The 72,089-nt window shown below is 43.9% G+C and overlaps 1 protein-coding gene and 1 long non-coding RNA gene across 2 annotated transcripts; both read right to left on the bottom strand.

Moving 5' to 3' along the window:
* Positions 1-25,063: 25,063 nt before the first annotated feature.
* LOC133912861 (subtilisin-like protease SBT1.7) lies at positions 25,064-28,015 on the bottom strand. The gene has a single exon (XM_062355798.1). The coding sequence runs from the start codon at positions 27,757-27,759 to the stop codon at positions 25,468-25,470; it is 2,292 nt and encodes a 763-aa protein (XP_062211782.1). The 5' UTR covers positions 27,760-28,015; the 3' UTR covers positions 25,064-25,467.
* A 10,799-nt stretch (positions 28,016-38,814) lies between these two features.
* Positions 38,815-40,000, bottom strand: LOC133911149 (uncharacterized). Its single transcript, XR_009908606.1, has 2 exons — positions 39,688-40,000; positions 38,815-39,605 (listed from the first exon to the last, which is right to left on the bottom strand). It is a non-coding gene; the product is annotated as an uncharacterized LOC133911149 (long non-coding RNA).
* Positions 40,001-72,089: the final 32,089 nt, after the last annotated feature.

Here is a 72,089-nt window from a genome sequence, read left to right as displayed (position 1 = left end):
ATTTGGGTTTGAATTTGGAAAAAAGGATTTTTCCTATTCTAATTATTTAATCTATAGTCTAATCTTGGATAATTTTAGAAATTTGAGAAATCTAAAAATCAGGGTGTGATAGATACTATGACTTGGCCAATGAAAGTGTTGCTGCCCTAGTTTCGGCTCTTGGAAAATAATCAATATTTGCATGAGGGCCCTCTGCATGGTTGATTTGTTATTTTGAGAAATTTGAGGCCTTTATGTAGAAGACAAAAACATGTATTTGTATTTGTGTAAATTATTTTCTGGGTTTTTCAAATGTTTCCTAAAATGCCACATATATTTTTTTTGAGCTAATTAATAGTACAATTAAATAGGCATAGGGTATTTAGAATAGCTGGGTACAAGGATTTGCCATGCTTAGCCTCCTACATTAAAGTCTCTCTATGGAGAAGCAAACATTTCTTTTGAAATACAACAAAATAGTGCCGAGGATTATATGGCTCGAGGATGCTATAACATGTCCTTATTAGGTTCGCATAATAGTGGAAGAAGAAGGATTTTCCAAATTGTGGTCAATGCACTTCATCTTCTATATTATGTGTGCCTAATAGGGCCATCTACTAGAGCCGTTGAGGCCATGTTTCTTTTTTACTCCTATTATTGCAGATGAGAAACTACGAGCAAAATGTGCTAAAGTGAAATTGTGACAGGTGTAGGTGCATGGCACTTGATTAGCTGGTGAAGCTGAAGAAGCTATTCAATTTGAGAATATTGTACTCTTTTCTTGGCCAAGGGGCTATACCATGAGTTGTAATTATGTAATCACGATCATGTGAGAGCTCTCAAACTTGTTAATTATGAGTTCTCTTTAAATTTTAGATTGGACACTTGAACTTGTAATGATAATGTACTTCTAGGACCAAGAACAACAACTAGAAGGGGGTGAGTAGGCACCAAAACAAATTTCTTACGAAATTGATGGTCTTCTCTTATTCTTTAACCCAACACACCTCAAAAACACATACGGAAGAAAGAAAGACAAGAACATATTGTAAGACTTCCAAAACTAACGCTCATATTCGATGTATGAGAACTCTAGGTTCCATTTAAGGCCATATCAAAATTCATAGCGCAAGAAAGCAATCAACTAGAAGAAAAGCTTCTAAACACAAGACAAGTAGCCACCAGAAAAAGAGATTCTTCAAGTTGATGGATCCAGAGAGTTGGGATGGTTCAAGGGTTTGACCCTCTAGCAATTCATATGAGAAGATTAACCTTCTAGTAACAGAAATAACACCACTTGCATGACCAAAAAGGAGCAGCTCTCAAAGAAAACGAAAATCAATAAGAAAACACAAAAAACTTACACCGAAACATAGGAGCCAAAAGCAGGAGACTAGAAGGAGATGAACTCAAGCATAAAAACACTCTCTACATTAAGCTCAGAGAAACACCCTCTTTTAGCATATTACAAAGTGTTTTTTTCTCACAAAAGCTCTCACCTAAACATAGGCTAGTACTCCTCTCTCCCTTTCCACACAGCACAAGTGGAAGGCTCTCAAAACTCCCCAAAAAAACTCTCTATTGCTCTCTCCCAACCACCAGCCATACCCCTCTATTTATAGGCCAAGGGGCTTGCTTAACTCTTGAGCTTCCTGTCCCTATACTGTCCTTTCTGAACAATGCACTCCCACCTACCACCGGGGATAGTTTTGTCCGTATTCTTTTCCGTCCATCGGATGGCCATGACGCCTTCATAACTTAGCTTCGCCTCGATGCTAGCTTCATGATGATGCCACGTGCAGTCCATCATTCCACGTTTTGAGGCCAAACTACGAAACCGCCTTACACGCTTCTCAAAGCGTGACTCACTGTCGCTTGCTCTGACCCCAAGAAAGCATACCGATGTCGACGTGTGTACTCCGTCTTGCGATCTTGATCACCGGCAAGACTTTTCCGCTCATGTTCCCTCCAGGCCGCCTTGTCACTTGCACCGACATCCATTTCGCTTGACTTTGTCAACACGCCGTCTTCATCCTTCCTTCCATGCCTTGCTTGATCTCTATGTGCATGACTAGGATCACCCTTGACTCTGTCCAGCCTCCTCGATCGTCTGGCACCAGGCACCCCGCTTGGCCCCGATCATCCCACCGTCGACTGCCAAGTTGCATGCATCACCTGCACAACACAAGACAAGCAAACACATATCTTCAAGCCATCTCCAGTTAGTTCCAAATTGAAATCCTCAACTTAAGACACATCCTAGAAAAATCATGAATAATAGATGATCTGGCGTCCACACCTCCTGAGTGTCGGACTATCTGGCATGTTCAACTACCAGACAGACCATCTGGAATCCTCTCTGCAAGAAATAGTCCGGTGTATACAACTTCTCATCGCCGGACCATCCGACGTGTTCATTTCCACCAGACAACCATTTTGCAATATCTGTGCAACAAATAGTCCAATGTATTCTCTGGCTTTCACATCTTCCATCACTAAACCATCCGGCGCATGTAAGTCCACCATAGCTGATTTGCAACCTCTCTGCAAGAAATGCTTTAGCATTCACAGTGCCCATCATCAGACTATCTGGTGTGTACTTCAACCTTTTCTTCTGACTTGAAATTATCTAGCGTGTACACCTTCTAAACGTCGGACCATCCGGTGCGTTCCTTTTCTTCAGCGCCAGATCATCCGGCGTGTACACTTTTTCTGGACTCAGTAACAAACATGCCAACTCTATTTTCTCTGCAACTTTGGTTAGTATTGATCATAATTGCAATACATATACATGCTCACGCAATCTAAAAATCATCAAACAAAATCAACACACTTGTCAATAACTCATCACATATAAACCAAGGCACATTTCAACTTGGTTTCTCAATACTTTTTTTAAATATGGTCATAATGTACTCATTTACAATATTGTATGTGTATGCATTCGATCTATCAACTCCCTCCTAGTTATCTCACTCTTTCAATAGCATCTATCCCTCCCTCTGTCATCATATGCATGACTCTCAAGAAGGGATGGCATCACCAACCTCTCATCATATGCAAAACACTGAGGAAGGTGGATCCTCTGATCTGGCCTAGGTGCCAGAAGGATTTGTGCTATCGTCAAACATTGAAGCAGGTAGCCCACGCAACTACCTCATCCTGGACCAAACATATGCCAATGGAGGCGATGAGGTAATTCATAAGTAGATGAATGCATCTATTGTACATATGATAGTATAGGTTCTCAATACTTTTTCGCTTATATGTAGATGCCTGATGCTATGGAGGGTCACAACAATGATCAATCCCAAGAGCGGCATCATATCCGAGGTCCCTTGAAGATGCATGGGAGACGATTTATCATCTCACAAGCTAGGGAGCCAACTGCACTAGAGAAAGTTCTGGGACCGTACAAGTCAGTTTATGGGATAGCTTTTAAGGATCACGTGCTCATTAGCTATAGATTGTGGAATGGCGAATGAAGTGATCCACACGTGGTTCCTGATTCAATCAAGAATGGCATCATGTGGCCCATCATATTAGGGAAGTTTGAGTTTCCTGAAGAGACAGATATGGAAGTAGTTAAGCATAAGAGGTTAATGATCATGGGTGTTTCATTTAATAATTGGAAGGGCCTACCTTACAGAACCTATGTTCTGAAAGGTAGAACATCAGATTTCAACAAATGGCCGCAACCAAAAGATCATTGGAAAGCCTTTGCAAAGTAAAAGTTATTGGAAGAAGCACAGAAGTTGAGTAAGGTGAACAAAGCAAACTCAAAGAAGAACCATTACCCCCACAAAGTCAGCAGTCGTAGGTACGTGAAAAAATAACAGTAGTGACAACAAGAGCTAGATGAACTGCAAGAGAGAGGTGTCATACCTGAGACAAAGGGCTAAAGCGAATGATCAACACACTTCCTTTGTGGGAGGGGTGCTTCTTACTTGGCTGATGGAAGCTTATGCTTTATAACCTCCAAAGACCAGGAAGTGACACAAACTCTTAAAAAAAGGCTTGTGGATGTCCACATGTAGTCTATACAAGGCTCTTTCAAGCTAGATAGGGATAGGGTTGTGCTCACCTTGGCCTTGGGAAATAAGGAGCACGATGGTTGCACACGAGATGGTGGTGTGATGGGTTGAAAATATGGCTTCCCAGACACCGTTGATAGTTACAGGAGTCAAAAGAGATCCCATGCAGAGCAAGATGCAGAACGAGTTATGATGATGAACACGCTTGAACTTGTGCTACAACATGAGAGGGACAACTCCCGAGAATCTCTACTCTCCACGACACCCTGGGCCATCGTTGCCTCATAGATCTCTCACTCCTCAGTTATCTCCTAGAAGAAGTCCACCTCTTCAGCCATCACCTTGAAGAAGTCCACCTCTCAAGAAGCTAGCCATCATCTCGAAAAATACGATCAGATTTCGCAGCATCCAAGAATATGACATGATCTAAGAAGTTAGTGCTATCTAAGAAGTTGGAGGAACCCAAGGATGTATATTCACTTAATCCTAAGCAAACCAAAAGGATTGTGGATACCAGTGTAACAGCTCTTTTCCATCCTCCAACACCTCCACCGAAGCCTGTTGTGCCTGGAGATAGTATATTTTTTTCATGAATATAGCCAAAGTTATACAGACAGGGGCAGCTCCGAGGAAGCCACACAACTGATTATGAACGCATAAGCAAGAAGCAGGCCAAGAGCAAATCAGGTCTAATCGTTGAGGATGCTCCATGCATTGGGGGCTTCCTAGCTACTTCTGGATTATCAGCAGAGCAACTAGCATAGTTTTTTGCAAGAGCAGAAATCCCAAAGTTGGATGTTAGATGACCGTTTGAGTTGGGAAAACCTTTGGTCAAGATATAGAAATAACATTATAGCTCAAATGCGTCGATTACATTTGTGATATTTGGATAAGTCTAGGCAAGGTATACAGGTGTTCCTCATAAGATAAAGAGATGAATATTTCCTCAACAGGGACTACTTCTGGTTGAAGTTCAAGCACTTGTATGAATTATACCAGGAAGATGCCCTCGACATGTTCATAGTTAGAGCGTGGACTCTGTAAGTGACTTATGTATATAATTCTGTTATATGATCTTGTACTTTGAAATTGCATGGCTAACTTATCTCTTTCGTAGATTGGAAATCCGCACATGCAGACTTTAATTAGATAATAAAGTAGGATTCATCGATCCTGAGGTTGTCAATGAGAAAATTGTATATACAAATCCAGACTTCACTAAGGACTGCTTATTGAAGTGTCTGCTTCACCAGCAACAGAAGAAAGTCGTACTCCTACCCTACAGCTTTGAGTACATGTTTGCGGGCTAGGGCGTTCTGCTTTTATGGGAAACTCAATTATAGTACTAATTTTCTATGGTGTGACATATTTCTATAGTTTTCATTGGATCCTCCTTGTCGTCCAACCAGACTTGTGCAAGATTATTGTCTTGTACTCACAAAAGAGAGATAAGACAACTTACCAAGACCTCATTGACATGCTAAACAACTAAACTTGATCATTTAGTGTTCACATCGATTGCATCTAAGTTTAATTGGTATTCATATTTATGTACAGGGTGTACACAAGATACTGCAAAAGAGTGTTGTATACTTTCCATCCAGGAAGTAGTCTGATGTAAAAACTGACTTTCTGGTACACAGTGAATATTCATGTCTTGCATTTCCAACTAAATAAAAAGGTTCAATTCATTTCACTGACGGATCCTTTCCTCTTGAAGTATATGAGACAGCTAGCCGACAACAATCTCTGCGGGTTCTATGTTCTTACTTTCATGCACGCATTCAGTGGAGATGAAGACGCTGTCAGGTTCAATGATGTTGAGGTATGAAATTACATACCGATGCCTTCTTTCAATTTCTATACGGGTTCAAGAACTAATTATTTGGATTCTTCAAACGCAGTGCTTCAAACAATGCATAAGTGTGATACTCCCTGTGGAAATACATGCCATTCAAGAACAGATCGTCGGGTTCTTCATCGAACATGTTATCAAACCAAACAGCGAGTTTTAGGAACTAATTGTTCTGTCAACGCGTGAGAGACCTTCAGATAACACCATACCTTCTAGTAGAGAGTATACGATAAGGAAGAAGTCTACCAAGGATTAGATAGCATATATATCGTTTAGCCAGACTAAGTAGCTTTATTTGCATATTAGTGAAGGACATGAATTACTATGTATTAATGAAGGGCATGAATTACTATGTATCTATAAAGGTGTCTTTATTATTGATTTACATTAAATATGTGTCTCATTGACTACCGATTGGAGCCAACAGAGGGAGAGAGAGTCAGAGAGAGGAGAGAGAGAGGATAGAGAGGGAGGAGAGGGAGAACACTAATGGCTCAAGGATTCCATGGCATCACTGCTGACCAAAACCACCAGTCGGTAGTGATACAAGGGCATCATTGTTGACTCAAGCCTTAAACCAGCAGTGTTAACCTATTTCACTACCGGTCCGCGGGCCGATAGTAATAGTCCCCAACTATCATTGCCCATTATCCACTGTTGGCTCCAAAACTAGCAGTGAAGGGGGGTTTTGGAGCCGGTAGTGATAGCACTTTTTGTAGTAGTGGCATCTAGATTACTGAGTGCAATGTGGGTATTTTCCATTCCTTGTCACTTCCGGTCCTATCTCATGTGCCTGACGTGCCCTCGCGCGCTTCATCTACCTCTCCGCCTCATGGGCCTCCGCCATCATGTGGTTAGGCTCCTTCCTCATCTTCTGCTGCTCCTCCTAAATGCACTTGCGTGTAGCCTCCCTCCTTTCATCAGCTTCCATCTCATGGAAGCATCTCCAAACGGTGTGATGCTAAGCATGAAGGAGGAATACATCCGCTTCCGACTGCTCAGTATATAGCCAATGTGAGAAGTCACATAGTGGTGTCGGCGACTGCAATGAAGAACAAAATATTAAGTGGTAAATCTTGGTTATTTTTGAAGTAGTTTGGCATGAAGTTATTACCTAGTGGCAAGAGCTAACATTGTGCTTCCCTACAATGGATCATACTCGTAGTTGTGGCGCATGAAGAACCTCCTTCCGTAGGTGTAGGAGAACTCAAAGGACTTCATGACCCTACAAAGGCCTCCACACTAGCGCATGGGTACTTTGACCCCATCAGGCATAGTATCTGGTAACTATTTCTTGGGGAAAGGATCAGATGCTATTTTCGTCAGAGTTGTGGAGGTTGAGGCTAGTAGTTTGGTTCTACATGTGGCCAAGAGATCATCTATTTATGGAGTGGATTCATGCTGGTGCATGGACTAAGTCCATGGAAATCAGCCCTCGGAAAGTAGTTGATTCTGTAGTAACGTGTGATCATATCAACTGAAAATGGTACTTTTGAAAAGCCTACTTCTGAAAAGCTTGCATCTTAAAAGGCTACTTATAAAAAGCCTACTTCTAAAAAGCATACATCTGAAAAGGCTACATATGAAAAGGCTAGGCCTGAAAATGATACTTCAGAAAAGGCTAGGTCTAAAAAAGGTTGGTCTGAAAAGGCTACTTATGAGAAGGCTAATTCTGAAAAGGCTATATCTAAAAAGGCTAAGTCCGAAAATAGGGTATATGTTTTATTACCATGGTTGGATGTGTGCGGGTAACAAAATTTGACGGTAATATTACGCCGTGGTAAAAGGACATATGCTACTACAATGCATCTATAAAAGGCTTAGGTATCTAGAAACTAAAGCCACAACGATCAATGGAGGCTAAGGGTAGGAGGGGGCGAGGAAGAAGGGTGTCGGTAGCCAATGGTGAGATGAGAGGGTTTGTTTGGTCCAACTAAGTATGAGGAGCCTCTCTAGAACTTCCTTGTGCAGGATAGGAGTGATTTTCATCCTCCAATTCATCTAAGGATTTACAAGCACCCGAATGAGCCATGGCCCAAGTGCTCCTATGGCTATGATTGTGTCGTTTAGATGTACGATGAGAGCATTCATAGGGGGCATCGATTCTTCCAATGTCCTGTTGGGAGCGTGAGAACTATATTACCAAGACCGTCCGTATCCTTTTTTGAAAACATTATATGTTATGACCTTCATATTTTTGCAGGCCTTCGATGACAAACCTAACAACTGATAGTACACAAGATGGGTCAATCCTCCTGTTCTACAACATATCCAAGATTATGTCCACCACCTGCGAGATCAAATCTTTGACATGCAGAGAGAGGTGGAGAATATGCACCTAGAGGACCCTTTTATATGCATCGATCCATAGTGCATCTGCCCATACCACAATAGGGATGCTCCTCCTCCATCTCGTGTTCCTCCTCCTCCATCAGCACAATACAGTGCTGGAGATTATTGGGACTCAAGAGCCTCCTCATAGTTCACTCTAAGTCAATATGATTAGAACCACTATCAGGACGGCGTTGTAATTTGTGTATCATCGCAGCGATCTTCGCCCTTTTGCATTCCCTAAGGCATGTTAGATGAAACTCTGGTACACCACTAGGGGTATCATATATGCCTACGTTAGGTCGATGTGTTTATCATGATTGTTATGGAATGCTCGTGTTGTGACTCTATGGTCTGAATAGAATCAAAAAACAAAAACACAGTACATGAAAGATAACACTAATAATAACATAGTAACATGAAGAAAGTGACATTACAGTAACCTTGACATAGTACCATATCACCAACATTAACATAACACTATGAAACTAACAATAACATAGTAGCCTATAGGTTACGTTCTCTCATGGAGATGACCCCTTGGTCGCATCTGCCCTCAGGACCCTACACCTCTGCACTCTCACCTGGTTAACTGAGTACATCAATGGGTCTAGTGGAATGATCTCCTGCGCAGGCTGTCCAACGTTCGGTGGAGCGGCGTAGTTGTCCTGGGAGGGTTGTGCCCCGTTAGGGGCACGCTAGGTAACTTTGACGCATCAAGCTCGTCACTCTATCTGAAGATGTAGGAGTACCCAAGGACCTGACTACCGTTCCTGGTGAGCAACTCCACATAGCTACCCTGCGCCTCTACATCCACGAGATCGTTAATCTCTGCACATAGAACAACGAAGAAAACATGTTAGCACCAATTAAAGCGTGACATACGTAACAATTGGTTATTTGAAGAAGTGAGTGTCGTACATGAGTCGGGGATGTGATAACTCGAAGGACCCGGGTCCGCGGAGGAAGGCTGCATGGACCCGCTACTGAAGTAGAAGTGGTATGGACGCTGTGACGCCGTAGCAGGGGCCACCGGTGCTGAAGAAAGAATGCCTAGCCCAGGCGCCACTGTAGTGCGGGTCACTAACCCCTGTGAAAGACTGCCTCGCGGAGGCACTGGTGTAGTAGGGTCAGAAGTCGGGGTGGAAGACGGCCTCAATGGCTCGATGACGAAGGTCGGGCGTACCGATGGGTGCGACGGCTCGGTGAACATGACCGATGGGTGTGGAGGGAGAGGAGCTGATGCTCGTGGTCCCGTAGCAACTTCCAATGATGACCTTCAGCTGAGCAAGCTGAAGAACTTGTTCATCTACCAGATAATCTGGTGTAATGCCACACTCACCTCAGCCCTTAGGACCTTTACGCCATTGTTGATTAGCAACTTGGTCGCCCATGCCTCAACGTCAAACTAGTTCAATATGTCCCTCTGCAAAGGAAAGTTTCATTTGGTTAGATAATTTTTTTGTACCAACAAGTGTAGTAAATGAGGAGTCACGTAGTACTCTATGTACCTCAAGCAAACGCGCTTAGTCCTAGTGTGTCGGGTACATATCACGAACGTTCGGCATGTGCCACCGAAGCTCGGTCGATGTGTACATGACCCGGATATGCATCCGAGCCATGAACCAGGATAGGTACTCCGTGTACGCCTCCTTAGAGTGCATCCAATCCTCATCCATGACATCATTGATAGCTTGGTCCTATTTGTCAACCCACGTGTGCACACGAGATGCAAAGGTGCTCATTCTATAAACCCCCTTGATCGTCAACCTTCAAAAACATAAGCACATGAAAAAAGGTGCAACAGTGTCTCCAATGAAAAGTTAATTCAATGTTACACACTTGTGTATGTTGCTAGGCACCATCCTAGTCGATGATCGGGAGCAGGAATGCCTACAACTTCCCGAACTATCACATCACGTGATGCGGAGAGTATATATGACACAAGCTCACAACATTTTCAAAGCATTCTTCATTCTTCATTCTTGAGTCAACCCCGTGCCTAACAATATATAAACCAACAAATTAGCTTTAGCACACTGGATTAAATTCAATTAATGAGTTCATTTGCTTCATTTTCTATATTATTAGCCATAAAGGTATAATACATAAATAAACTACAAGATGCAAGTATTTTCAATATATTGAAATGACCATCTTCTGTTGAGATTACAAACCTTAGCTCCTAAAATTTTTGGGATCATAAAATTTGCTAGTCTCCTTTATGATCTCCACAAGTATGAAATGGATGAGCCATTTTTTAATATATATTGGACTGTTCTTCATAAGATTACCTGTAGGAAATTTATATGCCTATAAAAGAAAATTAAGTAGTTTGGCATAAAGATGAAAAATGCATTTTAATATACTATAATGACACTAACCAGCGGATATACTGGTGGACTAAAGCCAACAAGTTGTAGCATATACTGGGCAACATAGAACCTACAGAGGTTGGTGCCCTGCGGCTACTCATGACACTGCAGAAATTTAAGTATAGTACATTTAGTTCTATAGAATGCATATTATAACGGTAAATTGATGTGCGACGGAGGAATTATAACCGAGAACTTATGTTGGTGGGTCGCCGAGGGTTTATCTCTCTGGACAATCCCACCTATCGAAACATAATTCGCGAACGCCCTTGTCAACAAATCTAGCAAATCTGAATACCTCTCTGGGTCATAGTACATCGAGTCAAAGTATATGCAGTGTTGATTGTGTGTATAGATACAAACTAGCATCCAATGGTCTCGGTAGTTGTACGGTAGAAGAATAAGGTCCTTCGATCCACAGAGAGTGATCATGGCCTCCGCGACATATTTCTCGACCTCCTCCAGAAAACAAGTGATCGTTAACCCACATACGACCTATGGGTCAAGGAATCCGATTTTCGGATTCTCTCTCCTGGACTCTTGAATCATAAGTCTACACATAAGAGTAATGTAGATGAATGAGTGTATCAATGAGTTAAGCAGTTCATTAAGCATAGACCATGATTAATAACACTTATAGTGTCCAGCATCTCAGTACACCGATGTCCAGCTTGTCAATATGGTAGAGGAGGAATAAATCCTCGAAGATCATGAGGAAGATTTTGGCTGGTTGCAGAAAATGTTGCCACTGGTACATGGTACTGAAACAAGGAGAAAGATGTTTCTCCTCATGGAATGTCTTCATGTATAGATCATGCAGAATCATACTTGTGTAGCCCAATTGCTATAACGCTTTCTTGCTCAATAACAGGTGGCCTGCCATGTAGGTGTTTGATAGATGTTCTTCTTCTACCCCCTTCTTGTCATTTTGTTTCCTGGCTCTGCACTTTCTAGGAGCTGCCATTTTGGTGAACTATTGGCCAGTTTTGTTGGACAATTTTTGTTGCTCATGTGGTGCAGAAGGAGATTTGACCTTCGGTGGAGCACGACAAAAAGAGAAGTCACTGTCGTCGAGTACTGGAGACAGAGGCCGCAGAGGCAGTAGAGGGGCAGCCAGTGTTATGAACTTCTTTGGCCATTGGTTGAAGGAGTGGACAGCCTCCCCAAGTGTCCTGATGTTGTCCGTTGGGGGAATAGGAAGTGGGAGGGACGTGCAATTCATATGTACCATGTCAATTGACATCCTAGCGTAACCAGCTGCAGCGGGACTCCGTGAATCGTCTGATCCCCGTCACATGGGAACGCCAAGCCCGTGCCAACCTAAATGATGTTATCGGAGCCAATAGTTGTGGGCAGTACGAGCTTGCACTTGGTGGGAAGTCCTGTTGATCGAGCATGTTATCTGGATTGTTATCTGGTGCAGATGCGGAGCTACTCCGTTACTGAGCCGGTGGAGATTCAAGTGTCGTGGCTGCATCCTATTGCTTCATTGCCCGTACTCACTTCTCGACCCATTGTTCCATCCTTTCTAGAAGCATATCCATCTGTTCTTTCATCCTTGCTTCGACCTCAATGACAATCTGCATTCTCATCCATTCACGCTCAGCTACTGCGCGATCAGCTTTATTTCTCCTTCAACTCCTATATGAATCGGTGTCGTCAGGGAATCACAACTTCCACAGAATGAAACCACCTATGCTACGCGTGGGACCCGGGTGCTCTTTGTTCCCTAGAGCCGAGGTTAGTATGTCTTTTTCCTGAGATGGTTGGAATGATCCTTGAGTGGATTCTTCTAAAAGTTGCAGGATCTTTTGAGCCACTTTCTCAGTTTATGGCTTCCTGAAAGTGACGGAACCATTGACCGAGCATACGGCCTTTCCTTGAAACTAGTTCTAGGCCTACCTCTCATCGGATCTGGGAAAACGGTGTGGATTGATTCTCCTGAGCTTCCTGCTCATCCTTCTTATCCCAGTCCAACTCCATGCGCATGTACCCACCGGTGCTGAGCCTGTGGGGGTGCATGTTGCGTGACTGGCACGCCTTGTTAGCCTGACTCAGCTGATGAAATTCCTCAGACTGGCACCTCGCCACAAACTCTGCCCATTGATCCGGCAAGTACCCATAAGAAATATTATTAGGGACGAGATCCTACTTTATATATGTATTATATAGCTCACTCTTGAAGGTCTTCCATGCCTTTCCCATCTTGGCTATTGCCTGTCTTACCACGTCCTCCAAGGAGTATCCTTCAGGGAAGTCAAATTGGCTTTAATTGTTTCCCACAAGAAGCTTTTCTCGCTCTGTGGCACAGCCTTCTAGTTTGGGTAGGTTATCCTGACCCTTGTCCCTCCAAGTGAGGCGCAATTCTCTACGGAATACCGCCTGAGCTTGCTGAGGCTGTGTTGGAATGCCTGCCTCATTGACGTGAGTTATGGTGTAGTAACATGTGGGCATTTGGTTTTTGCCTCGGCCACCTCACTTTCGCTTCCATGATTAAGTTTCTTCTGTTTGCTCCTGAGAAGTGGCCTCCGCATCTTGTTGAGTAGTGACCCCCTCTTGTTGTTGAGGGGAAGAGGTCGGAGGCAGTTCATGTTCATCCCTAGTCGCCATCTTCAAAATAGGAAAATGGTAGAAGATTATTGATAGAAATAGAGAAAAGAAAAGGAATCAAAGTATGTGCTTTAAAATTTCAATTAAATTTAACATGTGTATTAGATTTTGCACTAGTTAAAGCTAACTTTGATGTAAAGTCATCTTATCTCAAAAGATTAACAAATCCATAAATTAAGCTCTAAACTTTGAATGGTACAAATTTAGCAAATTTGCTCCAAAGGAAGGAGTTTTCTAAACATTTAGTTAAGAGAGATGTCATACATACAAAAGCATACATCACAAATGCTACAATTTTATATGCATAGTTGAAAAGAAATTTAGACTAAGATCACTTTATATCATTGTATTACTCAAGTCCTTTTCTTAATCTATTGCTTTATTTTTGCCATTCAAAGAAGACGAAAGAATCATATTAGCAGAGATTCTGTGTCAATCCATTTAGTGACAAAAATATACATGATCATTGATATTATTCCATATATATAAAAACAAGAGCATAATACCCGAATCCAAATATACATGATCTTTGAAGGAAACAACAAGAATGTAGGACCAACATCATTCAACATCATATATATCTCAAATGCAAGATAGCAGGTATATAAAATGAATAAATGTGCTATCGGAATTAGTATAACAATTGGCCCCAGGACTTTCATGATCCTGCTCCCTAATTATCTAGGTAAGAATATCATTAATTAAGCAATATTCCTAAGATCTCAACTAGCAAAATAACTTGTACTTGATTTTCAAGTTCTAGAGGCTAATTAAAAAAATAACAGTGTGTTGCACTTGTATATCAAGGTCACATAACCAGCACAGAGAACAAAATAGCCGAAACAAAGATGCAAGTGAACTGTAAGTTGCAATGATAGAAATTGCAACTTGAAATATCCTTCCATCTAGAGCATATATGTGAAATACCCTTAGATAACACTGCAACACTTGAACAAACATAAGGCTAATCAATCAGCAAGCTAGTGGCCCAATTCCACAAGAGGGTCACAATCTGATTCAACTAAAACACACTGACTAGCCTCCAGAATCATCAAGATTCAACCAAACAGCATGAGAATCTATATATATATATATGCTATTGTACTCAGCGAACATGCCCAATTTCATATTTAGAGCACATCATCGAGCAACATGTATGAAATACCTGCTGTCCAGATCACAGGAAGGGAAATACTCACAGAGAGAGCATATGTGCAGTCACAGGAAGGGAAACATGGTCCCTTTCTTTTTTGAAAAAATAGAAACAGAGCCAAATATGCTTCAATCAACTAGCAATTGGAATGCTATCAAAATACTGATATGATATGAAGATAACAACATCAGTTAAGTAGGAATATCATACATCATGTTTAAACAATAATTAAGCAGCAGTCTGATATTACAGAAGTTATTGCTCTTAGATACACAACTACAGCTAGCCTCAGGACACTGAGATCTTGCTCCCTAGCTGTTCCATGAACATATCATTGACTGGGCATGTATCTAAGTTCTCATCTAGTATTAGAACCTAAATATAACTCTCTAGAAATAAATCATCATGGAAACTGCAGCAGAGCAAGCAGAGTATTCAAAATTCAAGTGTTCATCATCGAGAGCTAAATCAAGAACTAAGAAGTGATATCAGCTGCTGAATCAATAATCAAAATTGATATTCACACTATGAGCTAGCTGCCATAGCAAACCAGGGATCAAAACATTAACAGTCCTCAAGAGAAACAACTCAACAAAATATTATCAATGTATATACACATATCAAGGGAATAACAATTGATCTCTAGGGACTGTCAAAACCAACTCAAAAGCAAGAGAGTAAATATTCATAAACCATTGTACTTAGTAAAACATGCCCAATCTCATATCAAGTGTTCATCATCGAGTATCACAGCATAACCAACCTGACTCATCATCGAGTGTTCATCATCGAGTATCACAGCATAACCAATCTCATACTCACAAAGTAACCCTCACAAACATACTGCCATCATCATCATAGAGCCATCACACACGACCCACAAAGCATCTCATCAAAGAGCCGTTGGGGAGGAGGTCATACCGATAGCTGGCCAGGGAGGGAGGTCACCGGGCATGGAGGAGCCACCGGGGAGGGATGTCGTCGGGGAGGGACGAGGGCCGCCGTGGACAAAGGTCGCCAGGGAGGGACAAGGGCCATTGGGGAGGTCGCCTGTGCCAGGGATGGTGGAGCCGCCATGGATGGAGGTCACCGGGAGTGGGTCCACTAGGGTGGAGTCGTCGAGGAGGTCGCTGCGGTCATGAGGGAGACGAGGCGGCTAGGGTTAGCACTTAGTGTGGCGCGGGTTGGACAAAATGGTATTTATAGAATATTAGTAAAGACGGGTCATAACTCTTAGCTGTCTGTACTAATATTATTAGTACAAATGGCTTTTTAGTAAAAAGCCGTCTGTACAAATATTACAGACAGTTTATAACTCTGAGCCGTCTATTCTAATACCATTAGTACATATTAATTTTTTGTAAAAGCCGTCTGTACAAATAAAACAGACGGTTTTTATTAAACAACCGTTTGTACTATTGATTTTCCAGCAAAACATTAAAACTTGCAAAATTTATAAATAATCCATACAATACAAACTCCAAATGAGAAGAAACTGTATGTAAATTTATGATTAAATCTGTACTATCACATGGTGTGGGTATCATTAAACCTAAATATTAAATTGAACTAAAACTAGTAAAATTCATAACTAATTCATACAAACTCCAAGTTAATGATATCAAAATCTTTAAGTAAAATCATAACTAATTCATTTTAACATATTACATTGCAATACATAGGTACATAACAATCGAGTAACATCATACAGCTTTAACAATCAGCCCTTCTTGATGATCGACGCGTAGATAGCAAGCGGCCCCGGTCGGAAGTTGTTCTTCGTTAAGAGCGATGCCATCTCCAAGAGGGTAATCATCAAATTGATTGTGCTCTTCTTCGTCCATGACATTCTCTACTCCGACAATCTTTCTTTTCCCTGAAGGACTACATGAAGCTTTGGATTTGTCAAGTCTTGCACATAAAAGACCTAGACAACTTGCTTGGTGAGTACAAATGGTTCGTCTTTGTATGCGGCACGTTCGAGGTCGACAGTAGTCATTCTGTACTTGTCTACCTTAACACTTGAGAGTGCGACCCAACGACACCGAAAGAGGGGGATCTTGAAACGTAAATAGTTGAGTTCCCAAATATCATCTATGTACCTATAGTATGCATAGACCCCACATTTGTCCTAGAAAGCATCTATACGCATCTCACTATTCTGTACTGTGCTCTTACTATCCCATGCTCTGGTATAAAAGGTGTACCCATTTATATCATATGCTTCAAATATCACGACTATGTGACATGGCCATCTTGCCAACTAGCCAATATTGTCCTCTATTGAACTATTACTACTGACTTGCACTGTCAACCAGTTGTTGAAGCTGCGATTGTGCTGTTTTGTGATCCAACCCTCCGTACGGCCTAGATTCTCTCTACGTAGCACGTCCTTATGTATGTCAATATACAGGGATACTTTAGTCATATATTGCAAGACCATGAAATGGGCTTTAGATAACGTGGCAAGGTAAGCAATGATTGATTTTCTACCTATGGTCCCTTTTTCCATCCAACCTCCCCTCATGGTGAGACATGGGCACACCTATCGGTTTGAGCTATTCCATGTAATCGATGTAAACGTCTTTGGTTGTGTAACCTTGGACGATGGTGCCCTCCGGACGAGATCAATTCCAAACATACTTGTTGAGAATTTCCATGTACCTCTCAAACGGGTACATCTGACGTAGGAATACTGGGCCATATATCTTTATCTCTCTCACGAGGTGAACGATAACATGTATCATGATATCACAAAACAATGTTGGAAAGTACATCTCAAGATGACATAGTGTCTTCACCACATCGGCCTGTAAAACATCAAGTACTTCGGGATCGATGACCTTCTGAGAAATTGTGTTAAAGAAGTAACACAGCTTGGTGATTATATCTTGGAGATAGGTCGGCTGGATATTTCAGATTGCAACAGGAAGCATCTGTGTCATCAACACATAGCAATCATGGTACTTCATGCCAACTAATTTCAAATCTTGTATCGAAACAAGTTTCGAGATGTTGGCGGAGTAAGCGGACAGAACTTTCACACCATGCAAGCACCGGCACAGTTCGGTTATCTCAGCCTTTTTCAAATTATAGCAGGCAGGAGGAAGCCTCGTTCTACATTTTTCGGAGGGATTAGGTGTTAACTCGGGCTGATCTTCAAATCAACCAGGTCAAGCCTTGTGTTGAGGTCATCCTTCATCTTCCCTGGAATATTTAGTAAAAGATCAACCAAGCTTTCACACATCTTCTTCTCTACATGCATGACGTTGATGTAGTGGCAAACTTCAAGGCGCTTCCAATACGGTAGCTCCCACAATATTAATCTCTTCTTACACATGCCATCAATATCCTTAGATTTTTTACTCCCCTTTCCAAACACAACATCGAGATCTTTAACCATATTGTGCACCTCTTGATCACTGTAGTGCCTTGGACATAAATCTCTCTCCCTCGTTCCATCAAATTGTTCCTTCATGATGCGGTACGAGTGATACCTATTAAGGAACTTACGGTGGTGCATGAACACCATTTTGTGCAAGTGGGGCAGCCACATACTCATGGTACCATCTAAGCAATGAGGGCACGCCGTGTCTACTTGTTTATTCTGGCTCGAAAGGTTACATACATGCAAATCATTGATCATGTAGAACAGCAGGGCGCGTAGCGTGAAATTCTCCCTTTTGTACACATCTCATACTTGTGCCCCTTCGTTCCACAATGTTTTTAGATCTTCCACCAATGATCTTCCTCCCTTTTGTATACATCAATATCGTTCCCAGGTTGTTTCGGGCCTTGGATAAGTAGCGACATCATCAAGTACTTCCGCTTCATACACAGCCAAGGAGGTAGGTTGTAAATACTGTGAACAACTGGCCAAGTATTGTGCCTGCTACTCATGTTCCTAAAAGGATTCATCTCGTCCGTGCTCAAAGCAAACCTTATATTCCTCAGTTTTGCACCAAAGTCATCGAAAATCGTATCGATGTTTCTCCACTAGGGAGAGTTGGCAGGGTGCCTTAGCTTTCCATCTTGTTTGCGGCCCTTCAAGTGCCAGCACAACAATTTAGCCTCTTTTTTATTTGCAAACAAATGCTTAAAATGTAGAATTATAGGCAGATACCACACCACGCTTGTATCGAGATGCTTTGCACACTGGACATGAATGCAAGTCTGATAGATCTTTACGGTAGAGGATATAGTTATTCGGACTTGCATGTATCCTTTCTACATCCATCCCCAATGGACAAAGAACCTACTTTGCTTCGTATGTGCTTTTGGGCAACTCATTTCTATCTGGAAGCATGTCCGATAAGAGTTCTAATAGTGCCATGAAACTCTTGTCTGACCAACCATCGCTTGCTTTCAATTTAAGCATTTCAAGTATGGATGATAACTTTATATATTCCGGTTTGTTTCCAGGGAACAATGGCTTCTCCGAGTCCTCGATCAAGCACAAAAATTTGTTAAAGTCACTCTGAGTACTTACGTTCATGTCTGTATCAGACAACATCTGATCCAACCTATCATCATCGCTTGCAGCACCATAGTCATAATCATCTACACCAAATTCCTCATCATATTTTCTTCTTACTTCGACTTCGGGTTCTTCGACGATACCAACGTCTTCATGTAACACATTCTGCTCTTCACTATGTTTTGTCTACTACGTGTAGTCCGGTTTGAAGCCCCTGATAATCAAGTGCGCTTAGGTCTGTAGGGCTGCGTTCTATCTAAGAAATGATCTTTTATTTCTATAATCACAACAAGAACAATATATAAATTAAACACCCTTCTCCAATCGATCCTCCACGGTAGCTACCCAAAAAGCCGTCACACCATCAAAGTACCCTTAGTTCGTACGAGAACCGTACATCCAGTCATGATTCATCGACAATGTACGAAGTAAATTAATATCAAATCATTTTAATGAAAGAAGAGCAATCAAACTTTTCATAAAAAAAAATAGAGCTACCATGCATGCATGCATGAATGAACCATGCAAATGACAATTAATTCATAAATAATTAATGATTACCGTTATATTATATACATGAATACCTAAAAATAAGGGTAAACATTAATTCAAAAATTGTGGTTAAATACTATAGTTATTGATAATTTTATGTTTATATACGAAAAATCTAAAATTTATCTACAACACTAGATTAAAGCTAGTCATTTATAGTATCACATAATTAAACCTTCATCTATACTTTGTGCTTCATATATACCTGCAACAACTAATATATTCTAGATCATCATGAAAAAAAATCTAAGTTTAGATGTAGATATAGTGGATATCTCAAGACTAAATTAGAAAACAAATCTACATCATCTAATAAATTGAATAAAGCTATATTATTATGGAAAAAAATCTAGATCTAGATCTAGCTAACTCTCCAAACTAAAATCTAGATCATCTAAACTAAAATAGAACATAATATTTAACTTAGAGAAACAAATACCAATGAATCTTCAAGCTTTCGCCGGAATCTAACAAAAATTTTAGTCAAAATCGCCCTCTCCCTCCAAAAGCTGTACGCTGTTGTTTACTGTTCAGGCGTCACTACTCTCCTTTGTTCTGGAGATAGGGGATGATGTACTATTTTAATAGAACAGACGACTTCATGTTTGGAGGCATATGTAATAAAGTATCTTATCTCCACTCGGCTATTTTTTCAGATGGCTCGTATTTGAAGCCGTCTGTATTAATTATATGGATGGTTCCTGATTGAAACCATCTGTAATATTTTTTTTATTACAGATAGCTCTAAATACGAGCTATCTGTATTAATATTACAAACGGCTCCAGATTTGGAGTCATCTATGATACTGATTTTATTACAGACAGCTCGTAATTACAGTTATCTGTAAGAAACCGTCTGTACTAAAAGTGTCACATCACTTCTTGAGGAGTCTTGTCATTATCATAAACAGTTCTGATATAATCTTTACGCATACGGGTGCACAAAACCTTCTATATAAGAGCGTCCTCATGAATCATTTTTATAGTAGTGGATGATATCTAAAATAGTGGCATCAACGATATATTCTGCAAGTGACTGTCAAGGACCTGTCGGAGCCCTCTTCAACTTTTAGGTATAGAATAGAAAAAAGAAAACAAACTTTTAGGTATAGAATAGAAAAAAGAAAAGAAAGAGAATCCATCCTAGTTAATAGTCTTGGATACGCCATTCCAGTAAGCCGAACATTATCATCCAACTCCCAGCTTGTCCGATACAAAATCACCAGCTGAATCGATCAATTGCGGAGATCTGCATGTAATAACCCCCAGCCTCTCAGCAAACAAACCGCCGTTAAAAAAACACAAACTAAACTGCCACCCCTAGAAAGGAAAGGAAAGCAAAAAGAAAAGGGATGCGAACATTGGGCCAAGCCAGCTGGAACTAGAGAAGCCCACGCTGAGTTTTCTAACTCACGGGCCCACACCGATGCCAGGCACAAGATCGTGAAGCACACACGGCACCCCATTATTCGTCCTGCCAGCCCATCTTTATTTCTTCTTTCACACTCTACCACTATTGTTAAAAAAAAAACCACCTGGTGTCACGAGGACGCCCCTGCTTTGGCAAATTAAAGGCACTTAACAAATCATCCGTCTTTCTTTCTCACCACCACCGGCACCAGCGGCCCTGCTTTTACTAGCTGCCTTTTACTTCTTTTCTCTCTGTCTTGCCTCCCTTTAGCTTACACACCTCTGCTTTAGAAAGACATGGTTCTAGAAAGGCAGAGGGATTAATCATATGATGAAGGGTTTCATCTTTCATGGCTTCATGCATCTAAAGAAGAAAGAAATTGCAATTGAGGGACACAAGTTGGGAGTGCATAGGCTACTATAGAGTTGAGAAAAGACTCCCTTTTGCTAGTGCACCGTGCCTCTGTTTCTCTGCCTTCTTCTTTCCTCAAATTATGATTCGTTCAGGTTGGGGTTTCGATTGATATATTCCGAAAGATATATCTATACTTCTATACTTATATAATTTGTCAGTTATAATAGATTCGGATCATCTCTACCATCCACTCGAGTTAATCAAACGGTCACTGTGCAAAGTTAGATCCCATTTTCCTTCCAAAAATACTATCAATCACCGATTATTTGTCTTCCATACCAGATGTCTCCTTCAATATGGTAATTCATCAACTTCCACTTCAATCGATGCAAGGTTACCTCGCGACAAATAATTTGAGTTGTTGTACGATGCCTCCGATCTCGATGAGCAATGAGGTAGCCACGGCTGGGAGGTCAATGCCCCTATTGCCATTGCGCACCCGGTTGACGAAGGGGACAACAGGGAGGTTGAGTTCAAAGGAGAGTCAGGTGAAGACCTTAAGTTTTGTTCATGTTCATGCATGTGACGAGCTACGTGGCCTCAGCATCGTCCGTTAGCCGTCCCGCCACCGCCCTTGCCCGCCACATGCACACGTCCCCCAAGCGTGTCGGTTGTTTCACCTCTTCCCAACTCGCATCCCCTAGGTAGGATTCGTGCAGGGGGAGCGGCGCAAATTGCAGCACAGTGGTTGTGAGCGGGAACAACTAGCCACTAGAGATTCGTGTGGAGGCGCCACAGCCAGGAGCAGGAAGGACAACAAGCATTGCTGGCATCGGTGGGGAGGCTGTTGCTCACCGAGGCCAAGATGAGTTACCTCTCTGAAGGTGATATGCCATAGAAGCAATCATAGAGATAATTATATCACACGTCTATGTTCATGTACTATCGAATAATGTGTTATTCTAAGAATGACTATCGTTTATATTAATTGATAAGTATGTGACTTGTTTATGAAACTCTTTGATTATATTATGATGTTATTCTTAGTCAATCTCTAGTCGCATATCATTGTGATGATACATAAGATCAGCACATATATTGATTTATGATCAAGTTTCATGTATCATAAGTATAGAGATACCAAGTCAATAGTGTGGATATTTATGTTAGAGAACATGATGTTGGATAGACCCACCTTAAGATATTATTGGGATTGTTATTTATGATATGACATCAGTTGTTATCTCAAATAGTGTACATGCAAGATCCTTAGACCTGAGATCGTCATTGATTCCAAGAATGTGTAGTGGCATACTTTGAGGTTACCAAACGCTATTCCGTAACTAGGTAGTCATAAAGGTAGTTTTCGGATTTGTCATGAAATATGTCGTGGGGTATGAGCGATTAAGATGAAATTTGCCCCTCCTTAATAATAGCAGAGATATCTCTAGGCCTCTCGAGGTAGTTGGATTGAGAAAGTGCATGGCTATGCCAATATGATTAAAGAGTTAATCATGATGAATCCACTACATGATCGAGTGAATGGTCGAGTTATCACAAGGGTGGCATATATCTCACCTTGAGCTTGATTGGTATCGTGAGGCAAATGGATCGGTGCATGTGTATATCAAGGTTCAACCGATATGATATTTTATGTATACTCGAGAGTCAATATGTTCTGCTAGGGTCCGCTATTGATTTCGGTTTGGAAAGTGTTTCCGAGTCGTAGCCATTTGTACATGAACCTAACGGGTCACACACTTAATGGGTTGGAACAAAATATGCGAATTGGATTCATATATGGGTTTTGTTTAGATTGTGATCCATTAGAAATTAGAATCCTAAATGGCTTCCAACGTGAGAGCCCATTGGCGAGCTCTATATAAGGAGAGGTGTGGGTAGGACGTGTATAGGTTGAGCCACTCCAAAACCAGCTGCAGCCTTCCACACGATCTCCCAAAACCCTAGCCGTGCGTGCAACACTAGCACATTAGCGCTCGTCGTTTCTGTCCAGTACGTGTGGATACCGTAAAGGTGCTACTGCTATTGCGGCGCTGATCTTCTTGGCGAGTTGAACATGATGCGATCTGGAGCTAGTCAAGAAATTGGTCGAGGAGCACAACCAACTGCTTGGATTTGGTCGAGGAGCACGACCACTTGTTTGGAGTTGGTCGAGGAGCACGACCACCTGCTCGGGGCTGGTCGAGGAACTGATCGAGAAGCTACTCGAGGAGTTTGACGCGCACGACGTTGGATCGGTCTACTCTAACTCTTCTTCCGCTGCACTGCGCGTCGAGCGGTAATGATCTATGATCTCCTACTAGTATGATTTTCTGGGTGAATGCGGTAGAAAATTTTTGTTTTAGGCTAGCGTAGACTGCCCGTTCCCTAACACTCTGTACCCTCTCTTCTCGTTACATAAGAATTTAATATTACTTAGGCTTAAGAAAATCTAGCCTTGTACTCTCTTCCATAACAAATACATAATATTTTGGACAAGATCCGATCAAACTCTTAAAATTTTCACTATCAATAGCTTTTAAATATTTGATTTGGAAACATGAAAATCAATTATGTATATTAGTCTTGAAAAATAATTCCATAAGATCATTTTTGGATTCATAAAAATATTCTAATAGAAAATAATGACCATACCTAAGCGTGGAGACCATGTCTTATACAAAAGGTGAGGTATTTGTGACTGAAGCGAGTAATATTTTGTTTTAATAAGTTGAAAATTGGGAGGTATCTTACAACATGTACATAATTAGTTTATAAATTTTATTATTAGTATCATCATTTTTCCATTTGGGTATTTATGAGTATTATACCTATGATGTTTGTTTATCAAACATAAATGCTAGCGCTTGAGATATGTGTATACTTGACTCTAAGCAACCGAGAACATAGCTAATCTTGATTCTACTTTTAGGTGATACTGAAGATAGCACATACTCGAGGACTTTTTAGGTGATACTCAGTAATATAATCTTGCACTTAGGATAGTCTAAAGATTCTGCTTTTACTTATGCCGATATGGAGATGTGGAGGAAGTTTGACTTAATGGAGCATAAGGGTGAGGTCAAGGACATAGATTACATGTTTGATGAATGGTTTGCACTTATACATCAGCTACAACAAAGGGTCGTTATCTTCTCAGATGTTTCCTGGACAATAGTATTTTCATATTCCACACAATAAAGTATAACATGTGATTATTTTACTTTGTTAAAAATATTTTTGTAATATTTTATTGTTCCCACTAGGTGCAATGCAGTATGGCGCGATCAATTTTACCAGAGATCAATTTCAGATGATTAATGTACTGTTGTTATTTATTTATTTTAGTACTTAATTTATGGACATGAATTGACAACTTGGATTATTTGGTATTTATAGTTAGTATAGGTATGTGGATTCCACATATGAGCTTACTAGTGTTTGAAAAGAAGAAAGAGCGTACTTTTTCACGAGCAAACAAAAAGGAAATAAGTCGGTGGTAAGATCTTTCTATTTTTTGGTGAAATTTTTACGTAATACTCAAATCAGCCTTTCTTCTACAAAGATCAGGTTAATTTTTTTCTTCCCCACAGTTTGTCTCCATCCCCTAGCTTCCTTCCTCCCTCCCCCACCCCCTCGCAACATAGCCCTAGGAGTGTCCTAGCACCACTGCACCTGTGCTGCCACCTCGGCACCACGTCGACATGTTGTTGCTTTGCTTTCGAGGCCAGCCAGCCCTCTATTGCCTCCACAGGTTGTGGCAGAGAGGGCTAGTGCCACCATACTAGTAACAAGCGAGAGCCAAACACCAATATGTTCGACATATCTTTTTTTTTTTTGCAAACTTATTTTACGGAGAATCTTTTCTTTTTACAAACTTATTGTACGACAAATCTCTAACCTAATATGAATTTAAAAGTATACTAACTATATTTTGGAAACATATCCAATATGCCACACTTGCATTTATTAGATGTGTCACATGAAGTGTTCTCTGTTCCCTCGCAAAGAAAAAGAAGTTTATGTTTTCTATTTTTCTTCTTTCTTTTGCGTGATTATTTATGTCAGTAACAAACAAACCATCATGGGAACATGACAAGCATCTCCCCAATATCATGGTCCGGGTAATGCCATGGAAAAAAAAAAACTTAATGTGAAACATTTGGAGGGCACATTGCTGATAGCCTCCTCAACTTCCAATCAGTTATAGTGAAAGAAACTGCCCCTGAATCGTCGTAATCTGGTCCAACCAAGCCCCGATTCAAGCTAGCCCAAGACTAGTGTGGCCATCATCACTTGGACGGTTACACCATTGAGGCGCCAAAAACCGTATCCATCATATCCACGTAAAGGCTATCGGGCTCGCCACGCTGTACTTGCCGTCCGACCAGACGAGCCGGCCGAACCCGGTGGTGCCGGACGGCTGGGACTTGGACGTGAAGCTCACCGTGTAGCTCTTCTTCTCGCCGACTGACGTGAACGCGAGCTCGGTGGGCTTCACGTCCACGGTCACGCCCTTCTCGGTGACCGTCGTGGACACCTTGTACGTGCCCGGCCCGCCCACGTTGGTGAGCGTGCGCGTGTGCGTCACGGTGGTCGCCGCGGAGTCGCTGCCGTCGCCGTTCTCCGTGGAGTAGGCCACGGAGAAGGATGGGTAGTTGAGATTGCCCACGGAGTAGGTCTTGTTCTCGGCGCACCCATAGTCCCTGCTCCGCGCCACCGCGGCGATCATGTTGCTCGTGTACTTGAGCGCGCACAGGAAGTCGACGTAGTCTCGGGTGCCGAGGTCGTACACGAGCCCCGGGTCCACAGCCCGCGCGGGGTCCACGTGCCCGGCGCCGTAGTCGAACGGCGTGGCGGTCGCACCGGTGGCCGCGTCCAGGAGGGGTGACCCGCCGGAGTACGTGGCGTAGGCGGTGGTCATGAGAGCTGAGCGCACGGCTGCGGGGCTCCACTCCGGGTGCGCGCTCCGGAGCAGCGCCGCCAGGCCGCTCACGTGCGGGCACGACATGGACGTGCCCGAGATGATGTTGAAGCCCACCCGGCGGGTGTCGGCGGCGAGCCCCGTCGGCCCGGCCTTGCCGGTCCATGCCGCCAGGATGTTGACGCCCGGCGCGATGATGTCCGGCTTGAGAATTTCAGGCGTCACCATGTTCGGCCCGCGCGATGAGAACGCGGCCACCACCGGCGAGGGGTGGACGTCCAGCTGCGTCCCGGCGACCACGATCGTCGCCGTTGGGTTAGGGTCGGAGACGACGTAGGACTTTATTGCGGTGCCTTCTCTCTCACCCACGCCGGCGGCGGGGAGGAGGTGCGCGTCGGCGACGAGCTCCTCGCCGTTGGCGGCAGTGTTGGAGAGCACCATTCCCGCGCCGCCTGCGTCGCGCACGACGAAGCCCTTCTGGACACGTGCGCTGACACCGCGGTCGCAGACGACGATCTTACCGGCCACCTTACCCGGCGTCAGGGTCCCAGGCATGCAGAGATTGCCAGCGCTGGAGTTGGATGCGTTGGCCGCGTAGATGATTGGGAGCGGGGTGCTGGGGAGGGCCTTTCCAGCGTAGAGGGAGACTCCCGTGTAGTTCTTGCCGTTGCCGAGCACGACGTACGCCGGGAAGTCGCGGTCGAGGGTGCCGGCGCCCACGGTGGTGATCCACGGCGCCACGTTAGATAGCGTGGAACTTCCAGGCCCGGCGTTGCCGGCCGAGCAGGAGACCAGGACGTTCTGCTCCATCGCGGCGAACGCGCCGATCGCGACGCTGTCGCGCGAGTAGTCGGAGGCGCCGCCTCCGAGCGACAGGGACAGCACGCCGCAGCCATCAGCGACGGCGGCGTCCATACCTGCAAGGATGTCCGAGCTAAAGCAGCCGCCGAGCCAGCACACCTTGTACACCGCCACGCGCGCCTTGGGAGCCATGCCGCGCGCCGTGCCGGACGCGAACCCGAACAGGCTCGCGTCGGACACCGCGGCGCCAGCGGCCGTGGAGGATGTGTGTGTCCCGTGACCGTCATCGTCACGCGGTGAGCGCGACTCCCTGTCGGTGTCCATGGGTCCCATCGCTGCCTCATAGCCCTTGTTAAAGAACCGGGCGCCGACGAGCTTCCGGTTGCAGGCGGAGGAGTTGAACGCCGTACCGGCCATGCACTGCCCCTTCCACCACGACGGCACCTCGCCGAGGCCCGTGTCGTCGTAGCTCTTGCTCTCGGGCCAGACACCGGTGTCGAGCACCCCGACGACGATGTCGCCCGCCGTCCTGGACTGCGGGAACAGCCCCTGGCCGTCCCCGGCGATGCCCAGGAACTCGGGCGTCCGCGTGGTGTGGAGCTCGTACCGCGTCTCCGGGTTCACGGCGAGGACGCCGTCCCTGGACGCCATGTCGCTGGCCTCCTGCGCGGTGAGCCGCGCCGAGAAGCCGTGCAGGACCGTGTCGTACGAGTACAGCATCTTTGCCGCGCCGCCCGCGGACACCGAGCGCAGCGAGGCGCCGTACCACTCGCCGTGGTCCGCGTACTCCGCCGGCATCGCCGACTTTGCCATGTGGACTATGTACGTCGCCCGCTGCTCCGTCGCCGCCGCCGCCGTGGCAGCCGCCGCGAGCGCCACGAGCAACACCCGCAGCGGCAGCATCTTGTTGTGTATCGATGGTGTGTAGGTAAAGGCGTCTTATATTATGGTGAAGTTAGCTAGCCGCTACAAGAACGTGTACACATATATATACACCGAGCGTAGTGGATAGTGAGCAAGGGAGAGTGGAAGAGCGTGAGCAAAAGATGGACGGTTGGTCATTGCCGTGTGCCATTCAAGCTGCCGACGATCGGATGAGAAGGGAAATTGAAAGATATGAAGTTGATGTGTGGTTAAGCGATTGCTTAGGGGTAAGAAGATGAAAAGGGCGTAAAAGATGATATCCATATCAGCATATGTACTACGAAAAGTATGTCTATGTGCATCGATCGATCAGGAGAGAGATGAGAGGGTAGTGAGGGCGGTGGTGGGGCAAAAGAGGGAGGGTCACATGGATTTGTTTTCTTCGCTAACTTTGGGACTTTTGGCCAGGGGGTCAGGCTCACCCGCTGGCGGATCGACTGAGCTGTTTCCCTGGCTTTTGGTGAGGCTTTCAGAGTACGTGTGTCTGTGCGCTCCGGCCGGGAGATCGAGGAGATTTTTCAATGAATCAAATCGAAGCCAGGAGCTGAGCTGGCCGGGCTGTCGTCGAGAAAGCTTAGCTGTGTGATTGATCGTCGTGTGTCCCTGCGTCCATGTAAACCGTGCGCCATGTATCGTTGTCTCAAGCTTTTGCTAGGGTGATCCTCGGCATCGTCGAGCCTATTCTACGTCGTAGCTTCCGTGTGTTGCGGGGAAGGCTTGCCCTTCTCTGGGTAGTCATGTGTGTTGTATGTGTTAAAATTTTAAAAATTTGATCAGATCTTAATAATATCAAGTATTTATAATCGAGAGAGTATCAAAATTTTCTTAATGAAATACGTGACAAGCATGTTCTCGAAAAAATGTGTAGTGACCGAGCGTAGGTACGTGCATAGCTTGGTGCTCACACGCGGTACATGCTGCAAAGAGGCCTATATCATATCCATGTATTTACATGCTCACAAGGTTGAGGGTAAATACATATATATCATATACTCCTTATGGTCATAAATATTTGATGTTTTAGATACGATACAGTCTCTCATGTATACATTTGATCATTATTTTTTATTAATATATTAATAAATTTTAATAAATTTATGAGACTATAAAAGTATTTTGGAAAAGCTATCTACACATAATTTTTCATGTTTTAAACTAAATATTTTAAAAATTATTGATAGTCAAAGTTTTAAAATTTTAATCAAACCTTATTCAAAACGTTAAGTATTTATGACCAGAGGGAATAAAGTTATGCCAAACCATAATTCTGTTGATCTTTTGATCATCCGCCTCTAATCTAGATAGGAAAGACCAGGAGTGTGTGCTTGGCATCGATCCACGCATGTACCCCTGTCGCCGTAAACAGTTGCCTGCGTGACGTGATTGGATTGGTTTAGTTTGAAAATGATCATCAGCAAGTTAACTTGAGCGTGCGCGATAATAAAAAGTGCACACAAAGGTGAGCCATTAGAGTACTCAATCCATCTCAGCACCCAACATCCAAATAAATAAATTTGGAGCAAAATTCTGTATCTCCTGCGCCAGGCGTGATGGTCTAACCAACCTTGTGGACCTAGCTAGTTATAGCTGCTAATATCAAATCTGATAATGAGAGGAAGAATCCAACCGGTAACAATCACTACACGGAATCCGGATTATAAAACTTTGACAAGACATTCAGCTTACATGTCACACATCCTACGACCCTGAACTAGACTCCTTTCTTTGGATGTTATATAGAATCCACTGATTAATTAAGCGTACACAATGGAGCAGTTTGAGAAGGCTTATCTAGCAAAATTGGCCAGCGATTAAACGCACGCAATGCAGTCTCTATTTGCTTGTATGTAAGCAGGATATATAGTTTTGTACCATGCAGACAGGCTCACACAAGAGAAAGAGAGTCGATGGGGACATCGCACTTGCAAGTTGGAGGAGAGCAGTCAAGCAGAGGCCCCAGCACAGAAAAAGCTATGCCTACCTGCAGTGACATACATGATCGATTAGGAGCTAATCACGGCGGAATCCGACTTCTTTGGATATGTCTGTTCAGTTGAAAATTATGAAAAACAACTTATAGATTGTAAAAGTTGTATTGCACAATTTGTATAAGCTACTGGAAGACAGGTTGCTAGATTATTACAAGTATGTGAACTAAATTGTTAAAAGCTAAATTGTATAATCTTTTTCTTTATTTCAGTTTGTAGATTATTATCATAATTTATAACATGCAAATTGAAACAAACATGACCTAGTTCTGAGATGCGTTCCTACAATTCCTATCACGGGTTTATATCTGCACAGTACACACAATGGTACAAGCAGTACTGGCTTGTGTGGTGAGAGATAAGATATATAGGGCAGGTATTTGAAGGAAAAGGGCAGATGGTAGATAATGAAATCGACAGGGAACAAAAATGTATCCATGAAACTTGCAATCGCCTGAGCGTTCATGTACGCATGATAGCTAAGTTGTATTGTCCAATTTGAGGTGTTCCTCACTTGATATTCAAAATTTTAAGAAGTTACAAGACAAACTTGAAAACAAAAAGATTTTGGAAAGAGGAACAATGGGAAAAGAGAGCCGGCCGGCTAACTGGACCACTACTTGAACGTCCAATTGGACTGAGCGGCCTAGTCAGTCAAGCTGGGTCTTCTCTCACCCCGTCGCCTCCCCTAATTAGGTCAGAGAGTGAGCAAGAGAAAGGGGTGAGAGAGCGGTGGAGGTGGTCGAACAGCCTACCCGCCCTTCCTATCCGGCTCGATCTCGAGCAGCCCAGGATGTGGCGGCGTGTAACATTTTGAGTTTTAGTATTTAGATTTTAGCAAAATTTATTTATTTTTAAAAATTATAATTATTTAAAATAATATAAAATCAAGAAAATATATATTTGAATATTTATATATTTTTGGATAAATTAATGCTTGCAGTAAATTGATCATATGCATTTGGTTTAATTGTTTTTATGGTTCTTTTAGTAGAGATTTGAATTTGAATACCTCTCAAATTCAAATCTATTTCTAATATTCAATTCAACTAAAATCAAAATTAATTCAAATCCTCTCCCAAATCTCAGAGCTTCAAATCTTTTTTCTAATTCACATACTGTTATTTGAATTGATGCCAAATCCAAATCCAAATTCATATAATTCCATTTGACTTTACCCCAATCAAATCCAAACTCGGGCTGCCCTCTCTTCCTTTTTCTCTGCGTAGCCCACCTCCACGGCCCAGCCAGCTCGACGTCGCTCCCCCTCTCTACTTATCCACACACTTGGGCCTTAACACGTCCCCGAACCAGCTCCCGCGCTTGCCCGGCCCAGCGCTCACACACGCGCGTTAGCCAACAGTAGCACACACGCCCGCTCTCCTCTCCTTCACTGCCGCATGGACCCCACTATCACTGTGCTCTTCTCCCTCCTACAGCTCGTGATCATTGTTGCTAGTCAAGCCGCCATTTCCGATGCATTCAAAATGTGCTAGTGACTTCTTCACCCTCTCTCTCTCTCTCTCTCCGTTGTCTCCCTCTATAACCTCTATCGTGCGCACTGCCCAAAGACAACCATGTGATGTGCATGACTTCGGTGCCTGCCATGTCAGCTGGCCGGTGCCCACGAGACTACCACCACGCAATTTTTGATAGGCGCCACCATCGAGATGCGCACTGCATCACCTCACCGCCACCACCACCACTTCATGCTTCCCATTTCCCTATAAAAAAGGAGCCCGATCCCCTTTTTATTCTTCCCCACGAGTAGTTGAGAAGCAAGACGAGTTCGCTATCTTCCCCGTGCCGCCCTTCCATCTAGAAACCGAAAGGGAGCACATGAGCTCGAGGCCGGGCAGATGCCACCGATATCGAAACTTCTCACCGCTAGTCGCCGACCTTCCCTTCGTTGTCTCAGAGCTCGGTGAGCTTTCCTAGCCCTCTTACTCCTCCTAGGTAGCATGTGACCCACCTTCTCGCGGCGATGTTTGGCCATGGTATTCTTCCCCGCCGTCGCGTTGAGCTTGTCACCGGCACTCTCCTTGCCCTCTGTTGTGCCGGCCTTTTCGTGCCATGGAGCTTCCTAGAAGCTATAGCAGTAGGTGTGAAGGAGCCCGAAGCACACAAGTACCAGGGAGGCACTGCCCAATTCTGTTCTGCCGTCGTCCCCATCTCTAGCCATCGACTGATGTCACTCTGGTCATCGCCAGCTGGCGATAAGCCCCAAAATGGGTCCCTCGTAGTGCGTGGATGCCCAGCCTAGATTTCTCGTCGTTAACCCCGGGCGAGAACCCATTGCTAGCGAGCCCTCCAGTGACGCGCTGCTGTGATTGCTCGCCATTGCTCCCTATCTACCGCTATTCTACTCCGCCGGTGAGCCCACGGACTCATGTGCATAACTGGGCTCTAGCCTCGCTGGCGCGGCTCGATCCATGAGTGGCTGGCCTACTAGCGGCCCAGCAGCCGAAGGACATGTCCCTGAGGGCCGGCCCAGTTGCCAATAGCTCGTGATACTAAGCGACCCGGCCCCAGTGGGCTGCCATTGTGCAACCTGGCCTAGGCCTAGGCCTAAGCCCATATCCAGGCCCAACCCGAACACTATGCAGTGGGTCCCACCAGTGCATTGTGTAGGGGGGCCTATACTTTTCAATGGGTCCCACCTATGGGCCCCACCCTTGAATTGTGTCATTTTGTAATTTCTTAATTTAATTTTAGATTAAATCTTTCAGAGTCATAATTTCTCTGTTATTACTCTAATTCCCAATTTAATTTTAGATTAAATCTTCCGGGAGTCATAACTTTTCCGTTCTTACTTCCATTCCAGCGATTCTTTCGCCTAAATTCATCTAAATTCAAGATCTATCTTTCTATCTTAGTGTGATATCCATTAGAAAATTCTATTTTCCATTTGGTGTTATTTGATTCTTGTCTAGTATAGGCTACCAAAGAGCCCCGACTTAGGGCTAATTTTATTTTCCATTACGTTAATTGCAGTCACGTTTGCAAAACCGGAGGAATTCACATAGGAACCAGAGTACCCCGACTTCGATCAAGGTATAGAAGAAGACTTCAGAGAAGGCAAGTCCTATCTTCTCGATCATTTTGAACCCATGTTTCAATAATCTAATTGATCAACTTAAAACTTGATTTATCATCGCATGTGCTATGTATTGTGCTATTTCAACTGCTTGTAGTAGTTAAATCATATCAAACAATTACCATACCTTAAATGTCATTATCCAGAATACATATCACCATAGAATTTACTTATCGTTATCTATATTAACGTCAGACGACGCCTTGATATATATCATACTTAGGTTTGAATACATATCTTCGGAGATGTCGCTAATGGAATACATCTCTTTGGAGATGTCGCTTCAATGAATATCAATTGAACTCATATGCCATGAATCTTTTGTGATTGTGGAATCTTTGATATAGTGTGGGATATGACGAGTGGTGTATAAAATAGGTGAAAACTATTTTGGCGAGGGCAAGTAGAGTAGTCCTTCGATGAGAATGTTCTTAGGGCTTGAGTTACCTGCGTGGTATTCATTGTCAGCTGAAGATGCTTGCTCCAACTGTATAAGTACCGAATCATTATGCTGTCATGCTAAGACACCCCAGTGCAACCATGCGTCTTGTTATGAGCAGAACTTGACCTTTCTTTCTCTCAACCAAACTGGACATTTTACTAGGAGGTCAGTGGAGCAACGAGCACCCAAGTGTCTGTTAGGTGCTTCACAGATGTTTATGGTACCAGACTCTTTACGAAGGTTCCAGTTGTACCCTGTGATCCCTTGTGTAGACCTGAAGCACTTGGGGTATCTCGTATTATAGTCCAAAAAGGGAAGGTGATTGAAACATCTTGGTATGGTTTGCTCTTCCGCTTGCAATGGTTGGAGGCTGAGCATATCGTGTGGGTACAATATACAACCCTATAGAGTGTAAATCTATTCAAATAGCCATGTCCATGATAGTAGACATGCAAAGCAATGACTTCACTTGGTTAGAGTAAGGGCGTTTGTGTAATCTTTGATGAGGTTGCTGTCTCAATCCGCCAAGAGCTGTGCAGTACTAGAGGTACACTAGACACAATGATAGGGACTGTAGAGTGAGGTGTAGCCCCTCTCAGGGCTGGAAACCACTAGATATACATTGTTACCTTGTTTAAACCATTTGAAAGTTATCAGTAGAGAATATAACTAGATACTTGCATAACTACTTTACGCTTAAAACTAAATCGAAAAACCTTATCCTTAAATCATCCTTTTATGCATCTATCAACCTCTTGCAATAGTATATAACTTGTTGAGTACCTTTCATACTCATCCTTGCTATCATTCAGATGAGGAGATGGATGCTGATTTCGCTGAAGATGAAGGTGTAAATGATTAGTAGATTAGTGGTCACATTCACACCCTAACAACCTGTGACTTTGGGTTGTTTTCTGCTGTGCTTTTGTTGGCTTGTTGGCTAGGCTTGTAATATACTCTATGGTTTAAGAATTTTTGTATTGTTGTAACATTAATGCTTTTATATATGATGTATGACTGTGATGTCATAATTTTTATACTATATGTATCAACTACTTGATCGAAGGACTGATACATGAGACATAGAAGATCATGGAAAAAAAAAAATTTACACGACGGCTCCATGACCCTGCTCTCGTCTATAAATGGGACCTATCGATCCCGTCTTTCACCACTACAGAATCGGCCATAAGTAATGCCCTATCAATGCCGGTTGTGCAAAAACCACCACTGCAGATGTATTAGTGCTGGTTAAACTCCCGCGCGCGAATAATGGCTAAGACGTTAAGAACCGGTACTGATAAGGACTATCAGTGCCGTTTCGTGGTTGGAACCAATCAGTATTGGTTCCAATCACAAACTGACACTGATATTCCATTTTCAGTGTCGGTTCCGTATACAACCAGCACTGACAAACTGTTCCCAAAATATTTATGAATTCGAGTGTTGGCTCGTTCGACTCGAGTCCACCTCTCCCTCTCTACCTTATCTCTTCACAGGATCACAGGCACATGCGCAACTCTCCTCGATGCCCCTCCCTCTCTGTATCATACCTCTTCCTCCTCTCCTCCATCTCTCTCGGTTGCTCCCTTCCTGAGCCGCTCCTAGACGCGGTATAGCCCTGTCAGCAGTAGAGCCGCCTCCTTCAGCGGACCCGTCAGGAAGTGGCACAAGGCTTGGGTGCTCCTTCAGTGGACCCATTAGAGAAGGGGATGGGATGCCAGATCTGAGCTCGTCGTCCAAGCGGTGGTCAATCATTCTAGTCCCAAGTGGTGATCAAGCTCGCTAACCCTCAAGGCCCGGCCTCACTACCCAGATCCGAGCTTGCAGGCCTCCAAGCTCGTCAGTCACTCGAGCACCACGCTGATCCTGAGCGACGCCAGATCTCGTTGGCCCCGAGCATAGCTCCGGCTTCAAGCTCTTTTGCCACTGTGCTGCCCCGAGCTCGGTGGCCTTGCTGTTCTTGCTATTGTATTAGTTCGGTTGTTGCTATTGTATCACTTCGGTTCTTGCTGTAGTACTTCTATTGTATCACTTTGGTTCTTGTTGTTCGCCCATTTTCTCACTTGATGCAATGCATATTACATAGCAATTTACCATTCTTTAGTGGTTCCGTGTGGGTCACCATCAAGCGATGTGAGTGCTCCTTTTGTTGCCTAATGTGATGGTGGTTCATAGATTTAGGTGGTTGAAGTCTTGACTTGGTGCAAATTGTTTGATGTGGCCAGCGCTGCTCAAGGGCAAGGCACAGTTGCAGGAGGGGTGGATGATGGTGGCGGCAGCGGCAGGAGTGGCAACCAAGCGGACTCTTTTGAGCCAGCTCAACTTGTTTATTTTTTTGGCTTGGAACCTTGATTAGTGTTGTTTGGAGGCATGAACTAGCATTGAAAAGAATTTTCCGTACCGGTTCTAGACCCGATCCTGATAGTCACTGACTATGAGTGCTGAGTAAAGAGTGTCGATTGAAAAACTGGTAATGAAACCATTTTTCAACCGGCACTCTTATGCCTTTTTGTAGTAGTGTTTGTCCCTGTCGATAAGTAACACCTCCTCCTCTTATTGTCCTCTTATTGTTAGTCTTCCTCGGAATTGAGCTGCGAAGTGGCTTTTCTAGCGGGACAATGTCTTTGTGCTTGTTGAGCCTTCCAACGTAGACAACCTATATATGTTTTGTGAGTATCTCTTGGTCTTCTAGGGTTAAATTCCTGCAATCTGTTACTTTTATTAAGTTGGGTGTGATTGCGTGTTGTCTGAGTGGTTTTTGTTACTCGATGATGGTAGCGGCTTAGTTACACAATGTGTGATAGTCATAACTAATTCTAGAGTTTTAGTGTGTCACCTTTATTAGAATAGTTCGATTTTCATAGAAATGTTTATTACCTTGTTGATTGGCATATTACATGTGTAGGACTGCTTTTATTATTGTGAAATAATTGCATTGGTGATAATATTTGGGATCCTGATATAGCTATTGCTCTAAGTATTAATTGTTAGTCTAAAACCCTAAAATTGACTAACTGGGACTGTAACAATAGTCTAGGATTTAATATTACCATTTTGGTGTTGCAAATCTACCTAGACTAATAACCCGCATACTGAAAGCATAAGAGAGATTATATAAACTGAGAAACTAAGTTGAGATGTGCCTTGGTTTATCTTGTGTGATGAGTAATTGATGTTTGTGTGATTTTTGTTGGTTAGCATATGCTTGGTTATATACTACATTGTGAATTTTGTCTAACAAAAGTTGAAAAGAATTGGAGTTTGTATCGGTGTCTCGGTGCAGAAAGTTTGCACTCACTGGATAGTCTGGTGTGAGGGTTTTTGACCTCACCGGATAGTCTGATGTGTGGTAGATGTGAGCACCAGAGCTTTTTAGCTCAGAGGTAGAGATAAATTCATTCACTGGAAGGTCCGGTGTGGGTGAGAGTGAGCACCGGACTATTTTTTCCAGAGAAGGGTGCAAATGTGAAAGTATGGTGCGGTAGCCTCACGGTATGGTCCGGTGCGTGCATGGGTTATCACGGAGGCTTCAACAGACAAAGATTTCCAGAGAGGTTGAAATACTAAGTTCTAGTGAAGATGTACTCATTGGATGGTCCGGTGATGGGTGTGTCAACACCAGAGAGTATCACCGGAGTTTTTCAGTTCTGAGGCAAATGTTGAGGTGTTCACAGGATTGTCCAGTGTTGGGATTTTGTGATCACCGGACTAATTTTTCTAGAGAGGAATGAAAAATGGGTTCCAATGGAGTTTCACTCACCAGATGGTCCGTTGTTGCACTGGTGTGAATGCCGAACCATCTGGTGTTCACATTTTTGTTATGTCTGATATTTTTCATCTTGATTTCGATTTGGACTAACATGTGATGATGTTATATGGTTTTGGAGATGCATGTTTGTTGGTCTCATGGTGTGCAGGTGATGGATGCAACTTGGTGATCGACGGCAGGTGATTGGGGCTAAGCGGGGTGCTTGTTACCGGACGATCAAGGAGGTCGGGAGGAGTTAAGGATGATCCTAATGGTACATGTGGATGTCAAGCAAGGCAAGATATGAAGATTGATGAAGGCGGCGTGTTGAAAAAGTTAAGCGAAGGGGATGTCGGTGCAAGTGACAAAGTGGCCCGAGGGATTGGAAGTGGAAGAGAATTGCCAGCGGTCAAGATCGTAGGACAGATGACACGCATCAATATCGGAAGACTTGCTTGAGGTCAAAGCAAGCAGTTGTGAGTCACACCTTAAGAAGCGTGCAAGTCGGTTTCCAGTTTGGCCACAAAACCGAGGGCAGATGGAGTGCATGTGGCATTATCGTGAAGCTTGCGTCGAGGGAAAGCTAAGTCGTGAAGGTGCTATAGTAGTTCTATGGATGGAGGACAAAATGAGCTAAAATACCACTAGTGGTAGGTAGGAATGTACTATAAGATAGGCGTATTTTGGGGACAATCAAGGAAACTTGGGGCTCAAGTTCCTAGCTATAAATAGAGGGGTTTAGCTGGTTAGAAACCCACCCCTTTGAGCTAACCATGTGAGAACTTTGTGTTAGGGTTTTAGAGGAATGGAAGAAGAATGCTTACCCTTTGTAATAGGTGAGAGTTTTGAGAGGTAAATCTTTGTAATCCGTCTAAAATAGGGCTGACCTCTTTGAGTAATGAAGTTTAAATTTTTGCATATACTTGAATTCCCCTCCTTCTAATTTCATTCTATTGGATCCCTTGCAAGTTTTTGGTGTTTTGTTGTTGATTTTCATTTTTCTTTTGAGCTGAAATTTCAACACCATGGGAAGTTGATTTTCTTGATGCTAGAGGCATATGATTCACATACACATACATATATGATGTGATCTTGAATTTCCTTGTGTCTAGACCACCATCTTTACTTGCTCAGTGATCTTGTCTCTGTTTCGTTCATTTTCAAAGTTCCGAGTTTTTGGGCACAAAGGCACATGGAATATTTTTGAATGGAACCTATGTTCGTATTCCATCTATGTAGCCATATTGCCTTGAAACTTTTCATCTCGCTTTGTCTCTCTAAGTATTTTGCTTCTGCTCAAGCTTTCAGGTGCGTTGGGTGATTAAAAATAGGAGAAGACTATCTATTTCGCAAGAAATTATTGAGGCGTCTATTCACCTCCTCTAGTCGCCACTTTCGGTCCTACATAAACTATGTTCCTCGTAATTTTCTGCCTAGATTTGATAATTGCCATGTTTAACTTAGAAATGGAAATGATTAGCATTACTAATAATTAATTTGTTAAATGCAGTAGAAATACTCAATATTTCTATTTATGCAATTTTCATATATGGCAATTATATTCGTTGAAATGCTGATTATATTAAGAATTAATTACATAAATAATAGTAGAAGCATGTGGCTCAGTTGCCCCTATTTCCAACAATTTGTGCTGTACACCGTTGTGTACAGTCTCTTCTAGCTTGTGTGCTCGTCTGTGGCATATATTTATATATAATATAATAGATGGCCGACGAAATTGACAGACAAGATAAGATCGAGAGAACTCCACAGTAGTACTGATTCACACTGTGCAAGTGTGCATGTCGTTAGGCTAGATAGGCCCTTCGACCAGGGCCATCACGTATCGCCGTTATGTGCATTGCAAAGCTCCAAAGGAGAGCAGCCAATGGCTCCAAGCAAGTGTGGCACTGGGACGTCGCGGCTAGCTAAGCTCCAACCATGTAACATCGCCTTCCTACCACTCGTTCGTCTTCCTTGCTATAGCTGGCATGCGCACAAGAGCGCTCTTAATACTCGGCAACTTTTGGATGCATGTTATTAGCCGAAGCCATCTCGATGGAAACTTGTGCACACACAAGCATGCAGTCGCCGCGCCCTCTGTATTTCCGGGCTCCCCGACGACCTCCCCATGTTCGTCGTCTCTTGTGGTTGCCTGCTAATTAATTTGCATATATATACATAAATGTAATATGTTGCTTCCTTCCGTCTCCAGCTATATATATGCATCGATCATTCGGCGCCATGCATGTCAGCATGTCTCTTCCATAGTTCCATGCATGTATCCATCGATCAGTCAACACGTACGTCGACGTAGCTTTGAGCTGGCAACACTGGCACAACATATCTGCGGACTACGGGCTAAGTTCGTGCTTCTCTGTGCCATGCATATGCTGCATCAATTATCTTCTGTGAGACATCAATTATCTTTTGAGAGTTTGGCCTCCCGATAATTACGGATATGCATGTCGAAAGAAGTCGCGCGCCATCCCGATCATTGTGCTTGATTTACGTCATGATCAAGAGCCAACAAATACTCGGATCCTCCTACGGAATGCAAAGCCATGCATGATTACGAGTGCACCTACAATTCGCAGTAGTCACGGCGATGATGGACCAAATTACTTACTGTGTATGGTGCCATGCATTGATGAGACGGCCGACTCCGAGAAGCATGTCGTCCTTGCATTCTTTTTTTCCAGCCAGTGCGAGCACCGGGCACCGGCAAGTCCGCTCGTGGGTTGCAGTGATTAGCCTACCACGACAAAGCAAGCAGCTCAGCTCAGGTGCAGGGAACGCTCGGAAAAGGCGAGGTCGTACAAGCACAACACATGTCGCGGCGGAGGCGGAGCTATGGATTGGTAGGTGAGGCGTCGATCGGGGTCTCTTGGTCACGGCGAGCCCACGCTTTGGTTTTCTGGGCCGCCTAGCCTAACCGTGTGAGCGAGCCGTTCCTTGTCCGGCATGCACCGGTCGAGCCGTATAATATACTGCACGCGCTGCAGCCGCGCGCCGGCTGTCGCGTTCGTCGGACGCAAGCCAACATCCACCATTAACAAGGCCACGTACGGTGCTATTAGCTAAGCTGGTCTATCGATCAGATCGTGCAAGCCGTTCGCCGTGTGACTGACGAAGAATCTTTTCCGTTCTGTGGTTCTGTGCTTGCTGCGTACGTGGATGGGTCACATCAGCGTCTGAGGCAAGCTAGCCAGACAGTGACACCAAGGCAAAACATGATGACATGGTATCTAATAATGTCCTGATCCATGGCTGCAAGATACAAACACTCGTGAGGGAGACTTGCTTGTTCATTCCCTTTTTAAATCCTTATGTGTTTTAATTTAAAAGGCTTTAAGTCACATGATTAGTCGAGCAATAAAAACGTACTGCTGGAGATACGTAAGATAGATTACGACGAGCTAAGATGGATAGCTGACACGTACGATCGAGTAACCAATGCAACACAATCAATTCTAGTCACCAGGTTCGTTACATGCATCAGATCCGTACAAACTGCACGCCATATATAAAGTGCTACCACGGCATGCACTTGCAAGCAGTCGATCCGTCCGTTCTAGCTAAGCACGGTGCAGTGCAGGCTGTTGAGTGGTCTACCACCACCCGCCAGTGCCACCCGATCAATCAACGCCGCCGTAATCTAGATATTGTTTGCGTGCTGGCATTTGTGGACTTGTGTGGGTAGGCGTTACAGCGTCGTTGGATCCAACATATATACTCTAGTTGCGATGAAGACGCCGAGATATATTGGCTCCTGAGACGTACATACTACCTTGCAAACAAACCTACTGTATATAAAAGCTACTACTAATCGAATAATTAGGGATTCCTAGCTAATCTTTCATAAATTGTGTAGGCGAGACTATTGGTACATACGTAATTTGGAGCTGATCGAGTTCGTACGTCTGGCTTGATGATGTACGCCATGCATGCATTGCCATGAATTCGATCGTCTGGTCGGTCTCCAGGGTTGGTGCTAATTTCTGTTACGTGCTGGACTGCTGGTGGCCTCCACATTAAGTTTAACAAACAAAATTTAATTTGGTGACGCGTGATTTGCAAGCTAGGACACGTGCTAGAGCTCCTGCCCCGATCGACACCACTCGTAGGGCTTGATAGCACCTCTTGACTTCCGTATCTGTTGATATCAGCTTGACTAAAGTTATAGTTTTGCACAAACTTGGACAACATAACAAGATATCTACAACTACGAGAAGCCATCAGAAATAGTAGAAAAGTGGGTGGTTTTAACTTGTGGACAACATATTCATTTTTAGAGGTACCGATGAAAAAAAATTAAATATGTCAAGGCAACATGCAAATGTGAGTGACATGTAGAGCTTTTACGGATTGCCCCTCTTCTTGATGCGATATACTCGATCGATGGGTCGTTTAACGAAGCAGCCAAATCCAAATTAACCAACAAAAATCTTTTTTCATGTCACATGCCAGTGGTACTGTCACGCATCATGATTCTGTCGAGCAATAGTCAAATTTGTGAAACTATGCGCGCCATGGGACCGAAATGCGCCGTATTAAGTCACACAAACAAATATCTGCAATCATTTCAAAGAAATGGTCCATATCTTTTTGCATGAGTGGATGGTTGGAGCCTTGGAGGTTGTAGTACAATGTATGATCGATCCTGTTGAGTTAGATCCAGGACCAATTTAATCAGACGTGCGTTGAGCTAGGACATACTTCGACTCGACCGAGAGGTCCAGTTTGACGAAACGGTACAGACAGTATGATCAGTTCAACTGCATGGCATGTAAGATAGTGCTTGTTGTGTAGCACTCAGTGGCAGAGCAAGCAAGTAGGGAACCTGCTCTTCTCTCCTTCACCTAATTTTCCTCATTTTCTCCTTCTCTTGTAAAAAAATGAGGGGGGGGGGGGGGGGAGCTCGAGCCCCTGGCTCCATATAGATCAGCCCCTGAAAGTAATGATCCTTGATTTTTCAAGGCATAGGTTTTTCGGCTTCAGTATCATCTGGAGCTTTGGAACCTATCATTTCAGGTTTAGATATCAAACCTGTTAGGGGAATAGTACCATGCTGATTCCTCTCCCCCCCTTGGCTCAACTTCAGCCAACCTTAAACAAGAGTTAGCAGTGATAATATAATAGTGAAGTGGTTTTTGAAGTTGTCTTACAGAAACAGAGCTGAAGGGAAGACCAATGGCAAGTATTAAGGACCGAAGGTTCCAAAGATTCACTGGAGGCAACGTGGGAGCCTCAAGAGCTACTTGGCAAGGGTCTGGATCCCAAAGGTTCTCACATCCCAACCAAAGATATAAACGAGGAGTGAAGGGCCGCCTAAGGCAAAACAAAGGACTCAAAGGGAGAAAGGCCAAAGGCAAGCTCAAAGTTGGCCAACCACCACTACAAAGGGTTGGCTGAGACTAGTACCCGTAGACACGTGTCACGTCCTAGAATAATATAACGTTGTAATAGTGTAGTGGCTATAATGCCCCTAGAATATTCTAAGAACATTCCAAAGAATAGGAGAACTAATGTAATATGGATTATAGTGGTTGAGGTATGCCTATAAACACCCCCACCCTGTTGACAATACGTAAGAAACCAGCAAAGAAGGCACCATATTAGTTATGGCTGCTCAACACACGTCACTAATGTTCTATTAGTGATAGATCCAATAAGGACGTGTCATTAATGTGTCTTCTGATCGGGACTAGCTACAGACCTGTCACTAATGAATAGTCTTTAGTGACAGGTCGTAACATGACTCGTCACTGATGATAATAGTAACGGGTCAAGTTGTGACCCGCCATTAATGAATAGATCATCAGTGACGGGTTATCCTAGGCCAGTCATTAGTGATGTGTCAAGTTGTGACCCGTCACTAATGATAAGTTCATTAGTGATGGGCCATCCTAGGCCAGTCATTACTGATGGGTCACAACTTGACATGTCACTAATGATCCACTCATCAGTGATGGGTCGTTCTATGCCAGTTATTAATGATATGTCAACTTGTAATCCAACATTAATGACCAACTCCAATCACTAATGATGGTATTCGTAAATATTTTTTATTTTTATTTTATTTTTCTCTTATTTTTTCTTACCTCAGCAGCACTAGAATATGAAATTTGTTAAAATTAGTCATTAGTGAGGGGTCATGGTTATGACACGTTACTAATGACCTTTGGCAAAGAAGGTTAAAAGGATGAAATATCCGATTTCTATCACAGGGAGAGGAGGTGGTAAGGTGGCTACACGCACGAGGAGGAGGTCGAGGGTTCGATTCCTATGGAACGCAAACTTGAAAACAATGTGAAAAAAGCGTGGCTTGTGAGGCATATGAGATGGGCCTCTGTTGGGATGGCTCGGGTGAAAAAAATATATTTTTTGACTTTTTTTGTGTCTAAATAATACGAAAAATGTTCATCGGTCATTAGTGACGGGTCAAGATTACAACCCGGCACTAATATTCAGTCATTAGTGATGGGTCATCACCCGTCACTAATGACCTATCATTAGTGACGTAATAAGAGTGACGGGTACATGACCTATCACTAATGCCTGTTATCACCATCCACTAATGCATTTTTTCACATAGTGTGATGTGATGGTATGAGCAGTTGTTGAACAAAATATTAGTCCACTAAATTGTGATTGCATGATGTGCAGTTATTGTTCATTGTGTTATGATTGAGATCCCAATATTTGGTGCTGTCTGTGGGGATCGAACCCACAACCATATGGTGATTAAGCATGCCACCGAAGACAAGTAAAGTGAAGTCAAAGGCGGTCTGGCCAGCCCTGAGCAGTAAGCAGAAGCTGAGGAGGCTGAAGGGACCGGTGCTTCGACCGAAGCCCATGAAGCTGAAGTCCAAGAAGCCCGAGGAGCCAAGGCTCACAATGATGGTGACGTCCCATACAAGCGTTTGGTGGAAGAAGCAACAAAGAAGATGCAAGAGCTACGGGAAGGACTCAGATACCTTCGCCAGCCTATGTCTTCTCAACAAGGGCCTTCGAGAGGGCTTAGTGGAAGCATTGACCCAGACGTAGTACTTTGGCATGCGTCGGAGGAGCATATCCAACTGCGAGGGGTCAACCCAAACTCCTTGCTATCTCTAGGCACGTAGGAAAGACTGTGGTCTCCAAAGTTCTAGATACCACAGCTCCATTTATACAACAGTGAAATAGATCCAAGGGAGTTTGTGATGAGCTTTGAAGCCATAGTTGAATCCATAGGGGGAGATGACATAACCGTGGCAAGGCGTTTGTCCTCACCATCTAGGGGATAGCTCTTTCTTGGTATACTTCACTCTCTTTGGGGAAGGTATATTCTTGGGAACAACTTCAGGAAGCATTGTTTTCACATTTTGAAGGCAGCTATGTGGCTCTGGTCACCGTAGGGGATTTGTTCAAGGTGAAACAAAAGGAGGGCGAAAGCTTGAAGGAATACATCTATCATTTTGTGCAAGTGAAGTGTTATGCGAAGGGTCTAAGTGATGACACATTGATTGATGCAACCCAATAGGGGCTTCGAACCAGGGCGTTGGCATCACGCCTGGCATGGAAGCTGGTCAACAACGTATATGAGCTTTTTACTATGATGGAGGAGTATTTGTGGGAGGAAGAGGGTGATGTGCAGAGGCATGCTGATTGTTTACATTCGGAGCCACAAAGCAATAAGGTCAGCGATGAAGGCAAGGCTCGAGGGAAAGAAACAAAGGAGTGCTCGAGGAGGCCCCATCGGTCTCCAGACAAGCATAAGTCACACCATCACTTTCATCAGTCAAGAGCTAGAAGCGAAGCATGTTCAACATCAACGAAGGCCAAGATAGAAGCAGAAAGAAAGATAGGTGCCCAACGAGGGGCCGCAAGTGTGGGTCCAAATGCACTAGGTCACTCTACTGTGCAGGACATGGCGATGATGCTAGTCATACTACCAAGTTATGATCCCATGCCATGGACTGAAATGAAACAATGCACATGTGACGATGGATAATGGATAGTTACCATATCTAGACACCCCAGGGTCGACCTGACAAAGGAGATCATGCTCCAAGTTGAGAACTCTCATTTGGCTCTTACCGGAAGTAGTGCTAACTGGGGAAGACCTGGTAATCCTCTGTCACGTAAGCTCATGGACTTCTAAAATATATTTTTCTACTTCCATTGATCTAATTGGGAAACCTCCCGGCATCGATCAAATCAAGATCAATCTCTGATTTCCGTGGAAAAGACTCCCAGGGGCTAAAGAACCAAGCAAGGCACCATCAACGGATGCCTGACCTTCTCTTCAGATCTACAGAATATAAGTTGGCTAGCAAGGTTCCGCCATAGGATGATCGAGAAATACAATGGAAATTCAAATCTCGTTGTGTTTCTCCAGATCTATAACACGACCATCCAAGCAGCCGATGGGAACGAGAAGGTCATGGCAAATTACCTCCCTACGGCCCTTCAAGGGGCAGCCAGGACTTGGTTAACCAATCTATCACTGGAAACAATCTACTCATGGGAGCACCTCTGTGACATGTTCCTAGCTAACTTCTAGGGTACGTATGTTCGGTCCGGTACGAAAAGTGATATTTATCACAGTGAGCAAATGATGAACGACACCATGTGCGAGTTCATCTGACACTTCAGCAACACCCGGAATACTATCCTCAATATTAGTGGTCATGACATTATTGAGGCATTCACTCAAGGGGTTAAGAGCCAACGTTGCAGCAAAGATATTTCCCTAAAAGAGCCCGAGACGGTTATGGACCTCATGCATTTTATCGATAAGTCTGCTAGGTCCGAGAATACATTCTTTTATGTCAAGAAAAAGACTCAGGGCATCAAGCATCCTCAATCTGGGCTTGGCAGCGACAATGTCTAGAACAAGCGCAAGAAAAACATCAAGGGAGGTAAGGGCGAGAAAGCTAAATCTGATAAAGTTTTTGCAGATTGCCTGATGTTTGTCCCAACCAGTGCTCCATTCCTTCTTGGAGCAAAAGCTTTACACTATGATCCAGCAAATGTGACGGGAAGCCTTAGTGCGAGTTCTACCAAACTGACAACCACATCATCTAAAAATGCTACCTCTAGAAAAAGTTGGTCAAGGCGAAAGTCAAAAAAGCAGGCAAGGGAAAGAAGGTTCAGGTTGTGACCCAAAGCAGTGACTCTGACTCAGATGACAACGGGGATGACACAGACACAATTCCTTTCTAGTCAGGCGAGAGGACGATCGACCATATGTCCAGTGGTTCCGTGTCCTATGAGTCCAAGCGACATTACAAGACAGTGTCCCGAGAAATCCTAGTTGCCATTCCTAAGGGTCGTTAAGCTGTGAAGTGGTTGGACACAGAAATCTCCTTCGGCCAAGAAGACTGCCCTGATAATTTTGTATGGTAGGGCCGCTTTTTGATATTGGTTGAGCCTACGATAAAAAATTACAAGGTAATCTGAGTCCTTATCAATGGTGGAAGTTCCTTAAACATCCTATTTGCTAATGCTCTTGAAGGGATGCAGATCTCATGATCTGTAATCAAAATGGTTACTCAAGATTTCCTTAGTATAGTACCTAGATCTTCAGCCATTCCCATTGACCAGATATCTCTACCCATTACCTTTAGGAAGCCTGACAATTTTTGAACAGAAAAAATCCTTTTGATATGGTTGATTTTGAGACAGCATACAATGCCATCTTAGGAAGACCTACTCTTGCCAAATTCATGGTAGTCACACACTATGCTTACCAGTGTGTGAAGATCCCAGAACCTGAGGGAGTCATCACAATCTAGGACTGTACAAAAATAGGCTTACGTTGTGACAAACGAAGTTTAGTATGGCCACGTGGCATCAACCCAACAAGGAGATGAAAAAATTGAGGCCAAAAGCCATTGTGATGTCTCACGGTGAAGTAAAATTTGTTCCCTTGGATCTAATGGAGCCATCCAAAGTCGTCCGGATCGGTTCTAAACTGGATCCCAAATAGGAACTCGCACTCATGACTTTCCTCTAGGCAAACACTGATGTGTTCGATTGGCAACCATCAGACATGCCTGGTGAAGAGGAAGGAGAGACTACTTTAACCTACCCAATTAGAGGTTAAGGTCAGTAACGCCCTAACTCTCGGCTGAACTCGCTGGTGTCGTAGCCTTAGATCATTGACATCTCTGACGATGATGATTTGGACTCCCCACCATGAGTTGCTGCCCTATGCCATGGTTCTGGTGGGGGAATGGCTGATGCACATTTGCCCGATCTTCCGAAGGTAATATGATAAGTCGATTAGTGGAGTTTCAACGTTGATGATCCAAAGGCTCCGACCAAAACAGATCGAGAACCCTCGCAACCACTACACCACTACTCCGTGATTATCAACCATGTCAAGATGCGGTTGACCTCGCCAAGAAGGCTTTTCCTACAAGCGAATAGAGAACACAAGCAAGAATAGGTAGATGCAATCTAAATATTGCTAATTACCAATGAAGTGCTCGAGTTTGGGGTTCAACAAACCGATAAACGGTGAAACTGTCTAAAATAAAATAATCTAAGATAAACCCGAGCCTAAACTATGATGGCTACCATATATTTATAGGGGGACATGAGGGGGTCAACCTAGGGTTGTGCAACCGTGGAAAGAGGCATTCACAACCTGGACTCCGACCCCGACAGGGTCCAAAATGGTGATACAACACCTTATTCCTTCGACTCTGACTAAACTATAAAGAATATTTAGCCTAGCATAGATCCATTGGAAAGGGCTCCACATAAGCTTTCTAGCAAGTCCAAGAATGCCTAAAACGAACTTCGTATGAGAGAGTTATGCCTGTTTTACTTACGTGCTATCTGGAGACTCAACCTCGACCACGACTTCGACTAGAGCTCAGCCTCAAGTCCAAGTAGACTGGGTCTTCGAGGGGTAACGTCCGGGTAAGGTTGTAGTGCTTCTCCCACTTTCTAAAGCAATAAAATATCACAAGAATTTAGTAGTAATCCATCCAAGGAAACATGAACAGCGAGAAACGAGTTCACCTGGTGGTCTAATTATCGTGCATGTGCTCTTGTAATTGGACCTTGTATGATTTGAGGATTATTAGTGGTATTGATTGTATCCAAAGGAGCCATAGACTCATCAATGGCTCCAAACCACCATCGCCGGAGTCGCTGCCTTGGCTACTCCTATCAGCCATCCTCGCCAGAATAACACGAGGAATGAGAGGACGAAGCGGCGTGCATCTTGTTGTTTTTAACCGAGACACTACAAGATGCCTCCTTCTTCTCCGTCTTAGTCGTCACTTCTTCCTCCTCTATTTCCACCTCCAAAAGATCATAGTGCACCTCATCTTGGACCTGAGGCATTGGGGGCTTTCCATCTTTAACAGGGATGCTGTGAGTTGCAATCTATTCTTGAACCTACTCATCATATACACATCGATGACCTCCACCACTGAGCCAAAATTTGTGGGAGATGATGGACGAGTGAGGGGTGTGTACTCGGGAAGAAGAAGGTGAGTAGTCGGGAGAAGAGGGCGTGTACTCAGGAGGAGGAGGAGAATCCATAATCAAACTCAAATGTGGTGCAGCTGAAGTCCAGCGCCCGAAGGTTTATATAGACCAACGGGTCAGGAGCCGAGATACCTCATCTAAACTCAGGGCACGGTCATGTTATGAGTGACGAGCTCCCATGTGACGCTTGGTCATCAAAGCTACATCTTTTCAGCTAACCGACACGAACAAAGTTGTGGACTCTAGAGTAGTCATTTACCCGTTGAATTTTTCAATGGCATGGTAGTAGTCGAAAGGATGGAGCAATGATCCCTTCACATTCATGAAAGAGAATCTTTTCTCCACCACACAAACTTTCCACTATCATGGTTCAACTTCCTAGCCTAGCTAGTGATGAGCCTTATCTCCTTTCCACTTGGAAAGGATAGGATAATTTTTTAGGACAACTAGTAAATCTACCCGGATGGAATACCTTCTCAAGAACTCTCTTGAGAACTCAGAGGTGATCCAAATCCTGAGTAGGTGATCTTAAAGACCTAGGGAACCTGGTTAGATGTTTTATCCCAATAGGAAGTCCAAGTTTAATCAATGATATGGTCAAATAGAAAGCTTATCTTTGCTGGCTATATATTGAACCATCAAAGCATCACTTCACGTACTGATGGGGGCCTTGACGATGAATAATGGTTAGTTACCATTATCGGGTACCCTAGGGTGTCCTGTAATCCTTGGAGCATATCATTATCTCTTGGAAGGGGATACCTAGAAGAAAGGAAACTACTCACAGGCGTTCTGTAACCGAGAAGGTCTATCTCCAAGTGATGAGGATATCACTCCTTTGGATACATGCAACACTGCTCCTCAAGAGATATAAGGACCAATTACAAGAGCACGTGGGCGAGAATTAAATCATCAGATAAACTCGTTCCTCATTGTTCATACTTTATTGGAGTATTACTACTAAATCCTTATGATGTTTTGTTACTTAGGAATATGGGAGAAGCATCACAAGTTCACCTAGACTCCAAGTTGAGTCCTAGTCAAACTCCAAAGTTTACTCGAAGTCTAGTTGGACTTGAGCTCGAGGTCGAGTCCCAGGACAGTATGTTAATAAACAGGCATAACTTTCGCATACTATGTCCAATTGAGGCATTCTTGAACTTGCTGAAATGCTTATGATGAGACCTTTCCAATGTATCTAGTATCGACCATAGATTTCTTATAGTTTAGTCAAAGTTGATGAAACAAGATGCTCCGTCACCATTGTGGACCTTGTCAGGTCTTGTAAGTGTGTCAGGGTCAGAGTCCAGGTTGTGTATGCCTCTCTCGATGGCTGCACAACCCTAGGTTGACCTCCTCAAATCCTCTCTCTCTCTCTATATATACATATATACAATAGTCATTATAGTTTAGGCTCAGGTTTTACTTATATTATTCTGTTTTAGACAGTTTCACTGTATATCGCTTTGTGAAACCCCAACCTCGAGTACTTCATTAGAAATTAGCAATATTCAAATTGCGTCTATTCATTATTGCTTGTGTTCTCAATTCGCTTGCAGGAAAAGCCTTATTGGCAAGGTCAACTGCTCTTAGCACGGTTGATAACCATAGAGTAGTGGTGTAGTGGTTGTGAGGGTTCTCGATCTATTCTGATCGGAGCCTTTGGATCATCAATGTCGAGACTCCACCAATTGACTTATCATATTATCTACAGAAGATCAGGCATACTCCCATCACAAATAATAAGAAAGAAGAGTACAGAGGACATATTATACCCCCATATATATATATACAGAGCCAAAGGGCCCTACGGAGGACAAGCGAGAACGAGTCGTCAGAAGTGATACGAGTTCTACAAGCCCACACAAACCAACAGAAACCAAGAAAGAAGTCGCAAACTAGGTTTAGATCCATCTAGGCTAGCCACACCCTTGTAACAGGCTTAAATCAATACAAGACAGATATGACATATCGTTATTATCCCAGGGAGGCATGAACATGTCTAAAAGCCTCTGTGTGTTCCCCTTGTGATTCGTCTACTCAAAGCATTCTCCTATTCTTCAACAAGTTCAATAGATCGGTGATTTAGCAATTATCGACAGAAGGGTAGTCATCATCGGTTCCTCTGTCTAGGTGGCCCTCAACAGCGGCTCTAGGCCCCGATAAGGAAGTCCGTTCGGGCCAGGTTGGCAGTAGAACCACTTCTTGTGCCAACCCGACTAGGAGGACTTGGCGGCGAAGTCAATGTACTCCGCTGACTTGCCTTCTTAGAGCCAGAATCCGGCATCGCACACGACCTTGTTCTAGAGCCTCTTTAGGACATAGAAATACCATAAGAGGTCGAGGGAGGGATGGAAGCTGAGATAGGCCTCGCATAGATACACGAAGACACTCAACATTATGATGGAGTTTGGGTTCAGATGGATGAGCTCTAGGCCATAGATGGCTAGCACCTCGAGGAAGAAGCTGGATGAAGGGAAGCCAAACCCACAGCGGAATAAGTCGAGGAAGACCACCGAGTTGTGGGTGTCCGGGCTCAGGATCATTTGCCCTGCCACCAGCGTGGAGGGGATCAAAATCCAGGGAGGAATCACCTCCTTGCTCTCGACCATCCCCAAGGTCTCCTCTGTGATCTCTGACTCATGCCACTCTGAGATTGAGCTCACCATCTCATTAGTGGAGGAGCTCTTTTTCTCGATCCTCTTCTTGCTGATGGTGGTGGAGAGAGTAGGGGAGGACATTTTTTTTAGGGTTCTTGGAGCTGAGGCGCTAGGAGAATGATAAGGATGACAGAAAACAATCGATGATGGGGGAATGGACATTTAAGCAAGCTTTCCTTTGCCTTTATGCATCAAGGAGGTTCTTGGAAATGGCGGTCTACCTGACGACGTGACACAACCCAAGGCCACGATCTCCCTCTTTATAGTCACGTCGCATTTAATGACCAGAACATGTGGAGTAGTTGGCACTATACCCTAGGAGTTCGCCTCCATGCGCACCTACTATGATACTATGGCACAGAAAGATTCTCACCACTACTCGAAATATCAACTGCGATATTTCAAAATTCATAGTTTACTAATAACAAACCTTCTTTGTTCCAAAGGGCAAATTTTTTTTACCTAGGTGGAATACCTTCTCAGGAACTATCTTGACAATTCGGAGGCATTCGAAATCCCAAGTAGGTGGTCTTAAGGACCTAGGGAACCCGGTTAGATGCTTTATCCTAATTGGAAGACCGAGTTTACTCGATGATATGGTCACACAAATAGTTTATCTTTGTTGGCTATATACTGGAATCATCGAACCCTTATTTCACGTACTGGTGGAGGCTTGATGATATATAATGGATAGTTACCATATTCGGGCACCCCAGGATTTTTGTAATTCCCGGGGCATATCTTTATCTCTAGAAAGGGGATCTATGGAAGAAAGGAAACTACTCGCGGGTATCCACGGCATCCCGTAACCAGGAAGGTCTATCTCCAAGAATAAGAAGGAAGAGTCTGGAGGATATACGACAACCCCATATATATATGGAACTGAGAGGCCCTGCGGAGGACAAGTGATTGAGTGAGAGAACAAGTCATCACAAGCGATACGAGTTCCACAAGCCAACATAAGCTAAGGAAGAAGTCGCCGACTAAGTTTAGATCCATCTTGGTTAGATAGACCCTCTTGTAACAGGCTTAGATCAATACAAGGTGTTGCAGCAAGAGTTCGTCTTGCCCCAGCAAGTACGGCGAGAGTTTCTTCGAAGGAGGAGATTCAAGCTTGGAGATGAAGTTTAAGAGAAGGAACACCACAAATGTATTGATGGTAGAGAAAATAGATCGCTCTGGGAGGAGTATCAGAGCGTGACTTGATGTATTTTCACCTCTGTGTCTTTTTCGCTGTCTTGCCCGTCCTCTTCTACCCAGATGACCATGGCCCCCTATTTACAGGGCCGTGCGTAGCTTGGCGTACAAGTTATCATAATGTACAAATATTAGGGATCAGACCGAATTACTGTGCCTTATCTTGGATAACTACTTTCTACCCTATCGGTGGAGATAAATATCCACCGTGGTAACTATCGTTGTGCCTGCCCCTTGGAGTGCGGCGAGCCGGTCGCTAATTGTGCCCTGGCGCCGCACTGTTAGGGGTTTTAGGATAGCCTCCATTACGTTGGAGTGTCAGATTGGCATCCATCAGCCTAGGCTTTTAATGCTGGTCACTTCCTTGCAGGAAAAGCACAACCAGTGCTCCCCTTCCGGCAGATCTTTCCTAAAGCCTACTGATTCACCTTGTAGCCTTCGGGAAGGCAACCCAAGCAGCCTGAGGTGGGGGCTTCGGGGAGGTATGGAACCGGGATGTGAAAGCTTTGGGAAGCAGGACTCTAGAAGGCCGGGGCTTCAAGAGTCCGAAGCTTCAGGGGACCGAGGCTTCAGGAGGTCTGGTTTTTGGGAGGCTGAGCCTTTGAGAGCCCGAGCCGGCTAAGCCAAGGGAAGTCTTCACAGGTACAAAGAGGTACTGTGAAGGGATCTGATGACTTTGGAGGTCGAGCCTTTAACTGAGGGTTCGAAGATCAAGGCTCCATAGGGACCTGGATGGTAATCTTCAACTATTATCCTCAAGCTAGTTTATTTTCCCCCAACACAAGGAAAATAAGACGTAGGGTTATTATCTTCAGAGAGACCCGAACCTGTCTAAAACCCCCTATGTGTTTCCCTTGTGATCTGTCTACGCAAAGCATCCCCTATTCTTCAACAAGTTTGTTAGATCGATAATTTACCAATCATCAAGAGCTAGCATCATCTGTGGGGATCATGAAAAAAGGCATTCAAGATTCTACATATGACATGCCGTCGACATCACCTAAAGCTTCACCGAAAAACTTTACCTCTCTTCTCGAAGAACCAATGATCGATCTAGTAGATTTTAGTGACAAACTTTTTGGAGATGATTCAGGCAATGAGGTAAGTCAATTTATTGATCAATGCAAAAGATTACGATATCAAAATTGAACCACTTGGTATGCAAAAGATTCATGATGTCGATTCATAACAAGTTGGGATCAATCCCCACAACTTCTGACAATATAGATTGTCAAGATACCAATCCAGAGTAATCCGATGAAGCCTCAATGATAGATCTAGACACCTCCTCATGTGAAGGTTAACCCTAGGTTGTTTTTGCCATCAGAAATAGGGGTGACGATATGGGTCATCATGACAACGACCTTGTAAACGCTCTGGGTCCTCTGGCCCTGGCGGCACGCAATGGTCAGCCTCACGTGGACACACCACGTCTGAACCTTATCGAGGCCCGGGTCATATAGTCTCTTGATCATCAATAAGGGTCTATCCATTTTAAATCCACGACTACAAAGAGGATCCTCCTTCTACAAGAGGCCCTCACGTGCCCTCTAACCACAAACCTGGCTACCCCAGCAAGTAAGGATTGGGTAAACTAGACGGTCGAATTGATTAGGGAGATCATGCTCCAGGCCAAGAACTCTCATCTGGCCCTAGCCAGAAATAATACTAACAGGGGCAGGCCAGGAAATCCTCAATCACGAAATGCATATGACCCGAAAATGCATAACCCTAGGAACAGGACTTCTCGGGATGACAATCACGCAAACAATCACCATCCTACCTCACCAGTCAAAGGTCATCCGATCAATCACTTGCGTCAGTTCATCGACAACTTGAGAAGACGATCGTGGGCTTCTGAAGAAGCTTCTTCTAACCCCCATTGATCTATTCGGAAAATGTCCTAACATCAATCAAATCGAGATCAATCTCTGATTGCCATGGAGGAGACTCCCGAGGGTGCTGGAACCAAGCAAGGCACCATCAACGGATGCTTGGCCTTCTCTTCAGATTTACGGAATGTAAGCTAGCTGGCAAGGTTCCACCTTGGGATGATCGAGAAATATAATAGAAGCACAAATTCCATTGAGTTTATCCAAATCTATACCATGACTAAGAAATATAATGGAAGCACAAATTCTGTTGAGTTTCACCAAATCTATACCATGACCATCCAAGCAGCTGGTGGGAATGAGAAGGCAATGGTGAATTACCTCCCCACAGCCATTGAAAGGGTAGCCCGGACATGGTTAACCAATCTATCGTGACATGTTCTAAGCTAACTTCCAGTGTACGTATGTTCACCCTGACAAGAAGAACGATCTTCACCGTTGTGAGAAAATGGTGAAAAAAACATTGCACGAGTTCGTGCAATGCTTTACCAACACCTGGAACACTATCCCTAAAATTAGTGACTACGATGTCATCCAGGCATTCACTCAAGGGGGTAAGAGATGGCATTGCGTTGAAGACATCGCTAGGAAAGAGCCCAAAACGGTTATGGAGCTCATGCAAGTTGTTGATAAGTCTGCTAGGACTGAGTAAAAGACTTAGGGCATGAATCATCCTCAACCCAGACTCAACGGTGACAAGGTTCACAGCAAGTGCAAGAAAAACACCAAGGGAGGTAAGGGCAAGAAAGCTAAATCTGATGAGGTTTTTGTAGATTTGCCCCTAACGTTCATCCTAACCAGTGTTCAGATCATTCTAGGGGCTTAAGCTTTACACCAAGCTCCAGTGAACATGATAGGAAGCCTTGGAGCGACAACCACAACATCCACGAATGCTGCCTCTAGAAAAAGTTGGTCAAGGCGAAAGTCAAAACAAGGCCAAGGAGAAAAGGTCCAGCTCGTGACCCAAAATAGGGGCTCCAACTCGGATGGTAGCAAGGATGACACAGACACGATGTCTTTTTAGCTGGGCGAGAGGACAATTGACACATGTTTGGTGGTTCCGTGTCCTATGAGTCCAAGCGACAATACAAGACAGTGGCCCAAGAAGTTCTAACCGCTATTCCTAAGGGTCATAAAGCCGTGAAGTGGTCAGATCTGAGGTGCACCGAGCGCTAATAGACAGGGGGAGCTCTATAGATCTACTAATCACTAAGGGTTTTCATAGAATGGGGATTGGTAGGTACCACTTGGCACCTGCGGGGATTCTACTTCTAGGCTTCAAGGCAAGCTGATTGAATCACTCGGGCGGATTTTACTCTCATCCACTTTTGGAGAAGGAGAAACAGTGTGAACAGAGGACATACTATTCAACGTGGTGGATATTCTGTATCAATACAATGACATACTTGGAAGAGGGACCTTGGCCGACTTCGACGCAGTCATTCATCATGGCTATCTGTATATGAAGATGCCAAGCCTGGAAGGAGTTATCTTTTTTTAGGGGGACCAAGTTGTAGCCCGAACGATTGAACATGGCAAAGTTCCAGGGAAATGAAAGGTGCATATGTTGTCCGAAGTAGAGGAAAAGAACAAGAGTTCCCGACATTGAAGGACAAATGGGAAGGCAACACTAAGCAAGTTATGTTATGTCTGGAAAACAAAGACAAGTGTGTGCACGTTAGTGCGGAGCTGGTGTCGAAAAAAGAGGCAAAGCTACTGGCCACTCTTTGCACCAACGAAGATATCTTCGCTTAGTCACTGCAAGATTTACCAGGGGCTAGCAAGGAATTGACATAGCATGGTCTTAATGTAGCGTTGGGAGCGAAGCCTAGGAAGCATAAGCTTCAAAAAAAATGTCCCTCGAATGTCAAGAAGCTACCAAAGTCAAAGTGAAGAAACTTCTCAAGGCTGGGTAATACGTGAAGTCATGCACCCATAATGGTTGGCGAACCCTGTTTTAGTAAAGTAGAGAAATGGGAAGTGGAGCATGTGTGTGGACTTCATTGACCTCAATAAGACATGTCCGAAGGGCGTTTTCCCCGGGCCTAGTAGATCACATTGTTGATGAAACCATGTGGTTAGAGATGATGAGCTTCCTCGATGCATATTCTGGGTACCATTAGGTTTAGATGGACAAAGAGGATGAAGCAAAAAAGAGCTTTATCACACCTGCTAGAACCTATTGTTATGTTCGAATGCCATTCGGCCTTCACAACACTAGAGCAACCTTCACGTGATTGATCAGTCAGGCTCTTAGGATGCAGTTGGATCGCAACGTAGCAGCGTACATCAATGACATTGTTGTTCACATACAATGCGAAGAAGCCTATTGGGTGGATTTGGAGGATACCTTCGAAACCTTTGAGTGGCAGGTCTACGATTGAACCTAGAGAATTGTTTCTTGGGTGTCGGTTCGAGCCTGTTATTCGGATTTTTGTTATCCTGTAGGGGAATCAAGGCCAACCTAGAGAAAATATGAGGCATCATGGACACGGTGCCCCCTAAATCAATCAAGGAAACACAATGCTTGGTCAAAAAAATGATCTCGTTGAATTGCTTCAACACTCAGTTAGCGGAGAAGAGTTTACCTTTCCTCCACATCCTTTGAGGCTCAGATCCATTCAGCTGGACTAGCAGCAAACAACCCTTGAGGTCTTGAAGGAATATTTGATAACCCTCACCACCCTAGCTAGACCAGAACTCGATGCAAGCTTATTGCTATATGTTGCTGCATCACCTTTGGCAATTAGTGCGGTCCTGTTCCAAGAGATGAATATGGAAGAGGGTCTTCAGCAGCTTTCGATCTACCTTGTTTTGGAGGCCTTAAGTGGCATGAAGGAGCGATATTCTGAGCTTGAAAAAAATGGCATATGCCATGTCCATGGCGTCGCGAAAGTTGAAACATTACCATGTGGCTCATCCAATCACGATCCCAACCTCGTACCCCTCGAAGGACATCTTGCAAATCACGAAGCCACTAGGTGCACAGGGAAATGGGCCACTGAACTCACGCCACTATGCATTACCTTCATCGTGTTTTCAGCCATCAAGGCCTAAGCCCTAACATACTTCATCACAAACTAGACACCGGGTGCTGGAGGACCAACCGAGCCACAACTTGACCTGGTATGGACCATATATACTAACAGAGCTTGGGGACTTTCAAGTGTAGCGTGGAAACCATCATTATATCGCTTGAAGGGTCAAAGCTATGTTATGTAGCCAGGCTATGCTTTCACACGACAAATAACATAGCAGAGTACAAAGCAGTATTGTTGGGTCTTGGAAAGGCCAAGGCCCTAGGGGCCAAATGTGCTTTAGTAAAAACATATTTGCAGCTTGTGTGTCACACCCCAAAATCTTAATCTAGTCATCAAGCATGCACAATCATCTTCACATCATGTTTTGTGTGGATGATTTTAAATTGAGTATTTAAACATGTTTCAAAAATTATATATTAAGGTTTGATGCGCATTTCCCACCATATTTATAATTATTTTTATGAGTGGAAATTGTTTAGAGCTAGTTAGAAAGATCCTAAAGACTTTGGAAAAGAAGAAGAAAAGGAAAAAGGAAGAAACAGGAAAAGAACCAGGCTTCCGTCACAAGGACCATCACAACAGTCTGATCGGGAGTCCCCACGGTCTGACCGCTAGAGTGCAGAGGCTTTTATATTATAGCCCATCGACCGGACGTCATTCATCTCTCTTGATTCTTTTCACTCTCACTTGCTCTTCCTCACCCAAACCAAGAGAGAGAGAGAGGGAGAGACCACCTCAATGTCCCCGACAGCTGAAGATCGATGGAGAGGACTTCCCTGAGCTCCCCAAAGGCTTCCCTGAGCTCCTACCCCTCATCTCCATCACCAGAGACGTTTTCACACAAGATTCCCCACCTAAAGGCCATCAACCACAGCGAAGATTGATCTGCAAATTAGAGCTTCCACGGAGTTGTCTTATCCAATAGAAAGCTTCCCCATGCCAAGGTGAGCCTTCCTTACCTTTTTCCATTATTTCTGAGCTCTTATCGGTCTCTGTTTCGTTTAGATCGAGCTCAACCCTAACTATAGATCTCATCCATGAGGTTTTTTTGAGTTTGGCCCAGTGCATGTCATCCAAAGCACCCTAGAAACACTCCCCTAGTCTTGTAGAGCATTTTGGTACCCATCATGGTCGAAGACATCGTCGGATCCTTCGCTGATAATCTCACCGAGATGGTGCTGGCCAGACCCAGCAGTTTGACTACCGTTTTAGCCGGTTTACCCACCAGTTGAGACTAGGTCAATTCAAGCTTCCAACAAAACTCTAGAATCAGGAGTCAGACCACCACTTCGCCGGTCTAATCGCTAGGCACAATGTGACTGCCATAGTCAAGTCTGATTGCCAGGTTTACTCAATACCGAATTGACACTTTGTTCGATCGTCATGGTCTAACCACCAACTGCATAGAACTTTGTGAACTTAGGTTGTCTTATGCGAGGTTCAAACCTTTCATAACCAAAATCGTTTAGTGTTCTTTGCTAATGTTTTCAAAACATGGAGCCTTTCATTTCATTCACAAGCATGCATCATAAGAATACATTTCCATCATTCGTTGGTTTATTCGATGCATTCTTGAATTGTCTAGAGAGTGGCGCACCGACGGTTCAAGCGATCAAGGTTGGCACCGAACCAGATTTCGTGAGTGAAGCGTTGGAGCAACAAGGCAAGCATATAAGCATATTCTACCTTGTACTTTGGAACGTGTGATGCTTAAATTGATAAATTATAGTTTTTGTATGTGTTGCATGTTAGCAAGTCAATGTCAGGTTTTATGGGTAGGACCTATGTTGATGCATTGTTCCTACCTTGAATTGTTGATGATCCCTATCCTTGTAACATGGGTATAACAATGTTACTATCTAACTTAAAAGTTATCCAAGATGCTTAGCAATGTATAGTTCCTCGGTAGAAGTTGAGCGGTGGTTCGATCATCATTTGCGAGCTATAGAATTAATTATTGTTCACAAAGATAATGATGATGTTTGGAAGTATGAGTGTGAGGATGAGACGAGATGTGGGTAGTGCTAGGGGTAGGTCGGGAGAGGAACCCGAATGCCATAGACCGCTTGCATCGATTAAGCACCAACCATTATTTAGCTTAAGCATTTTCTGTACTTCCACATATTCAATAAAAGTATGGATAAGCCAATTATCATATGCCATGCTAACGCTTGCCATGCATCCCTATGACGTGTAAGAGAAAAAGAATATGGAGAAGCAAGATGGCGGGGAGCCGGAGGTGTCCTGGACACGCTCGCAGTAATCCCGGTGCTATAGATGCACATGCAAGTGGGTAGTTCCATGTATGAGAAAGGTTGTCTTGGGGGCCAAGAGGATGGATCCGAGTCATGTGGGCAAAGATGTACCCCCTGCAGGGTGTAAGCTTAGTTCGAATTACCATGCTCTTGGTCATGATCATGCTTAATGATTAATTAAGGATGAGGTCAGCTTCGACGAGCAGAAGCAATACCGCTTTATTAATGGTCTCAACTCAAAGATGCAAGACTGTATATCGGTGCATGAGTTCACAGACTTTAACAAGCTAGTGAGTACCTCTCTCATGGTGGAGTTCAAGCATAAGAACCACATGGAGGAGAAGAAGCGCAAGAGGGTCCCGTCGCCTTCCATGGGTGGGAGTTCTCAACGTGCGCGTACGGAGATTCAGACTCCTCCATCTCACCTGTCGGCCTCGACTGCAACATGGACGATGTGGATGGTGTGACACCCGTCCTTCTCCACTCTGCAAGGACAACCTCCAAGCCCCGCCGACTCTCAAGAAAGTGTGGCAGGTGGCCCTGTTGGTCCATGTTACAATTGCATCCATGTCGGTCACTATGCGCGGGAGTGCGCGTACTCGAAGTCGGGAGCCTTGGTAACTGCTCCAAGGCCACCATCCACTCAACTTGCTTCACAAGCTTCCAAGGCTACGCACGTCCCAAGCATGCTCAAGTGCGCCACACCAGCTTCGAGGGTGCTCGAGAGGACAACAACGTGCTCGTTGGTACACTACTTGTAAATTCTCATAGGGTAGCTATTCTCTTTGATTCAGGGGCATCTCATTTTTTCATCAGGGATAGTTATGTTTTGAGCCATAAGTTGGCCTCTGAGACCTTACCTTTTGCCATATCATTGATGGACCTGGGACTAAGTTAAAGACCAACCGAGTTGTTCTGAAGGCCAACATTCTTATTGAGGGAGTTCAGTTTTCTGCAAATATGATCCTCCTTGACACTAGATGAGTAGATGTTATATAAGGAATGAATTGGCTAACTAAATATAGTGCTCAGCTTGATTGTGCCAAGAGAGTCATTTATCTCAAAAGTCCCAAGGGTGATCGAGTTTCTCTTCACCTTGGAGAGGGAGGTCTCCACCTATATGCTCTGAAGTTTGTTGCAACCACTGATATCCTAGATATTCCAGTCGTCTATGAATTTCCTGATGTCTTCCCAGAAGAATTGCCAGGAATGCCACCCGACCAACCCGTGGAGTTCTCCATTGAGTTATTGCCTGGTACGGCCCTGATTTCAAAGAGGTCTTATCAGATGCTACCGAACAAGTTAGCAAAACTGAAGAAGCAAATTCAGGAGCTGCTTCCAAAGGGTTTCGTTCATCTGAGCTCCTTACCCTGGGGATGTCCGTCACTCTCTGTGAAGAAGAAAGATGGCACTCTACGGATGTGTGTGGATTATCACCTGCTCAATGCTATCACGAGTAAGAACATGTATCCACTCCCTCGGATTGATATTTTGTTCGATCAATTAACCAGTGCCAGGTTTTCTCTAAGATTGACTAGAGGCTAGGTTACCACCAAATCAAGATCCGATCAGAGGATATTCCGAAAACTGGTTTCTCGACCCGTTACAGGCTTTATGAGTTCACCGTCATGTCTTTTGGCTTGACAAATGCACTGGCATTCTTCATGTATTTGATGAACACAATCTTCATAGAGGAACTCGACAAGTTCATTGTGGTTTTCATCGATGATATTCTCATCTACTCCAAGACTGAAGAGGAGCATGCAAATCATCTTTGAGTTGTTATTGGCTAGCTTCGAGACCATCGCCTCTATGCCAAGTTCAACAAGTGTGAGTTTTGGATCAATGATGTTGCCTTTCTAGGTCATGTCTTATTGGAGAACGATGTTGCTGTCAACCCAAACAAAGTACAAGAAGTTCTCAATTGGGCTCAGCCCAAGAGTCCCATTGATATCCGAAGTTTTCTCAGACTCGCATGTTATTACCATCGGTTCATCGAGAATTTCTCCAAGATTGCCAAGCCCATGACTAAGCTATTAAAGCAGGGGAATGTGTTCAAGTGGACTAACGAATGTGAATCAACTTTCTAGACCTTGAAAAAATTTCTCACGACTGCTCCTGTTCTGTCTCAGCCTAAAGTGGACAAGGGATTCGATGTCTATTGTGATGCGTCCTGCATAAGCCTCAGATGCGTTGTCATGCAAGAAGGCCGAGTGGTTGCATATGCTTCACGTCAAGTGAAGTGGCATGAAGAAAATTATGCCACTCAGGACTTAGAACTTGTTGCAGTTGTGCACGTTCTGAAGATTTGGCATCATTACCTATTGGATAATCGTTGCCATATCTATACAGATCACAAGAGCCTCAAATACAATTTCACTCAGGATGATCTAAACATGAGGCAAAGAAGGTGGCTTGAGCTAAGCAAAGATTATGAGTTAGGGTCCATTATCATCGCCGTAAGGCAAATGTTGTCACCGATGCACTGAGCCGGAAGGCTCGATGCAATTTTCTCTCGCTCCAACCTAGAGTCACCATGCTTTGTGATCACTTCAAAAGGCTCGGAATTGAGATGGGTCCGGAGAGATTTCTTGCAAATTTGAAGATCAAGTCCACCCTCCTGGATGAAATCAAGGAAGCTCAGAAGAAAGACAAAGGCATGGAAAAGGTTCGTGACAAGATCAAGGAGGGCCAAGCCTAATGCTTCACCCTGAGCAATGAAGGTGTCTTGTGGTTCAGGAAGAGACTAGTGGTTCTAAAAATCCTGGAATTGAAAAAGAAGATTATGGATGAGGCTCATGATTCTTTGCCACCCATCCATCCTGGGAGTACTAAGATGTATCAAGACCTCAAGTCCAAATTCTGGTGGACACGCAAGGAGCGTTAAATTGCCCGATATGTAGTTGAATGCGATGTTTGCTGGAGAGTGAAGGCTGAACATCTCAAGCTGGCTGATACGCTCCAACCTTTACTTATTCCCTCCTGGAAGTGGAAAGAGATCAGAATGGATTTCATGATTTGATTGCCTAAAACATCTCATGGGTATGTCTCGATTTGGGTCATTGTGGACCTGTTGACAAAGTCCGCTCTTTTCTTACCCGTCAAGACCACATACTTAGTGAAGCAGTATGCGGAGTTGTACCTCATTAGGATTGTTTGCCTCCATGGAATTCCAAAGGAAGTCATCTCTGATCGAGGCACTCAGTTCACTTCTCATTTCTAGAGGAGTATTCATTAGGCAATGGGAACCAAGCTCTTCCACATCATCGCATACCACCCTCAGACCAATGGGTTGAACTAGATCTTAGAAGATATGTTATGGTTTTGTGTTCTCACGTATGGCAAGGAGTGAGAAATTTGCTTGTCATTTACGAAATTCTCCTACAACAACAATTATCATGCAAGCATTGAAATGTCACTGTTCGAAGCTCTCTATGGCCGAAGATGTCGAACGCCGTTGAATTGGTCCAAGTCCAATGAAAGAACTTTTCTAGGCTCGGATTTGGTCAAAGAGGCAGAAGAACATGTCTTAACTATTCTCCAACACCTACTCACAGCTCAGTCTCATCAGAAGAGCAAAGCTGACTGTCGTCGGTGTAAGGTGGAGTTCAAGATTGGAGATTTTGTCTATCTTAAGGTCTCTCCTTTCAGAGGAACGCATCATTTTTGGATGAAGGGGAAGTTAGCACCCCATTTTGTTGGCCCTTTTCATATTGTTGCTAGATGTGGCGAGGTGGCTTATCAGCTAGAGCTACCTCCGTCCCTTTTTGTTGTGCATGATGTCTTCCATGTCTCTCAATTGAAGAAGTGTCTTCGAGTCCCAACCGAAGTCATTGTGGTGGCAAATCAAGAATTGCAACCAGATCTTTCTTATTGCAAGTATCCAATCCGCATCCTTGATGAAGCTGAACGGAAGACGTGGCACAAATAAATTAAGTTCCTCAAGGTTCAGTGAAGTAATCACTCCGAGGATGAATCCATGTGGGAATATGAAAATCGGCTTCGTGCCGATCATCCTGAGTTCTTTTCCAACCTGTGAGTGTTACTTTAGTATTATTCCTCACAGCGTGGCCCATTCATATTCCTCGAATCTTTTCGTTATTGCACAAGTCACGAGGTTCCTAGCGTCACTGTACTCTCCCCAACTCATACCAAATGTCGGGATGAGATTCTTTTAAGGGGGAGGTTTGTCACGTCCCGAAACCGTAATCACATAATTAAATCTAATTATGCGTCATTAGGGTCATGATTAATTTCGGGGTAATTTACTTTGGAATTCCAGTGCAATTAATTTAAAGTCAATCGGATGAGAGATGTTAATTCGGGAAAGAAAAGAATAGAAATCGCATTGAACATGTGTGCCCCACCGGAGTGGGCCAACGACCCCTCTCTCCCTCATGGGCAACAGCTGCCCCACCCAACCCCTCTCTCTCACTCCCGTGCTCCCAACCAGCCCAAGGAGCTGAGAGCTCCCTCTCTCCCTCCCTCTCTCAAGCACTCTCTCCCTCTCTCCAAAATCCGACCCCAAGAGAAGGATTTGAGGTATGCATGTGGTACTCATGAGCTCATAAGCTACCGATCCATCCAATTCATTTTTGTTTTCCCAGAAGATTCGACCCGGTTTTGACTCGTTTTGGTGTTCTCGGTTGAAGAACAAGGAGCACCGGCGTTCTTCCTCTTTTCGAGCATTTCTGTAACACCCTAATTTTTCCACCTTTAGAAATTTCCTAAAATTTGCTAAAATTTAATATGAGTTTAAATAATTTAAAAGAGTAAAATCCTATTTTATATAAAAGAATATATATATTTGACATAGGATATAATTGACTATTAAGCATTCATGCTGAATTAGGTAAATATGATTTTTATTTGGTTTTTGATGGAATTTATTTGAAGAGGATTTGCTTTGAACTAGAATTTGAATTTTGGATTTGAATTTAGAAAAAAAAGGGGGAAAAGAATAATCCTTTCTCGCGCTGCCTTTTCTTTTCCCCTGGCCCAGATCTTTTTTGGCCTCAACCCAGCAGCCGTCTTCGGTCTTCTCTCCCGTCTGGGCTGTGCCCCTGCCTCGGCCCATTCCCGCGCGCCAGCCGAACACATTGAAGACGCCCCGCGCCGAACCGCCTTCACCTGAGCCACCGACATGTGGGCCCCACATGTCGGGCCCTTCTCCTTCCTTCGGTCGGACTCCGACTTGGACACGAGCACGCGCTGGCCGCCGCCTCCCGTTCAAATCCGAGCCTATCCCGAATCCTAGAGCTTCTAGAAAGTTGTCAAATTGAATCCCCAGATCTCCTCTATCTCTAACCGGCCTTATCCCTAAAAGTTTCGTGTTTAAACAAGGTAAACAAGCTCGGATTTGGGTCCACCATCGCCAAACCCTACTCGGACACACCCGGCCTACCTGAGCCTCCCCGCCTATATATATGCACCCCTATGCCTCCTCGGAAGCACCACACAACTTTTCCCCAACTCCTCGACGAGTTCCCGAAGTCGTAGCACCCTCCCCGCGAAGCTCCGACCGCCCGAAGTTGCCGCCATCGTCGCCAAGCCTCTCCTGTGCCGCGCCGCTTTCGGTAAGCCTCAAAACGGTTTCACCGTCTCCTTCCTATCGTAATCTGCCACTCGTTGTCGTGCTCCGAGGCCGGCGACGAGGTTAGCACCTTTCTCCGGCGAAAGCGCCGCCGTCCCGCTCCTCTCCGGCCGCCCGATCCCCCCCTCAGTCGTCGGATCCAAGACCCACGGCCGAGATTAGATCGCATCTATACCCCTTCGATGGCTAGTAGTAGTTCGCCACGTGTCACCCTTAAACCAGTCAGCGTCCCATGCCTCGTCACCCTTCCACATGTGCGACACATCAGCTGCTCAGCCCATGTGTCATGCCTAGTCGGAGCCAGTCAGCTGCCATGCAGTAAAAAGATGTTTTCCAATAGAAAAATAATTACAGATAATTCCTTTAATTGGTAATTTTGCAATTTAGCCCCTAGACTTTTCTAAAATAACTAAAATAGCCCTGTCTTTTTATAGTTAAGTCCCTATACTTTTCCATAATTACAATTAGGCCCCCTGTTTTTACAAAAAGGTCCCTAAACTTTCTGTTTTATTCAAAATAAGCCCGTTTCTTTTCTAGATTTAACCCTAGATTTGTTTTAGCCCTAACTTTTTCATCGTAGCTCTGTTTTAAGCGATTCTTGCGCCGATAGATTAATTTTTCAGTGCTCTTTCTTTCTAATCAACTTTTATCTCGTTGTTCTTTTGTTTTGTTCTCTATTCTTAGTGTATCTTGTATGTTTGTTTGCTGGTTATTGTGCGATTAGCCGATAACATCCCGGATCAATTTGAGGAACATCAAGACCAGGAGCAAGAATACACTGAGCAACAGCAAGGAGAAGGCAAGTGTCCTTGATCACATTGAACCTATGTTTTTAAATGTTTTGTTTTACAAAATTGCATGCAATGTCTGTCAATATGATGGGTAGTCACCTATGTTAGGGTTTTTCCTTCGATTTTCCCTTATCATCCCTTGGAACCTAGATGATTTATAGTTAGGTGTCTTTTATGGGTAGATTGCTTAGCCATGCTTTTGGGATGTTGAGAAGTGTCATAATCTTGACTAATGAACATATGGAACAATGGTCGTTAATGTGTTAATGGTCTAGCAACATGGAACCTTAGGCATTGAGCAAAGTGGTTTTGATGGTTGTCATGGTTATGATGTTGTCATGGTTATGATGTTGGTTTAGTCCTTCATGTTTTATATGCGGTTGATATGATTACCATGGAAAAAGTTTGCTAGAAGTCACTCGTTTAATACCCTTTTTGAAAATAGCTCAAAATCTTTTAAAAAAAGAGATTTCAAAATTGATAAATCCTCTCGGGCCGATTCTTCTTCCCCGGCCCAACTCTGCTCCCTCCCCTTCGCTCTTTCTCCCCGTGTGGACCGACCTCTCTTCTTCCCTGCAGTGGCTCGCTAGGCTGAGCCGGCCTACGCCCGCCCGAGCCGACCCCTTCCACACCCTGTCTCGCTGCTGCCAGGGCCCCGCCCCAAGCCGAGCCATTGCATCGAGCTGCCGCATCGCCCTGCCAGCTCATCTTCGTCCTCCTGCCGTCTACTGAAACTTCCCCCAAAATCGAATGCCGCCAATTCAAATCGGCGTCTCCCTGGTCTGTTTATCGCCAATTAATCACCGCCACCACGATCCCCGCCACGCAATCATGAGCTCCCGATAGTTTCCCCCTTCTTAATCCCTCACAAATGCGAAAACCGCCGCATTCATCTGCAAGGTGGGGAGACTTGTATGCTAGGTGTTAGACTATATGGGTTACATTCACTTAATAATTGTTTAAAGCTTTTTGAGTCCAAATATGTTTTCATTACTTGCATTTATACAAATATATCATGTGTTAGCCTATTCTGATATAAACCTGCATATCATTATCTTTCTCACACTTGCTGAGCATGTCATGTGCTCACACTTGCTATTTTCCCTATGCCATGCGACATGTGTGCTGCTGCTCAGTGAGTGAAGATGTTGAAGACTATCAAGACGATGTTGCAATGTTCTAGACGCGTGTCTCCCGGTCGGTTGCCTGCGGTGTTGTTGGGAACGAGTGTTTCTGTGCGCTGCAGATATCTTCATAGAAGACAATATATGTCAATTGTTGTAAGAGTTTAACGTTTATTCCATAAAAGTATTGCTTTTGTTACTTCACATGTGACGTCCTTATGTGTGTTGAACATCCTGGGCACACATAAGCCGCATCTGGTTTTGGCCATTAAAACCGGGTGTGATAGAGGTGGTATTAGAGCCATACTGACCGTAGGACGCAAGCCTAGATAGAATGGGCGTGCCATAAGGTCATATTTTAAAAGCCTATTTTGAAAAACCCATCCCTGTGCTTTTTTGACCTCTCAGTTTCTCTCTCTACTTACCTATTTCAATCTGTTCAGAAAAATGAATTTTCAACACTCCCCTTTTCAAACTATTAGTTGTTGAACCATCCCAGTTACTCTGTTTGAGGAGGATGCACTTGAAGATCTCTCTTGGCGCTCCTAACTTGCGTGAAGATTTATATGATAAAGATGAAGATCCATCACGACAAGGAAGATTCATCCACCACAACACTGAAGACATGAAGATCTACCTTCGCGCCTCTACCAATGTTAATTCTTCGAGTTATAGGAGGATTTTCCCTAATCTTCGGAAACGTTAGAGCGCTGTTAGTAGTGTGTGCTTGTGTGGTGTGCCTTATGTGATTTGGGTTTTCTGTTTGAGTGCTGGAATGTGTTGTGTGATGCTTTAGCATCTGCTAACAGCGATGTTCTTTATATATCTCTATAGTTAATAGTATAGCTGGGTTTTCCCTTTCTAGTTCTTTCTCTTCTTGTCCCAAATTTCCTCCTCAATCCTGACTAGATGGTGAGCTTGAAGGAAGGTCAAGGTACCAACAACAACAAAAATAACAACCAGCAGGTGCCACCACAGTTCAACAAGGAGCAGCTTTTGGCGAAACAGACTCAGGTTCTTAAAAGCATGGTTTAGAATATAGAAAGTCTACTACATATCACAGAAGCTCTATGTGCAGAGGACGAACATAGTCAGCAGGATAACATGAAGAAGAGGAAGATGTTATTCCAAGAACAAGAAACCAACGCATGTCCCCGTATGTCAACTCAAGCTCCTCGGCAAGGATTTACATTTCACTCCAACAATCAATACGGACCTCAACTGCAAGCACCTGTTCAGTGTTCAGATGATCAAACACCTTGTTGTACTCCGCCTACCACTCCTCAGGTTAAGAACAGCCCAACTACTCTCACCTTAGGAAAATGATGTTTCCGTTGTGGAAAGGAAGGACATTATGTGAGTCGGTGTCCTACAAGGTATCCAAAACAGGTCAACATCAACACTCCAATGACTACCCAGTCTTAAGCATGGGGAAGTAAGACGCCCACTCAGCACACTCGGATGCAAATTAGTCCTCAGGATCTCAACATCAGTGATTGAAAGATTACCTACAGCGAATTTCAATCGAACAAGGACAAATGTTTCAAGAAGACCAAAAGTCAAGTTGGATCAGTGCAACGAGACAATCCCGTTAGTCAAGAAAATGATGATACGAGAGAAAAATCTCTCCTCTCATGCCCTAACAGTCAGATTCTCTATCCTACAAATCTGGGCGGAAACAAACCCCAGGATTCTACAAAAAAGAGAGTGTGTTTTCACTGTGGAGACCCTACGCACAGGGTAAAAAGATGTCCCAAGATGTTTCTCCACTAACAGGATCAACCGTCAATCTTAGATGATGACCTCAGTTCAGCACTCAAGCTGACACGAGATTCAAGCAGCAATTCAAGATAGTCAAGCTCAAAAGGATAATGTCAAGCCCAAAGAAGCTCAATAGGGACCAAAAGGTTGAGAGTGATATTCCATGTCCTATGCAACCCTGTAATAATGTGGATCTGATGTCAACTCTTTGCATCAAAACATGTTGTTTAAGTACAGTCTGTGTTAAGACTTGAATGAAAGTTCAGTTGCCACTCGTTCTACCTGAGAATCATTAATATTCCTCCACTCTATCGCTCGGTTGTCTACTTCTCAAGAACTGGAAAAGTAAGTGAAACAGATCCAATTTATTTAAGGGGGGTAGACTTTCTACTCAATCTCTTGGTTCTGGAACCTAAAGACCATTGGAAATAGCTAGCCAGCAAAAGTGATTAGAGCATGTCAGCGCAATGAGGTCACCACCCAGAAGAAAAAAAAAAGCAATTTGGAAAGCAAGAAGAAATTTTTGAAGACCAAGTTCCCTTGTCTCTTTTCCGATCTACCCAAATCTTGAGGGTGAGATTCTTTTAAGGGGGGTAGATTTGTAACACCCTGATTTTCAGAATTTACAACTTTTTAAAATTTTCCAGAATTATTGAATAGCTTCAACAGTAGTATAGGTTTAAAACCTATTTTCTTAATCAATCAATCAATATAGGTTATTATTTTGTGTGCATTGCATGCTGAGTTCTTTTTCTTTTCTTTCTCTTTGGTGTTTTGAGTGAAAAAGATTTTGAAAAGGTTTTTACAAAACTCAGTAGTGAATAAGTTAAGGATCTTAATGGTTGGAATTCAAAATCTTTGAATTTATCATCTATTCAATCCTTGATCATACCTGATCCTCCTCTAGTTCAATTCAAATGTTATCCAAATCCTTGTTTAAATTCAATCTCTCCTCTTTCTCAAATTCTACCCAAATTCAAATTCAAATTTCTTATCTACTCCTATTCTTGTTTAACCTTATTTTTTGTTTCTCTTAAATTCACTCCAAACTCAATTCAAATTCAAACCCTATTCAAATTTCTCTATAAAAGTTTCTTTTCTAAACCGTAGATATACCTAAAGTATCTTTGGGCTCAATCTTGCTAAAGTCCAAACCCTTAGCCAAGTCTTCTAGATGGCCCAACAAAGTATCCATGAAATCTGTAAATTTTCGCGAAATCCTAGACAGCCTCATCTTCCCATAAAGTTTTGGAGTTCGAAACGGCCTCAAATGAAAATCTTGACAATACCAAAGTTGTATGTCTATTTGAGAGCTTCGATTTGAACCTCTGGAAGTCCCCTTTTGGATAATGGAGCTAGGAGTTATAGCCCCCGAAATCAGTGCTGCGCAGATAAGTCCGAGTTCAAACAGTTTATCATGTGCTGCATTTTTGTAAATCAAGATGGCGTTTTCAGAATTTCCAATGAATACCAAAGTTGTATATATTTTTGAGTACTACAATTTAGAGTCAAGAAACATCTAATTTGCAGTCTGTACGATGTAGATATCATCCTCGGAATAGAGAGTGCGAAAAAGGAAACCGTAACGGACTCGAACTCGAATCCGATTCATGTTCGGCTTTGACTCCACCTCAATCAGCCGCCTCTAGAATAATAAATATGAGTTGCACACCCTCTTCTATCCCTATTCCATGCCACCAAACCCTAGAAGTCGCTGCTGCCCTGTCTGTGCGTCGTCGTTCGTCGTCGCCGCCGCCCGTGATGTGCTACCTCGTCGTCTTCTCCGCGAATCCTCCTTCCTCGACCACCAAAGCAAGGTGAGGATCCCTTTTTCTCCTCCCTTACTACTGTTTTAGCATCATACTAAGTCCCTAGCTAAGCCCTAGCCTTGGCCAAAGCCCAATCTACGCCGCCACGGTCGTCGCCGTCACGGACAGCCGCTTTGTAACTGATTGGCATTGACGTTCCCGACCGACCAGAGGTCAAATCACCAAGCCCTTTCACCGGTTCATGTCCCATGATGTTCCCCATGCCCTCACAACAAGGTCGTCTAGTAGAGGAACCAAACCACCGTAATCAAGGTCGACATACCCGTTGTCCGGTTTCTAGACGCGTTCTGCGTGCACCGGATTTGCATTTGTGTTCTCCGTCAATCCGAAATCCATATGGATGCACCAACCACGTCACAATGTGTCCCATTGAGTCTTCTACGTGACCCTAGGAGCCCATCCCCATTTGTGCAGCGACACGACCAGGACACCATTGCCAACCACTGCACATCGCAGCCATCACCCGTCTCATCTCTGCTGATCATTCTTCCTCTCAGTGGATTATCTACCCAAAACTATGCTGTAGCATTTTGTTCCCGAGATATATGAACATCTCTATTTAAACGGTTCCTCAAAATTCATAGCTAATCTCTGGGAACGCGAGCGTCTTCGTTCCTACATCTATTGGCGGTCACGACCAAACCTAGAAGCAGTCATCACTGTTTTGCCGCTACCTCGTATGACCCCTTCCAAAACCAACCATACTGTTGAGTTAGTCTTTCCGTGTTCTACGCTATGCTTCCCTCATTTCACTGAAACACCATTGAAGTCCGACATCGATGTCAGTGACCACGCGCCTAATCGTCATCTCCGATGAAACCCGAACCACCACCGCTACATAGAGTCACCAGTAGTATCCTTAACCTAGAAGCGCAACCGTCGGCTTTTTTGATCCATCATAGGTGATCGATACTAGACCTCAACATATCAATTCTTTAATCCAAGACGGTACTTGCATAGCATGCCAAGTTAGTACCACATCATTCTCCTTAGCCTAGTCAGCGAAGTCTGGTCTGCCCTACACTTCTTGAATCTTGCGCAATAATGTTGTCAAGCCTGACACAGTGATTGTTCAATAAAGTCTTTCCCATAGGAAGATAGTTCCAGAAAATTAGCATTTCCTTTTCAGTCTAATCTATCTCTCGAAAGCTGTTCTTTTTTCATCTTAACTCCGATTTATGCGATTTATGCGTATAAATGTTTCTAAAATCATCCCTATCTAACCATAGTATTTTTAAAGTGTTTTGATGATGTTTGGTATGTTGTTGTTAGTGTTTTCCTTTGTGTTGTTTGTCGGTAGTTCTCGCGATTAGTCGATAACGTTTCGGAGCAGTTCGAGGGACTTCAAGACCAAGATTTCGATAACACTGAGCAGCCATGGGTAAAAGGAAAGTG

Source organism: Phragmites australis, chromosome 3 (genome assembly GCF_958298935.1).
Source record: "Phragmites australis chromosome 3, lpPhrAust1.1, whole genome shotgun sequence".
Taxonomy (NCBI): domain Eukaryota; kingdom Viridiplantae; phylum Streptophyta; class Magnoliopsida; order Poales; family Poaceae; genus Phragmites; species Phragmites australis.
Note: the sequence above shows the minus strand (reverse complement) of the source record. Positions and strands in the feature narration are given on the sequence as shown.

Coding starts and splice junctions, on each gene's coding strand:
- LOC133912861 (XM_062355798.1), bottom strand. CDS start 27,759: ATGCTGCCGCTGCGGGTGTTGCTCGTGGCGCTCGCGGCGGCTGCCACG.